Below are 72089 nucleotides of genomic sequence, written 5' to 3'. Positions count from 1 at the left end.
GGCGACCTCTCCTCTATATTGAGGACCAACTATGTCCGGATTCCCAAGCTCTCCGAGCCGGACGCCCGTTCGTGGGAGGACAACATCCAATCCTTGAACTTAGAGTCAGGCAGCGGACCAGGATTATCGGGTAACACCACGGAACCGGAACTTCCAAAATTGGAAACTCCTCGGCCCCTGGATCCCAGACCGGGTAAGGATTCAGATTCAATTCCACCCACCCACCCAAACATAAGCGATCTTTCTCACATCAGGCAAGAGCCCCAAGAAACAGTACATCACTATTGGGCTAGATTCCTCCTTGCGATGAACAAGGTTAAGGACTGACGCGAGGAAGACGCAATCTCATTTTTCTGCAATAATTGCATGGACAAGGGAATCCTTAACGCCATAAATCGCCATGAGATAACATGCTTCGCTGACTTGGCATCCATAGTACAAAAGTACTGCGCGATGGAAAGTGCCTGGAAAACCGAAACAAACTTCTGGGATAATCCGGCCCTGAATACAAACCCAGTCCGAAATAAAAGGGTGCATTATCACAATACACCCGAGTCAACTACCAAAAAGCAAAAACCCTCTACAGGGCATGGAACCATACTGGAGGGATGGCTCAACGGACCCTGCAAAATTCATAGCACAGCGGATATAATACCAACGCACAGCCTTAGAGCATGTTGGATACTCCGGCAGGTGGCCAAAAGTGGTGAGGATCTTCTTATCCCAAATACCACAGAGCACCATCTCGTGGATAACAATACAGTGTTAACAGTGTTCGAGACCTTTGCGTCAAATAATAGGCGCAAGCGAACGCTCCGCAGCATGGCTGAAATCTGCCACGTAGCAGCAATAAATCCATGGAGCGACACGGCTATTACCTTCAATGCCAGTGATGAACCTAAATTCCGAACAGCCCGAGCACCAGCCGCACTGGTCCTCAGTCCAATCGTGGACGGCTTTCGGCTCACCAAAGTACTCATGGACGGCGGCAGCGGACTAAACCTCATCTATGAGGAAACTCTTCAGAAGATGGAAATAGACTGGAACCGCATCGAGCAAAGTAGCACAACCTTTAGAGGAATTATCCTTAGTCGGGAAGCTCGCTGTGCTGGGAAAATCACACTAGATGTGGTATTCAGCATGCCGGACAATTACAGGTCTGAAGAAATTACATACCAAGTGGCCCTGTTCAGCAGTGGCTATCACGCTCTTTTAGGACGGGAGGCGTTTACAATCTTCCAAGCCATACCCCATTACGGGTACATGAAGCTTAAAATACACGGGCCCAACGGAATCATCACTCTCGCCAGTGATCCGGACACAGCACTCTGCGCCGAAAACAAAACAGCCGCATTGGCCCTCGAGGCACTATCCGAAGCCCTTTCGGCCGAGGAATTAACCACGCTACGCTCCACAGTAGACAGGGACGACGTGATACTGGACAAGAGATCCAAGTCCACCTCTTTTAAACTGGCGGATGAAATAGTCAAATTCCAAGTCCACCCGATGAACCCTACAAAAACAGCCTCCATCGGGGCACAGTTAAACGCCGCTATGGACGCCGCACTACGAGAGTTCCTGCGCGAGAATTGGGACATATTCGCCTGGCATCCCTCAGACATGCCAGGAATCCCACGCAGGCTGGCCGAGCATAGCCTCAATATCCTAAAGGGATTCAAGTTGGTCAAGCAAGCTCTTCGGCGTTTCTCCGATCCTAAGAGATAGGCCATGGGAGAAGAACTAGCCAAGTTATTGGAGGCCGGATTCATCAGAGAAATAAAACATCCGGACTGGCTAGCAAACCTGGTGATGGTACCAAAGAAGGATAAATCCTAGCGCCTTTGTGTGGATTTCAAAGATCTCAATAAAGCCTGCCCAAAGGATCCCTTCCCCCTCCCACGCATCGATCAAATCATTGATGCTACCGCAGGACACGAGTCATTGTGTTTCCTCGACGCATACTCCGGTTACCACCAAATCAAGATGGCGGAGTCCGACCAAGCCGCAACGGCATTCATCACACCATACGGTCCCTTCTGTTTTAACACAATGCCTTTTGGGCTCAAAACGCCGGCGCAACATATCAGCGCATGATTCAGACATGTCTGGAGAAACAAATCGGCAAAACAGTAGAGGCATACGTAGACGATGTGGTCGTCAAAACCAAACACGTCGACTCTTTGATAGACGACTTGAGGCTCACATTCGACAACCTCTGAATATATGACATCAAGCTCAATCCGGAAAAATGCGTTTTCGGCATACCAGCGGGAAGCTCCAGGGATTCATTGTCTCCAGTAGAGGTATTGATGCTAATCCGGACAAAATCCGAGCTTTGTCACAGTTGGCTACCCCAAGAGACCTCAAACAAATCCAGAAGTTAACTGGATGTGTGGCGGCTCTAAGCCACTTTATCTCCCGCTTAGGAGAAAAGGCTTTACCCCTTTATCGCCTCCTTCGGCGCACCGAACACTTCGAGTGGACGGACGCGGCCACAGCCGGATTGGAAGAAATAAAGGCCATTTTGGCAACCAACCCAATCCTGGCCGCGCCAAACATCGGCGAACCAATGTGGTTGTAAATTGCGGTAACTCATCAAGTTGTAAGCGCGGTGCTCGTTGTCGAACGGGAAGCGGACGGACACAAATTCCCTCTTCAAAAGCTGGTATAATATGTATCCACTGTCCTCACTCCATGCAAATCATGGTACCCGCATTACCAAATGATAGCATATGCGGTATTCATGGCATCGCGGAAACTGCGACACTACTTTCAAGAGTGTTCGATTACAGTAGCCTCAGAAGTGCCACTTAATGATATTATAAACAACCGCGACGCTACGGGTTGGATTGCGAAATGGGTCATTGAGCTCCTCCCGTTCGACATAACATACAAACCTCGATGAGCCATTAAATCGCAAGTATTGGCCGACTACGTCGCCGAATGGACGGAGGCCAAACTCCCTAAAGAGTACGGCGCATACTCCAATTGGATCATGCACTTCGACGGTTCTAAAATGCTGGCCGGTCTAGGGGCTGGCGTCGTCCTGACGTCCCCAACCGGAGATACCGTTCAGTACGTACTACAAATATTGTATACAGACTCCAACAATGCAGCCGAATACGAAGCTATGTTGCATGCTCTTCGGATGGCAGTCTCCATGGGCATTCAACGCCTGGAGGTGCATGGGGATTCAAACCTCGCAATATCCCAAATAAATGGAGACTTTGACGCCAAGGATCCGAAAATGGCGTCCTATCAAAACGCCGTCCTAAAAATGTCAGCTCGGTTCAAGGGGCTCGAATTTCACCATGTGGCTCGGGAAAACAATCAGGCGGCGGATATCCTCGCCCGCATCGGCGCAAAACGTGATGCGGTCCCCCCCAACATATGTTTGGAAAGGCTGTTCAAGCCATCCATAGTATGGGAAGGGGACACCGGTAACAACAGTCCGGACCCGGCCAAAATACCCGATACCGAATTTTCTGACACAATCGGAGGCTCCGCCACCGAAATAACACCTTCAGCCCACGAAATAATGGCCATTATTGCCCCGTGGAAAGAATCATTCCTGGCCTACCTAACTAGACAAGAACTTCCGGAGGACCAAAATGAGGCACGCTGCATAGTGCGGCGATCCAAGGCCTACAGGGTCCATGAGGGAGAATTGTACAAAAAAAAGCACTACTGGAGTCCTTCAAAGGTGCATCTCCGAAGAGGAAGGGCAGAATCTTTTGGCAGAAATTCACGCCGGACTCGGCGGTCATCACGCCGCAGCCCGGGCTCTTGTAAGCAAGGCCTTCTGTACAGGATTCTATTAGCCAATGACCTAGGCAGATGCACAGGACTTGGTCCAACGTTGCGCCGGTTGCCAGCTCTTTGCAAATCAAAGCCACATGCCACCCACCGCCCTCCAAACAATCCCCATTACATGGCCCTTTGCGGTCTGGGGGCTTGACATGGTTGGACCCCTTAAAGGGGGAAACCACAAGAAAAATACTTATTGGTCATGGTGGATAAATTCACCAAATGGATAGAGGCCACACCGGTTAAAACAGCCGAATCCGGACCGGTGATAGACTTCACATCCGGGGTCGTACACCGTTATGGTGTCCACCACAACATCATCACTGATAATGGTACGAACTTCATGGCTGACGAGGTAAAACTCTAGTGTAGCAAAATGGGCATCAAGCTCGATTATGGCTCAGTCTATCACCCACAAACTAACGGTCAAGTCGAGCGAGCAAACAGTCTTATAATGAGCAGCATTAAACCCAGATTAGTGCGTCCTTAACGGAGTCTAACACACACTGGGTAGAGGAGCTTGACTCCGTACTCTGGGGGCTGCGGACCACGCCAAATCGTAGTACCAGATATACACCCTTCTTTATGGTGTACGGCGCAGAGGCAGTCTTGCCCTGCGACATAATTCATGACTCACCTAGAGTGCGCATGTACGAAGAAAGAGAAGCCGAGCTCGATCGGCAGGACAATTTGGACACCTTAGAGGAGGAGCGCGACGTAGCCAAAGCCCGTTCCGCATTTTATCAGCAACAGGCTCGCAGATACCAAAGCAGAGAAGTACGGGCCAAAACTTATAACATTGGCGAACTAGTTCTACGCCTGCCGGATAAGAAAAAGAACAAGCTCGAGCCCTAATGGGAAGGTCCCTTCATTATTGACCAAGTTCTGACCAGTGGAGCGTATCGACTACGGGATGTATCGAGTAGTCGACTCGAGCCGAACCCATGGAACGCGGCCAGGCTCCGACGATTCTATGCCTAGCACATGACTCTATGTTAGTCCCCTCCCTTTGTCCATTTTTCGCATATACATTATCTGTCTTGTTTTCCTTTCTTTCTTTCTTTTCTTATTCCTCTAGGCCTTCAAGGCTCACCTTGTGCCTCGCTTGCACATTACAGATGCGCTAGCCGCACTCTTCATACCTGGGGGCTTCTTTCACAGAAGCTTAAATTATTTATCCGGGCTTCATGCCCAACACATGTGTTATACTTCCTCATGTACCTTTTTTCACCATTATATGCATCGATATGACTTAAGTTTTGGCCAAGCTGGGTTGCCTGGCTCTTGTATTTATGCCCTACATTCCCGTTAATTCGGCTAGGGCATAAGGGGAGCACCTCTGCGATTCTTACTGCCGGGTCAGCCGGATGTGTACCTCAGACTGGGTGAAGCCGAAAGCTAGCGTTCTTAAGGGATATTCGGTCGGTGAACAAAAGATGATTTTTATTTTCATATTTGCCCCCAGATGTTTTTCCTGCGTTCCCTATCACAGTCCGGACATGCACTTTAGGGCATGCTTAGCCAGGGAAAGGAACCCTTAACGGAACTATCCTCCCTGGAAGATGTTTCTTGCTACCCATGCAATATAACATAACTAGTTGGGCACTTGTCTAATAAAGCACCAATGACCCCTACGCCTGGTCTCCACGCATACCCTGGTTCTTATATAACCAAGCGAGTATTCGGATACACTCCGGACTATTGGGCCCGGAGGCTGAAGCGAAAAGGTCCGCAACGACAAATGATCTACAATCCGGCTAGAAGGCATTATACATGTCACTTTAATTACATAGTCATGCAGACTGACTAAATTCTTCTTCTATACCATTCAACAAGCGGTCTAGCTTACAATCCTGTTGGGAATACTTTGCGGCTAATTCTACTTGCCCGTAAACTAAGCTAACGGGGATCTCTTTTCCGTCGGGCCCCACAGGTCCGACCTCGGCCATGTGATTTGGGTCTGCTTTGGTATACCGCGTCTTCCCCATGGACCAGGCTTCTCTGGCACCCTGTCGGCAGGCTGATATCTTCCATAATCGGAAGCGCCATCGTGCTCCTTTGAGCTTCTCCGCAAGCTCTACAACGCCCTCTGGCAGGGAGACGGACGGCCACAAGGCCTGGGTAACACCTTGCATCACCTGTCGAACTTCTTCGTGCAGATGTGACAGCTCGGACAGAAGATCACCCACAGACCCAGGCATTTCCTCCGCGGGACGACCCATCAGCATACCTACAGACATAACGATGTTAGTCGGCTTCTTCGCTGAATACCTGTAAAAGGATTCGTTCAAGCACTGAAAATGCCGTGTCAAAGCCTCTTATTCTCCTTCTCGAAGTCTGCAAGCTGGCCCCGTACGTCTTTTAGTTCCACGTTCAGCTTTATATTGGCGTGTTGGGGATTGTTTTTCTCCCGCCTAACCTCAGTCAGCATGCGTTTGCCAGCCTCTAGCTGCCGCATAACATGCTGGTCCGCCGGATTTTCTCTGGATTCATCTGCAAAATCTATTGTTAGATCTGTAGCCACGTCACACACTATATGGTAACCATCATTCTTTAAAGTAAATGTTACCAGCAGGAGGCTTTTTCTGTTCCTGCAATGCGGCAACATCGGCCCGTAGTTGGGTCTTGCATTTCTCCAGCTCCTGGGACAGCCTGGTATTCTTCTCTGTAAGGACCTGCACAATAAAGATGATCCTTAAATCAGTTCTGCTAACTGCTTCAAGTCTCAGGGGCTACTGATACATATAACTCATCAGATTTACTCACCCGTACATCCTTTACATACTGATCCGTGGCTCTGGCCAGACCATCTTGAGCAGCACGGAGGTACGCCTCTCCAGAGTTGAAGGCGTCAAACGCCTCTCGTGAGAAACAAGCATCACGGAGTACGGCCCGGCGGCGCCTATGATTCATGGCGCTCTCCACTTCTGAGTTTTTAGCGGATAATCTATCCGCATCCTCTGTCGGGGGATTATCCGGCACCTGCCGAATATCGGCTTCTGCCTCCATGTCCGGTCCTGGCGCCCGACAGGTGGAAGCATGATTGGCAACATCGCCGGACACATTCCGGCGAGCGTTTTTTCTATTAAAGAAACGCGGGCGTCGTTACATTTTGAGAAAGACGACAACCACGGAGCAGGGTTTTTCTTATACCTTTGTGTCGGCGTCTCCGTCCTGACCGCCTTCCTTTTTGGCCTACCCGGCCTCGGTGCCTCCCATTGGCGCGTTGCTGCGGGTTCGGCAGGGCGTCCCGAATGCCTTCCCTGTAAAAATTCCATGTGTATATGGTGGGTGAAGTGCCTAAAAGGGGATCCTAGTTTTGGAGTTGGGATTTTTTGGTTTTTCTTACTTGCGATGCAGGGAGCAGTCTAGGGTAGTCGGTCGTAATGGCCACCATGGCATCGTCGCAGCTTAACTGATAGAATTGCCGGTCTATCAGCTCCATGAATATAACCGAATCATCTTCGAGTCCGGAGTCAAGGGCCCGGTTGGGGTCCTCTGGTTGTGGAGAAGGGCTGCTGACCTCCTTTATGGCTTTTCACAGTTCCTGCCATAAAGTGGCAAGGTGAATACTTATGACAAAGAATGCGGGAAAAATGGGAGCAGGAAGATATCACCTACCCAGCTTGGAGGATTGTACATGGAGAATCCATCCCGTGGCTTGATGCGGGCGAACTCCTCTTCCTCACCCTTGAACAATTCGGACAGAATCTTTGCTAACGTGGCAGCATTGTCCGGACCCTTACGCCCGCAGCGGGTGGCGTCATCCGCCCCGTTATAACACCACAAGGGGTGCCCACGGTATTGAAGTGGTTGCACTCCCCGCATTATGCAAATCGACATAACTTCGATTATTGTCAATCCTGATCGAGCCAGTGCTTTGATCCGGTTCATCAGATAGAGGACTTCTCTGTTGTCTTTCGCCTAGGGGCTCCGTGGGCGCCAACTTCGGCGTTTCTTCAGCGGAGCACTGTCGAACTCAGGAAGACCCCGCCGAACAGGGTCCGGAAGGGGAACATCCTCCATATAAAACCATTCTGAAGGCCAGTCTTTGGATGACTTCTTCGGGGTACCGGACGGGTATCCGGTATCGGCGATGCGCCATATTTCGGCTCCGCCCACTTGATAAAGTGATCTCCCCTGTATGCGAGGGACGAGGTAGAATAGCCTTTTCCACAGCTCGAAGTGAGCCTCATAGCCTAGGAACAACTCGCAGAGAGCAACATAGCCGGCTATGTGTAGAATGGAGGCAGGTGAGATTGTGTAATTGGAGGCCATAGAACTCCAGGAGCCCGCGGAGGAACGGATGAATTGGAAATCCGTGTCCCATAGTAGATAAGGAACAAGGCAGACCCGTTCCCCCATGGAGGGACAGGGAAAGCTCTCCGCTTGCTCCCCGACATTATAGGTGGCAAACCTGGCTCGAACGGGCACCATATACGCTGGAGGGAGAAATCCCTTAGTCTGCAGGTCGACCAATCAACTGTGTGGAACTGAACACCTCTCCCAATCATTGGGCTTAGGGCTACGGGGGCAGGAGGAGGAGCTGTGGAGGTCGGCCATGCTGGAATGGATCTTTCCGAAACACGCTCTGATGGACTCATGCTGGAGGAGGATGGTATGGATCGGATCTAAGAATCCCCATCCCTTTAATAAACAATTTGTTTATCTGGCTAGGGGGGCGAATGTAAAAATGCCCCGGCGCCTCGTATTCATTCGACGCGTGGGAGATAGCCCTTATTGGGCACAGAAGCCAAGAGGTTCAATATTTATGGAGCCGAACATTACTTACGAACACTTGAAGATTGGAGAAGAACCCGCCTTGCAACGCCGAATACAACACTGCGCGCCGGACTCATCGTCATTGAAGCCTGGTTCAAGGGCTACTGAGGGAGTCCTGGATTAGGGGGTCTCCGGACAGCCGGATTACATCCTTTGGCCGGACTGCTGGACAATGAAGATACAAGACTTCGTCTCATGTCCAGATGGGACTCTCCTTGGCGTGGAAGGCAAGCTAGGCAATACGGATATGTATATCTCCTCCTTGTAACTGACCATATGTAACCCTAGCCCCCTCCGGTGTCTATATAAACCAGAGGGTTTTAGTCCGTAGGACAACATACAATCATACCATAGGCTAGCTTCTAGGGTTTAGCCTCTCTGATCTCATGGTAGATCTACTCTTGTACTACCCATATCATCAATATTAATCAAGCATGACGTAGGGTTTTACCTCCATCAAGAGGGCCCGAACCTGGGTAAAACATCATGTCCCCTGCCTCCTGTTACCGTCCGCCTTAGACGCATAGTTCGGGACCCCCTACCCGAGATCCACCGGTTTTGACACCGACAGTCTTGAATACCTCATCAATGAAGATGGTCCATACAGACCTGCTAGCTCACCCACGCCGTGGGTCGCAGGCAAGCAAGTCTGGGGACCCCCGTTCCCAGAACTTCGACGACTTTAGTTAAAAAATACAGATAATGGCTCCTTTAATGTTTGTTTGCACCCAACATGAAACTCATAGTAGACACCCGAGATTAACCAGATAGTAGATAGATAGTACTAACTGCTGCTCCAATATGTAGCCCAGAACCATTTTAAAATCAAGTTTCAGCACAAGTTTGGACCTGAGTCAGAGTCTAGTAGGTGAACATGATGATAAAGTAGCATGTCATCATATTAAGCGATGCATAACGTAAGCAGACACGGAAGAGTGCGACCTCTCTTCCGGACCCGTGTATTCCTCAAGGTCATTTGCTCAGTTGATGATGGTAATGCAGTTGTCGTGGCTGCCGGCGGCGGGGAAGAAGATCTGAGGCGGCAGAAGACAGTCTGGAGAGCAGATCCCTGCTGTGGTGAACCCTTCCATCGTTGGAGCAGCTGAGCTGGGGTGGAACACAGCACCGCAGGAGCAGGACAAACCACACAAAGTTTTCTTTGACACATATCTGTAACAGAAGTAATTGTTTAAGGGCTTGTTTGAATTTGATGATTCTAACAATGCATGGGATAGGACATTGACAGGAATAGGATAGGAATGCACGTGCAAAACAGAGAATTTTAAAACACAGGATTTCTGCTAATCTGGGTGTTTGGTTTACAAGAATTGGAAGATCACACGATACAAAGAAGCATGGTGAGATTAAGTGAAACCACATGAAGTGTACAATCTCTTTGGCGAAGCCATGTCGATCTCAGCATGATTGGGCTGGCCGGTGAGGATGCTCCTGCTGACTTGGCTGTCGGAGGAGGGGAAGAAGATCTTAGGCGTTTGGAGATGGGGCCTGAGGTACTGCTCCGCTATCATGGAGGGTTTCGTCGTTGGAGCAGCTCAGGTGAGGTGTACGACGCCGAAGCTGAAGCGGGACAAGAGAGACAATGTTAACCTAAGTGGAATTCTAATAGCATCTCCAATAGATGATGTAAAATACATAACCACAAAGTGCTAGATGTAGACATTAGGCGCTCATCTCTGAACTTAACTGTCAAAACTGAATTTAACTGTCGAAACTGAACTTAACTGTCGAAACTGAATTTTGCTGTCGAAACTAAATTTTACTATGGAAACTGAACGCACTAGAGGTGAGGCTACAAGTCAGTCGACTGACTTTTTCATCTCTGGTCAGTCGATTTTGCAGCCGTTGGATACGAAATCAAGGGCCTGCAGTTCATCTTCAACCTCCACCCCCCTGAGCCGCCAGCCACCAGCAGCCAAACAGCCGCCCCCGCCCGCTACCCCGCCCACCTTGAAAACACTCTCCACCGCTGGTCCGCCGCCGCCCCGGCCATCCTTGTAGGCCCCCCGTGCCGAGCTTTTTCTCCGGTGATCCCCACATCATCGCCCCACCATCGCCGGCGACCACCGCCCCAACCCTGAACCCTAAGATAGATAGTGGGGTACCTCAACGGCGAGCCCCCCTCCCCGCTGCGGCTGGTTCTTCCTTAACTCCGGCGAGCCCCCCACCCCCTGAAAATTGGCTAACCCAAAAGTCGATTCAGTCGACTGAAGTGTAGCTAAATCGGAGTAGCATCGCAAGCAATAGCAAGAGCGAGAGCAGCAGCACGAGCGAGAGCAAGAGCAAGAGTAGACCAGGCAGGGGACCGAGAGCAAGAGCAGAGCAGCAGCGCGAGCGGGAGCTAAAGCACCAGTAGCTCCTACTGATGCGGACGTCGCCACCGAGGGAGCGACGCCGTGGAGGAAGTTGCCGGCGACGCCGCCGGGGATGGAGTCACGCCGTGTCGGCTCGGGACCGAGCACCGATAGCACCGTGAGATCGAATCAAGAAGAAAATGCGGCGATTAGTGTACAACCTCTTTGGTGGTGCCGATTAGGCCGCAGCTTCACCCGAGGAAACGGTGATGATGATGCTCTTCCGGTGGTGCAGGTGAAGACGGCGGTGTGGGAATGGAGGTGGTGCGAAAGATGAGGGGGTTGTCGGGGCAGCTCCTTGGAGGTGGAGGAAGGGGTGGCTGAACCGGCGGGATGACCAGATCGACGAAGGATCCTCATCCGGTACGATGGATGAGGGACGTCGAGGTGTTGCAGTGGACGACGTCGTCGGGAAGAGGCTCCGGCTGGGTGGTGGACGGGGGAGGGTGTGGGGCTTCGTGGGTTTTGCCGGCCTCGTTGTACGAATGGGTGGGCGGATGGGATGTGAGTGGGGAACCATGGCTTAGGGACGCGCTTGTCTGGAATGTGGGGTAAGTTACGAAAGTACCCCCACCGATTTGAGGCGGTTCTTTCGGTTTAGGGGTATCACGGGCATTCCGCGTGTCGGGATTTCACAGGAGGTGGGAGTTTTCGTGCGCGTTGTAATTTTGGAATAACAAGGCGCGGGTTGAGATGGAGGGAGTTGTCGGAGCACAACGAGACAAAGATATACACTATAAAAAAAGACAGATCCATGACATTTTGGGCCGAACGAATTTTTTCTGTCATACTTATGACACTTCTATGACAATAATTGTGACAAAACACGGTATCATCATAGATGTGGTGGCGTCCTACTTCTATGACAAAAAATCATGACAGAAAATGGGCTTTTCGTAATGGGTGGGACGGAGACGCAGCTGCATGACATTCTTTGGACCGTCCATGGCAGAAAAAACCGTGGTAGAAGCGAGGGCGAGGAAAATATCAGGGTGTTCCCGGTTACGGTGGGTGGTCGAGGCCGAGCGATGCACGTTTCTCTCGTACACGCACGCGCGTGGGTGCGAGGCGTTGGGCTCTAACTGGAACCGAGCGAGGCGTTGGGCTCTAACTGAACCTGAGCGATTGCACTGCAGGCTACGCGTTACTGAACCCAAACGATCGATCGATGGGTGTTAACTGAACCAGATCGAGAAATTCCTTCGCTACTGCTGCTAACTGAAGCCGATTGATGCTGCCTCTGGATGAACAGTGAGCGTTGCTGGGGGTTTGGATGAACAGTTCCCGGTGGGGGTGGATGAAGAGGACCCTGTGGTGTTGCCTCTGGATGAACAGTGAGCGTTGCTGGGGGGTTTGGATGAATAGTTCCCGGTGGGGGTGGATGAACTGGACCCCGTGATGTTGCCTCTGGATGAACAGGACCCCGTGGAGGGCTGGATGAACAGTAGCCCGTGGAGGGCTGGTTGAATAGGAGCCCGTGGAGAGGGCTGGTTGAACAGTAGCCGGTGGAGTAGCGTGCGGTGGAGGCTGGATGAACAGGAGCCCGTGGATGAACAGTCGCAGGTGGAGGCTGGAGGAGGTCGACGGTGGATGAACAGTAGCCCGTGGAGGCTGGAGGGGGTCAACGGTGGAGATGAACATTATCCCGTGGAGTCCTGTTTTGCAGTACGCCACACCCCTCCCGATGAATAGGACCCCTGTTTCGACCGTAGCGCTCCAACACAAGTCCGTTTCCTCCGTTTTGTGGTGCGCCACACCCCTCCCGATCAACAGGACCCCCGTTTTGACCATAGGAGGTCGGTTTCCTCCTTTTTGCGGTACACCAGACCCCTCCCGATGAATAGGATCCCGTTTCAAACATGGTCGATCGAACACAAGGCCGTTTCCTCTGTTCTGCGGTACGCCGGTCCTCCTTTCCATCGGCTGTTCCATCCAAGCCCTCCCGATGAACACGACGACGCATTTCGTTCCGACCCAGCCGGTTGGCTCCCCATGAACACGACGATGGCGTTGTTTCTCCACTCCGACCCAGCCATGTACACGAGCCCTGGCCGTACGTATGCGTGAGTAGGCGTTCGAGACCCTGCCCGTATGTACGTACATGGTCGTATTTTCTTTCTTGCACACTGGCCGCTGTGCATACGTGTACATGCTACGTACACGCCTCTACATCGACCAGTATGTACGTACACATTCATGACCAGAATGACAACGCTACGTACGCTTCGACCAGGTGGGTCCCGACTGTCAGGCACTTCCGTGCATGGGAAGATGTATCTGGTGGGTCCCAGCAGTCTGGGGGCGAATCTTTTTTTTTGCCCGGACGCACTTCCTTGCATGCGGAGATGTAGCTGGTGGGTCTCAGCAGTCAGGGGGAAACGTTTTTTTCGTGAAATACGGTGGCCCGTCCTGTGGGTCCCCGCTGTCAGGTGGAGGAATAATTATTTTGCGCGTAATAAGGAGGCACTTCCTTGCTGCGGCCATGGACCCAGCTGCCAGCCTCTCCACATTGACCACGCCGCGCCGAGAGCACCAGGGCGGTGGACAACAGCGAGGCCTAGGAAGGGCACGATGCGAAGCCGGGGAAGACGCGACAGTGGATGGCCACGCGTAGAGTAGTATGAGGGTTCACTGGTTCGCTGCGGTGTGAGGCTGCCGTCGCCGCAGAATAACAGAGGGTGTCGGTGAGTAGAGGGACGACCTGGCCAGCGGTGGGAGTAGTAGGGGGCGGTGAGGACTCCGCCGCATCATAGACGGCCACGGGAGGCAGCAGCACGAGGCACGACCGGCGCTGGTTTGAGCGGCTCGAGCAAGAAGACCAGAGGTTGAAGAAGCACTACGGCTGTTGGATGGACATCGTATAGTCACTAGAGCTAGAATCGTGCATATTGGCTAAGTTGACAAAGCCCTCCGTCCCCGTCAACTTAGTAGGCCCACAAGTCAGCCTGCAATTATACTCGGTCCCAGCTAGCAGGGGGGTATTCATTTTTTGTGCATAATAAGGAGGAACTTCCTTGCATGCGAAGATATAGCTGGTGGGTCCAAGCTGTCAGCGGCGGTAACGTTTTTTTCGTGAAATACAGAGGCCCTTTCAGTGGTTCCCAGATGTCAGGTGGAGGAATCATTATTTTGCGTGTAATAAGGAGGCATTTCCTTACGTGCGGCCATGAACTCTGCTGTCAGCCTCTCCACGTACAGTCCACTTCAGATGCATGTCGATCGTTGACCACGTTGACCAGGCCGCGCCGAGAGCACCAGGGCGGTGGACGACGGCGGGGCAGGGAAGACTCAGCAGTTGTTTCCCATGTGGAGGGGAGTACGACTGTATGAGGGTTTACTGGTTCGTCTGCCATCGCCGGAGAATAACAGCAGGTGTTGGTGAGTAGAGGGATGGCTAGGCCAGCGATGGGAGTACGGTGGGGCGGTGAGGCCTGCACGGCAGCATAGCCGGCCGCGGGGAGGAGGGAGCAGGTAGTCCCGGCCGCTCTTGTTTGAGCGGTTGGAGCAGGAAGAGCAGAGATTGAAGAAGCACGACGGCCGTTGGATGGACATCCAACAGTCACTTCTAGTGCGTCAACCTTTTTTTTAGGAAAGCCTCAAATCTGTGGAAAACATCATACAACCTATCTGCCATTATTTCTAATAATTTACAGCCCATTTGCTAATTCTTAAGGTTTTTTTGGAGCCCATATTATTTTTGTTAGCATTACAGCCCATATTGTGGCCACGGTTAAAAAATTACACGAAATTTTGCATATTTCGGTGCGGTCCGAACTGTTTTTAATCCCGAAATTTCTAGTCACATTCAACTGATTTTAAAAATAAATGTATATCAATATAAAATCCAAGAAATTGTCCACGCATAAAAATAAATGCAATTTAAAATCTCGAAATGAAAAAAAGAAAATTGAAACTAATTTCCGGTTTTATGTGTTTTGAAAATATACAGCCCATTTCTCATTACTGATAGGCCATTTTCTCGGCCAGCCGAATGAAGCTCTCCTTGTCTTGAAAGATGTACAGCCCAACAGGCCTGGCAAAGCGACTTACTTGGCAAATCAGAAAAAACCTAGGCTATGGCCGTGGACCCAGCTGTCAGCCTCTCCACGTACTGTACTCTTTCAATGGAAGTCAGTCGTTGACCACATTGACCATGCCGCGCCAAGAGCACCAAGGCGGTGGAAGACGGCGAGGCCTAGGAAGGGGACGACGCGGAGCCGGGGAAGATGCGGCAGTGGATGCCCACGCAGAGAGGAGTTCAAGGGTTTACTAGTTCGGCTGCGGTGTGAGGCTGCCATCACCGCAGAATAACAGGGGGTGTGGGTGAGTGGAGGGATGGCCTAGCCAGCGGTGGGAGTAGTATGGAGGCGGTGAGGCCTCCGTGGCAGCACAGCCGGCCACGGGAGGTAGGAGCAGGCGGCACGACCAGCGTTGCTTTGGGCGACTGCAGCAAGAAGACCAGAGGTTCAAGAAGCACTAAGGCCGTTGGATGGACATCATACGATCACTGGAGCTAGAATCGTTCATATTGACTAAGTTGACAAAGCCCTCCATCCTGTCAACTTAGTAGGCCCACAAGTCAGCCTCCCACTATGATGGGTACCAGCTGGCAGGGGGTATTCATTTTTTTGTGTGCAATAAGGAGGCACTTCCTTGCGTGCAAAGATATAGTTGGTGGGTCCGACCTGTCAGCGGAGGGAACATTTTTTCGCGAAATACAGAGGCCCTTCCGGCGGGTCCCAGATGTTAGGTGGAGGAATCATTATTTTGCATGTAATAAGGAGGCATTTCCTTGTGTGTGGCTGTGGACCCAGCTGTCAGCCTCTCCACATAGAGTCCACTTCCGATGGATGTCGCCCGTTGACCACGTTGACCACGCCACGCCGAGAGCACCAGGGTGGTGGACGTTGGCGAGGCCTACGGAGGGAACGAGACGGAGCCGGGGAAGACACAACAGTGGCTGCCCACGTGGTGGAGAGTACGAGGGTTGACTGGTTCGGCTGTCGTCGACGGAAAATAACAGGAGGTGTGGGTGAGTAGAGGGATAGACAGGCCAGGGATGCGAGTATATGATGGGGCCGTGAGGCCTGCCCGGCAGCACAGCCGGCCACGGGAGTCGGGAGCAGGCGGTTCCGACGGCGCTGGTTTGGGCGGCTGGGGCAGGAAGATTAGAGACTGAAGAAGCACGATTTACAGTTAAATTGACATCTAATGGTCTGACACTGATAGAGTCGATTGTTGACTAAGTTTCTGTTTTCATAAACCTTGCGTACGCATGAACTTAGTAGGCCCACAAGTCAGCCTCCAAATCTATGACAGACAACATAGAGCCCATTTGCCATTTTTTAATAATTTGCAGCCCATTTGCTAATTCTTAAGTAATTTATTACATCCAATTTTCTACCCAGGACCACGGTCAAAAAGTTCAACCTTATTTTGCATATTTCGGTGGAGTCTGAACTTTTGTAATCCCGAAATGATAAACATTTTTAAGAACTTATTGATTTGCCAAAAAACGTTTTGTTTTTGTAAGCATATAAGACGTGGGACAATTGAGTTGGTTTAAGGGAAAACCAGTGGTAAAAAATCAGTGTTGGGAGGGAAAACAACAACAAAAATAAGGATGTAAATATGAAAAGGGAATTTTATGTATTTTCAATATAATGATACGTGTATATGAACTAGTAAAACTATAGGTAGAGATTAGGAAACGGATGTAGGACAAGCGTTTCAAGAGGAAAATAGAACTTGGCTATGTGTTTGATTCAGTAAAAAAAGTGCCTGCGGATGATGTAAGACAAAATATAACTAACGCTGGCGGGCCAGAGGCTAGTAGATACCTGCTGGATCTTTGTGCCCCGTTGTCGTCATGGGCTAGGCCTGTTAAAAACAAAACAAAGCCTGGGAAGTCTGCAACCTAGTTGAAACTTGCTCGACCTGGAAAAACAATATACGTGCTCAATAAACGAGAGAATTCTGCAAGTACAGACTGATAACTGGGATGCAGCAGGGATATTGTTTTTTCATCGTGATAATAAGAGCATGCACTTATTTCGAAAAATTTGGAGAAATGGGAATTCGAACGGCAGGTGCTTATGCTACCCATCAAATAAAAATCAGGTGCCTGAAAATTCGTTTCTAAACAAATGATTCATCTTTATATCCACGTCGACCCTCGGCATGATGGTTAGAGGCAAATGCCAAGTTCATACCAAAAGATCGTTAACAACAATACCAACTTGCGGACGACAAGGTAGTACAAGTACCAATACCAAACTAACTTATAATATTTTTACTACTGGACCTAGTGTTCGTCTGGTAGAAAATCTTGCAGAGGACCAGCTCCCGCTCCTTCTCTTGCTCCAAGTCCCCGAGGTGGTACTGGTGCATCACCCAGTTGGTCCTCTACTGGTCGAAGTTCTTGTTGTTATGCAGCACGAGAACCTTTTTGCTGCCCGTTTGCCGGCCATTGACCATCACCGGCAAGGTATTGTCGGTGTTGTGCCACATCGCGTGGATGCCGCACTCCGACTGTATCTTGCGACGTGTCCACGTGCCCCTTTTGAATGCCCTGGAATTGCACTGGAAGAAATTCTTGCTTAGGCCACTCAGTGTGATACCTGTAGTATTGTCGAATACAGGTTTTAGTGTATGTAGTTGGCATTTTCATAACATCTTTGGCATGTTGGAGTCACCTGTTTCACTTTTTATTTACTGTCAAATTGTAATTGCTTCACCAGGTCCGCGTCTAAAAAAATAGAGCTATAAACAAAGGAATATGTTTGTGCAAGTAGACGGCCGATCGGTGTCTTACCTCGAAGTTTCTCAGGATGGGTGTAGCATATGCCGTGCTCGCTGTCGATGGTTGGTATGTGACGCCCCCGATTCAATCATACACTAATCATACACGCAAACGTGCACGATCAAGATCAGGGACTCACGGAAAGATATCACAACAGAACTCTACAAATAAAATAAGTCATACAAGCATCATATTACAAGCCAGGGGCCTCGAGGGCTCGAATACAAGAGCTCGATCATAGACGAGTCAGCGAAAGCAACAATATCTGAGTACAGACATAAGTTAAACAAGTTTGCCTTAAGAAGGCTAGCACAAACTGGGATACAGATCGAAAGAGGCGCAGGCCTCCTGCCTGGGATCCTCCTAAACTACTCCTGGTCGCCGTCAGCGGGCTGCACGTAGTAGTAGGCACCTCCCGAGTAGTAGTAATCGTCGTCGAAGGTGGCGTCTAGCTCCTGGGCTCCAACATCTGGTTGCGACAACCAGGTAGAAGGGATAGGGGAAAAAGAGGGACAAAGCAACCGTGAGTACTCATCCAAAGTACTCGCAAGCAAGGATCTAAACTACATATGTATGTATTGGTATCAACTGGAATAAGGCTGTTATATGTGGACTGGACTGCAGAAAGCCGGAATAAGAGGGGGATAGCTAGTCCTTTCGAAGACTACGCTTCTAGCAGCCTCCGTCTTGCAGCATGTAGAAGAGAGTAGACTGAAGTCCTCCAAGTAGCATCGTATAGCATAATCCTAACCGATGATCCTCCCCTCGTCGCCCTGTGAGAGAGCGACCACCGGTTGTATCTGGCACTTGGAAGGGTGTGTTTTATTAAGTATCCGGTTCTAGTTGTCATAAGGTCAAGGTACAACTCCAAGTCGTCCTGTTACCGAAGATCACGGCTATTCGAATAGATTAACTTCCCTGCAGGGGTGCACCACATTCCCCAACACGCTCGATCCCATTTGGCCGGACACACTTTCCTGGGGCATGCCCGGCCTCGGAAGATCAACACGTCGCAGTCCCACCTAGGCACAACAGAGAGGTCAGCACGCCGGTCTAAACCTATGCGCACAGGGGTCTGGGCCCATCGCCCTTAGCACACCTGCACGTTGCGTACACGGCCGAAAGCAGACCTAGCCTAGTGGCGTTCCGGTCCAATCCGGCGCGCGCCACTCAGTCGCTGACGTCACGAAGGCTTCGGCTGATACCACAACACCGGGATACCCATAACTACTCCCGCGTAGATGGTTAGTGCGTATAGACCAAATGGCTAGACTCAGATCAAATACCCAGATCTCGTTAAGCGTGTTAAGTATCCGCGAACGCCGACCAGGGTCAGGCCCACCTCTCTCCTAGGTTGTCTCAACCTGCCCTGTCGCTCCACCACAAGGTAATAGTCGGGGGCCTTCGGGAACCCAGGCCCACCACTACCTGGGTGGAACCACCTGCCCCTTCAGCCCCCATCTCTGAACAGTATCACAGGTAAGGTAACTGTGTAAAGTATATTGTATATGCCCGTGATCACCTCCCGAAGTGATCACGGCCCAGTAGTATAGCATGGCAGACGGACAAGAGTGTAAGGCCATAGATGGAACACTAGCATCCTATACTAAGTAGTAGGATAGCAGGTAATGGTATCAACAGTAGTAGCAAGGATAGGCTATGCATCAGGCTAGGAATAACGGAAAGCAGTAACATACTACACTACTCTAATACAAGCAGTATAGAGAAGAGTAGGCGATATCTGGTGATCAAAAGGGGGGGCTTGCCTGGTTGCTCTGGCAAGAGAGAGGGGTCGTCAACACCGTAGTCGTACTAGGTAGCAGCAGCGTCGGTCTCGGTGTCTAGCGAGAGAAGAGGGGGAAGAAACAATAAATATAATGCAAACAAATGCATGAAGATGCATGACATGACAAAGCGTGATGCTAGATGTCCCCTAACGCGGTACGAGGTGGTACCGGTGAAGGGGGGAAACATCCGGGAAAGTATCCCCGGTGTTTCGTGTTTTCGGACAGACGAATCGGAGGGGGGAAAGTTGCGTGTTTGCTATGCTAGGGATGCGTGGCGGACGAACGGGCTGCGTATCCGGATTTGTCTTGTCGTTCTGAGCAACTTTCATGTAGAAAGTATTTGCATCCGAGTTACGGATTAAAAGATATGATTTTCTAAAGATTTTATTAATTTCTAGAATTTAATTAATTAATTAATCCAAAAATGAATTAATGACATCAGCATGATGTCATGCTGACATCAGCAGTCAACAGAGTTGACTTGGTCAACCTGACCAGTGGGTCCCACTAGTCAGTGACACATTTTAATTAAACAGTTTAATTAATCTAATCAAAATTAATTAGTGGGTGGGCCCCACTGTCATACTAATTAATTAGCTAATTAATAGTAGTTAATTAGGTTAACTAATCATTAGGTTAATTAATCTTATTTGGTTAATTTAATCAGATTTAATTAAGTTAATTAATTAGTTAATTGATTAATTAATTAATTAATTTCATTATTTATTCATCTATTTATTTTTTTTAATTCCCTTAAAAAAATGTTCTGGGGCTGGGGCCCCCATGTCATTGGCCCTAGGGGCCACACAGGGTGGGTTAACGGGCGCGCGGGCACTAGCCCGAATGGGCGCTGGTGTGCGGGCGTTGTGGCTGGCGCCGGGGTGGTTGCCGGCGAGGCGCGGAACGGGGCGGGGGCCGCGGTGATGCACGGGCGGCCGCTGGAGGCCGAAGCGATGCCGAAGCAACAACGAGAGCGGTGACGGGGCTCGCCGGGAGGGTCTCGGGGCGCGGCCGTCGCGGGCGAGCAGGTCGACAGCGGTGCGAGGTGGCGGTGCGGGAGCCGATGTGCAGCCAGTGGGGACGCGTGAGGCGGAGGAGGCCATGCGAGGAAGGCGCGGCCCCGGGCGTAGGCGGAGCGGGGGTGCGCGCGGCCGGACGGAGCGCCGTGCGCGGCCAGGGCGCGCCCCGGCCGCGGTGAGCGCGTGAGACAGAGGAGGGGAGGAGTCGGGGCTCACTGCGGGACGTAGGGATCGTGATAGCGTGCTCGGTGGAGGTCGGGGGAGGACGACGGGGACGAGCGGCGGAGAGGAGCAGTCCGGTGAGGGGGGGGTCTAGCGAAGGGGAGGTCGAGGCGGAGGCGCTCCTGGTGGCTGCGACGAGGCGTGGTGGAGACCCGCGCGGAGGGGGGTTCGGGGAGGACGGCCGGCAACAAAGGCGGGGTGATGGCCGATGGGGCCAGCGCGGCAAGAGGCGCCGTCGAGTGCCCGATCCAATCTGGATCGGGGGAGCAGAGGGAGGAGCGGGGTGTGGGGAGGGGAAGTGGGGCGAGTGAGGTGGGTCGTGGGTTAGGGTTTCCCCCTGGTGGGGATATGGGGAGTGGGGGGTGGCCGGTTGGGCCGGCCTGGTGGTTCGTGGCCCAGTTGGGCCGGTGGCCTGCTGGGCCGGAGCCCCCGGGGGGGGGGGGTGAGTGCTTTCTCTTTTGTTTATTTTTGTTTTATTTTATATTTCTGTTTTACTGTTTTTATTTTAATTTCCTTTTGAATTTGGTTTTATAAACTACACCACTGGTTCCTAATTTAGTTTTAATAAGTATGCCACTGCCCCATAAGTTTTTGGCAATAAAACAAATAGTTTAATATTTTTATCAAATTGAAAAGGGTAGTTTGTTAAATGTTTTGCTGCTGTTTTAAATATTTTAGTGCACTTACACCTTTTATAAAATTGTGGTTTCTCCACAATAATTGCCTATGCATTATTTGGCAACACCCCAACATTTTAGTTTTAATATTTGAAAATATTTTATTGTTTGCTTGATTTTTAAATTGAATTCAAATCGGTTTCGAACTATTGCGAGATTAGCCACAGTAATCGAGGTGATGTGGCATCATTAGCGGAGGGTTACTGCAGCGTAACTATCCGGGCGTCACATGGTATGAACAACTCGATGAGAGGGTGAGATCTCACGCTGTCAGCACTCACTTTGGCCTCAAGGTGCTCGATAAGCTCCTGACCCGTGGGATTGAACTTGACTCCAGCCGGTAGCACCGGCCAATCCTTCTTTGACTTGCATGAGTTAATTCCAGTTATATGGTACTCAATGTATGATCAGTCAACTATTTTAAGTGAATGATGAAAGATTTCGACAGATAAGTGGTACTCCAAATCTGAAGTCCAGAACACCCGAACACGCTGCCAGGATTCTTGTGTCACCTCACGTGCATCGTGTTGTCACATCAATTCAATGTGTGGACATGATGAATAATTTGACCGATGTATACTAGTACTGCTACTATACTACTTACTAGTTGTATTTAGTGTCACATTTTAACCATAGGTTTAACTAACAAGTACGCACTTGAAGCCTAAGTGATATACATATATATATATATACTGCACAACATCTCCATCATCATTATCAATACATCCTGCGCAGGTGAGTTAAGATGCACTTGATCCCAGAAAGGTATCTATCCTTCAAACCAGAGGAGTGCTTCAAACTAACAACAGTACATAATATCCAACAAAAGGGGGTCGTGCTACAACAGCAGAATAGATGGCTCAGTCTACATATCAGTACGAATCAAGTTGTGCATATTTGCTATTTGCATGAACCACATCGCCGCATGTCGGGTTTGCAAAAGCCATCCATCGCATGGAAGCTTGATGCCTTTCACACACTGAAGATTATCTGGCAACAAGTTGTGTCGATGAATCTTTGGATATGGTGATTCATGAAACCCATGGTATGATGTGTAAACACATTCCCCCCTGGCAAATGGAAGTTGCGTAGCACGGTAATCATCGCCGGTGATATGATCGATGATTGGTTGGATGATCGGATAATTGACCCCAAGGAACATGGAGTGGTCGCCGAGGCTGTAAACCCGCCTCCAGTTGAATACGCCTAGCCCAATGGAGCTGGGATCTTTCTCGAACATGAAGCAGCCATAGCCATCAATGTCACGAACGCCCCAGGCATTGTACTGCATGTGGTTTGATGAAATGGTTCGGTCATTTTGGTACGTCCAAATGAGCATCAAATGACCACCATCAGCTGAACGAGCGATAAACCACCAACCATCGGCTGGTATGATTCCAGGTCCTGGAATCATGAAGGCATGCACATTTGAGTTTGCTGCAACAATTCAAATTGGAAACCAAAAGGACAAAAATAATCAATCATGTTCAGAGTATGTGTGGAATTAAGATTATTATAACAGTGACGCATATCATAGACAGAGAATTGCAATGTCGTGGTCATAATCATACCCCAAGTTAAAAAAAATAAGCTAATGGCATTCATATTCTAGCAATATATCATGGTTCAAACATCATGTAACAATAAGAGGAGAACAGATATGGCACGGCCTACTCATATTCTACTATAGCACTTACTACAGTTATCATATCAACTCTATTTTATAACACGCGTTGTTATAAAAATCCTGGAAATGAGAGTAACTTATAGCAATCATGAGGTTATACTCATAATATCTATTCTAACAATCATTAGATACCAATTGTTCTCATATCAACTCTAAAAATAACATGTGTGGTTATAAAAATCTAGGAAATGAGAGGAACATATAGCAATGATGTGGTTATAGACATACTATATATTCTAAATTTGTAACAATGAACAGGCAGTCGTATTCTTAAGGTAAAGATGACATGAGATAGAACAATTACACGAAGATAGATTCCACCAGTATAGGCAGCCAATCTGTGCGTCGACCGCGTAAACGATGCCATCATGCACTATAGCATCAGATAGAAGTGTTGGGTAAAGAGGATCGACAATGAGCCATAACCATGTATGGCTACCGGATTCCAGATAGACTAATCCCATGTTGAACACGGCAATGAGCCTGTAAGCCATGTAGTCTTCTGATGGTGTGCGCACTTTGTAGATTACAACCTTCAGCAAACAGAGGTCAAGCCAAAAGCTCGACGCGTCTCGTGCGTAGTAGGCAGGATTGTCGGTGGGCCGCGAGGCTTGATGTCGGCGGTATCCAAAGATGTAAGGGTGATCTCTCGCTGGGTGTAGATATCCACGAGACGCCACAGACTACCGGATTTGTGGATGAGGACGATCCAGTTGGCCTTCATGCCCGCCCAGTAGTGGCCGCGAATGAAGGATAGGTGGACGGGTACTAGTAGCATGTCCAGGGGCACCACGGCAACCTCTGTAGGATTGTCAAGTCGGTGTCTGGGCACCTGCGAGGATCAGGCATCAGCAAGCAGGGTGTCTTGAAAAGAGCCGGCTGGTTGTAGACGAGTAGACGGTACAAAGACATCGAGCATGCGGCCAGACGGATGGTGCTGAGTAGGTCCATTCGATTACAGATATGCTCCAAGAGAACATCGGGGAGGGAATTCCAATCGCGGCTCTACGTGTCAGTCGGTTCTGCTATTGGGGTTTTGCGGTGCCTGCGAGCCAGTGGGGAAGTGGATTCGGGCGGGCGAGCGAAGAAGCTTCTCCTCGTGTGGCCGAGCAGTGAGCAGGGGGATATGGTACCCACGAGCTACCAAGGAAGATAGCGTGGGCGGGTGAGCAGAGAGCATGGGGGAATGGTGTGCGGCCGATGATGGGGAAGAGAGGAGGAAGAAGAGTGGAAGACGGGGAAGAAAGTGCATTAAATCTCAATTCTACTACTACTACCAGGATATACCGTCCTTCGGAGTGTAAATTGTTACACCGATGACATATGTGTCTATGACAAGAGGGCCCATATGTCAGTTAATGGAGGAAAGAAGCATGCTCTACCGGCAAACATGATGGCAGTACTGGGTAAGGCTGATTTAGGAACACCAACACGCTGGTTCAGCTTATTAATTAAGTGTCCCATCTGCTGCAGCGTGTATTGTCACTTCACTGCGAAGACTAGTTGAATAGTTCTCTCTGACCGAGATGGGGAATAATGGATCGCGAAGACTTCCTTTCTGCATTATCCCTATGCCTCCAGGCTCACTTCACTTATTTTGCTCTGTACGTAGTCACTTATTGAAATCTCTAGAAAGACAAATACTCCATATTTGGGAACAGAAGGAGGATTTTACTCCGTATTTGGGAACAGAGGGAGGATTTTACTCCATATTTTGGAACATAGGGAGTATCACCATATGGAGGGAACAGAGGAAGCTTGAAATATGAACATGTCAATGGGAGGGAGTAAGCCCCATGCATGCGTTCATGCATGCAACATGCAACACTCACACGTACACACGGACGCACGCAACACTCACGCACCCATGCAGCACACAGCACACGACACACCACACATGCTCACGCTCAAGTGCTCAACCTACTCCCTATGTCCATGAAAGACTGTACATTTAGAGATTTACACATTGACCAGGGCATAATTAACGCCCAAAAGTAACAGATTTATGTATGCATGCGACCATTGAGAGAAGAAGATTAAATGAAGGTCGTTGCATGCTGTAATTAAGGATAGACATGTAGCCTATACCTAGAGCACAAGTTGGTGCATTAGTCAATCAATATCAATTTAGATTGAAGGCTAAATGCATTGGAAGTGTAGATGTACTACACTCTTTGTTTTTTTAGAAGATTTATTTGCTCTGCCAACTGACAGGTGGGACCCAGAAACCAGGTGACAATTTAACCAATCAACAAAGTGCCACGTTGACTATGTGACCGGTCAGTAGGGTGCAATACGGTGCTCTACGATGAGCTAGTGATCATATAATCACCGCAAAACTATATATAGTGACCGTAAAGAGCCTATTGTTACATATGTTGACCACCAATGTATTTTTCTCATTTCAAATTAAGCCATACTAACCGGAAAGGACGCAGTATGGACTAGTACTAGTACTGCTTTGATGTGTCCCGTCAACTCGCCGAACAAGGAGAATCTTGCTTACTACACCTCTTCTTCGCCCACGCGCATGGTGGTTCGCAGGACGAGGAGAGGGTTTTGACTACAACACCCTCTCCCTCTCCCTCTCCCTCGCCCTCGCCCTCGCGGTGGACGTGCAACAGTTCAATCGGTGTCAGATTGCCAGAAGCATAATGTGTACTGCAGTATCATCATTGTTGGACCTTCCGAAGAGGCGACGAGCCAAGTGCAAGGTTCACACGAGTATGAACTGTTAAACCTCCCGAATAGGCAAAGAGCCAAGCGCAAGGTTTTATAGGAGTTGTCGTCCTAGTAGGAGCGTACTACAACTATAGCAAACAAAGCTACTGTATGATGCCGCCACGTCACGTATATCCAAAGTTGTGCTACCTTTTTTTCTTCTCAAAGAGCATGTTGGAGCCCGTGCAACAACCACACAAGTTGCACGTACACATAACACATTTACTAGTAATAAATTCTAAAGGACAAATGCCAGTATGCCACACAAGTTCATATCCAATTCATGTGATAAATTTGTGCACGACTAGTCTACATATATTCACAGCGCTACCGTTCAGAATTTACCGTACTCCACTTACACGTTATAGATGGGCTACATGCCCTCCTCCAGGTTCCAGTCCTAGGTGTTCTTCATGGATGGCACGATCCATAGCGGTGGGCAACGGGAATCATTGTCATAGCTTTCTAGTCCAGTTCCACACGATGGAGACTCATCCAAGTTGAAGTGGCATAAATCAGGGATAGCGTGTCCAAGCATGTCGTTCATCTGGCGGTGCGCACTGAAGACACAACCATGCTTCATGAATGGCAGGCTTTCCATGCCGTGCACGGAAGGTGGCATCCGCTTCACAATGGGGTAGCTGTCCCCAATGAAAAGCGAGTACTCTCCAAGAGAGTTCCTTGGCACCCACGTGGCATCACGGGGGTCGAATTCGACGTCGTTCATCTGGTACATGCGGCATCTCAGATCTGGACACATGGTGACGTACATAGTCAAGGTCCATGCATAATAATGTTGTGCTCAAATATGGCGGTCAGGAATACTGTGTAGCAAGTAGTACAACTCCGGTATAGAGGAAGTAAAATAACCGGCTTATTATATATAGCCACTCTTGGCTACATGGATGAGATAGTAAGACATGGAAAAACAAAAATGGTGGCAGCTAGTGGGTAAAAATTACTCCAAGGTAAAAAGTACTCCTACTAGTATGTAAGTAGAGTACTGGTACAACAATGAAAGAGAAGGTGAGAGGGTTAAAAAATGGAATACCTGGGTAGATGGTGACGGTCCGATCGTGGTAGATTGCGTGACCATGTTGCACATCAATGGTACCATGGGTAATGACTGCTAAGATAGTTGATCCCAATATGCCAAAGTCGGCTACAAGGTTCCAAGTTCGACCGAATTGCGGATGCAAATGCGCATCCAGGATCGGCGATCTTATTTTGATCGCGGGATGACTGGTCCCTACAAAATAATGGAGTACCGTTAGGGATGCAAATGATGGTTTGTGCATTCCGTTTGTAATCTCCCGTACCATAGGATGGCAACCAGATGAAACAAGTCCCCTGGATTGTCACCGTGAAGATGCGGCCTAGATGGCGCATGACGTCTTCGAACGTGTAGGGGTACAAATCTGCCGCCGCCAACATGCGCCAGCCTTTGCCGTTACTGACTCTTGCATTGATGTAAATCCTTATGTTGAACACCGCGATGAGATAGTAATCGTCATAGCTGCGTCGCTTTGTCGCCGGGTCCACAATTGCTATCTTCTTCAATCTCATGTAGGCATCATCATACATATTCAAGCCTAGCCAGTCCAGAAGGCCGATCCCAATGGTGGAGAAGGGTTCTACCCGAACGGCCGCACTGCTATTGATGTTGTGCAAAATGATGGTGGTATCCGGCCGGAGGTATGTAAGCCAAGTCAAACGGGCCAACCTTTTCACAGGAATGGACCACTGTTCGGCCGTGCCACGTGTCGACGTATCATAGGCGCATTCGGTCCAATGAGTGGATGACATCTGTCCCAATGGTGAGCCAACACGTGTTTCCTCGAGCCAATGATGATTTTACACATGGAAAATCCCCATTGGTCGGGGCTGTTAGCGGGTTACCGGATCCAAAACCGGACCCGACAGCTTAACGGCGTTTCGTTACGGGGATGCCACGTGTCGGTCACCCTTGATGAAAGCACTTCTGTGATGCGCGATTTATCGTCATGGAAGTAGACACTTCCATGATGATAATTTTGGTAATGTCATGTAACACTTCTACGACAGCACAGGTATGACTATCTTGATTCTGTCATAAAATTGTCATGGATGTACATGCATGACAGAAAATGTGACCTACTGTGACAAACATGTATCATCACAGAAGTGTATTTTTTTGTAGTGATATCTTAAATATTTCGGGCTAACAAGGCGCGGGTTGAAATTTCCGGACAAGCCTAACGTGTACTGTACCAAATCAATTCGCACTACAAATGTCATTCAAAACTTTGAATTCATGTTATGTTCAATTAAAATATTTTGCTAGGTGTATAATGCATGCAACCTAGTACTCAAGTGAACGTTTTAGTGCATTCCAAACGTATATACTACCACTTCAATTTGAACTAAATTTTAATTCGTTTCTCTATTTGAATAAGATCTACAGTAATGATTGTTGTGAAGTCAAAGCATTTGAATTCGTTTCTCTATTTTAATAAGATCTACTATCGTCATTATTGTCAAGTTAAACCATCGTTTGTGTATTCTGTTCACAGCACACCACATGATTAGTCTTGAGTTACGTATGAACTATGTGTACTATATCAACTCGAACTCGATTTTTTGAATCCACTTTATGTTGATTTCAAATCATAGTACATTTCAAGCTCTAGCTAGATCTTCACAAACTGAACCATGTCTCATATGTATAATGTGTTTATCACATTATGTATGGTGCCCCGCCCCCTATGCCTACAAGTATTTAGATGTGAGTTGCAAACACCACACATTACCACAAATTCAAATAAAATGTGAGAATGTTCGATATATAGTATTGTTTAGATTGTTCGATATTTATTTGTAAGCTGCAAATGCCACACATTATCACAAATAAAACGTGAGATTGTTCGATGTATAGTATGGTTTAGATTGTTCAACATTTAGCTGTGAGTTGCAAACACCATGCATTATCACATTATGCTATAACATGTGCAAAACCACAACACGCGTATCACCGCTATATTCATGCATGCATATGTTTAAAACACTATGATCTCCTATTCAAATATATGAATCCACTTTCATATCAAATTATGATCTTTGTTAGTCTCTTACACCCACACAATCATCTAACCTTTGTAGCTACCACTAAATTTCTCTCGTGCATGCACACACCCTCCTCGCCCTCCCCCTCCCTCAACATTCTATCCAAAGCGCACATTCATTTTTTTTTCTTTAGGTCGTTCTCCCACAATCTCCACAACTCCTTTCCGACACACACCCATCGATAAGCCTCTCCAGCGATGTCTGCCTACAACATACACACGCACCTTCAATCTCCTCCTTTATGTGTCCTTGCCTCGTGTCTCTCATATGGTCCCACACACGCGTAAACTCTCGCCCCTATTTTCATCGATCTCACAACCGCACACTCCTCCCCCTATCTAGCTAGTAACTGGGCCTCTCGCACCACCTCCTAGCTCCATTCTCTCTGTCTATCCGCCTCGCCGGGCCTTATTTGCCTCTAACAAATGGGGGTACACCGACCGATCTACCGGTATAAATATAGCGAGCTAGGTCCTTATAACTCATTTTTCCCCACTCGTCGATTGATCTACCTCATTAGTTATGTCTCTCCATTCCTCTGACAAACAATAATTGATCTACCGATCTAGTTAGGCTTGCTTACCAAAAACATGGTTCCAATTCATCATCCATGGATGTGTCCCGACAGATCTATCACGCACAGGCACACGTAGAAACACATCCCCACTCTTATTGATAATATTGCAGTTCCACCCTCAGTTTGTCTAGTAGGTCTCTCCCACCATCTTCGAGAAGCAACTCCATCACCCATCCAGCACTCTACCCCTCTCCCTCCCTCTCTCTCCTCTTTCTCTGTCCCATCCTATTTCCCATCCTTCAATTATGTATGTATGTTGACCGATCTCCCTCAAGACATAGCTGGGTCTCACCTTCTCAACACATATACGAGTTGTTCTGCCTCTATAGTTAGGCCTCTGCCTACCCCTACCCCTCCCCCACCCCTCCCCCACACACACCGATACATCGAGCGCTCTAGTCATGTCTCCGTGCCACACACAAACTTGACCTGTGCCCTCTGACGTTTCGATAGCTAGGTCAGTCGCCCTATATCTTTGACTTGCACACACACACAATTTTGGTGGCTCTCTTCATCGATCTCGCACCCACCCACTTGATCCTCTCTTCGACTCTATCAACATCTATGACCCCTCCCTGTCTTCTCGTGGATCGCCTGACCCTCTATATATGATATGGATAGGCCTCCATTTCACACACATTGCATGCAAAATTTTGTTTGAGATGTCATTGACATGTATTCCCACAAATACATTCACGAAATCAACCTCCCCCAAAATAAAACACTCACGAACACACACGCCATTTGTCTAGGTCTGTATCCCTCCCACACACCCACGTAGGTGGGGGACATGCACGAAGAGAAGAGGTGCACGCACGGCGTATGTACTCCCGTCTCTTTCCCACCCACACCCGCGTGGGTACATGGTGGAGCTTATTTCTGTACGAAAAGGCAGCCCACGTGGTAATTTCACACGTGTACTGGCTGTCCACTAGATGGAGGGAGGATCGTCTACCACAGGAGAACAAACAAATTGCGACTTGACCCGTTATGTTAAAAAAGAGGCAAACCATGTGGGGCCTACCTTAGAGGCAAGGCTCTATACACTGGAGTACTTTTGATGTTTCCCGTCAACTCACAGAACAGGGAGAAGCTTGCTTAGTATGCCGTCTCCCCGGCCCACGGGCGTGGTGGCTCGCAGGATGAGGTGAAGCTTGCTTACTACGCGTTACGCCCCCTCCCTGGCCCATGCGCGCGGTGGCTTGCAGGACGAGGAGAAAATTTTACTGGTAATCCCTCCATTTACTCCTCGTCCCTACCTTGGTTAGAGATATTAACATATTGTTTGGAATATATGTCCTTTAGTAGATTTCAATATGAACTACTAGTACATACTCCAAACACTGATGTATAGAAACATAATTTTTTTTGAATATTTACTATGAGGCAAAGCCCCACATCCCTTTATTAAAATGAAATAACTGCACAAAAGTACAAAAGGAATATATAAACGTATTTTAGAGTGTAGATTCACTCATTTTGCTCTGTATGTAGTCCATATTGAAACGGATGTAATGGTACGCACTCTCCCTCGCCCCTCGACCCTCACCATGTGGTGGACGTGCAGCAATTCATTCGGTCTCATATAGCCAGAACGATATATACATCAGTGCCATTATTGCTCAACTTCCCTAAGAGGCGAAGAGCCAATCGCAAATTTAATAGTTTGGAGATGCCAAGCGCAGGGTTTATAGGAGAACGAGTAGTAGGTGCCGCGTCATTTACAGATAAAGTTTTTTCTTCAGTGGTACGTACGCAATATAAATAGGTTCATATGGAGAGAAAAGGAAACCGCTCCACTATATACATAGGCAGGACGAGCCTACACGGTTGCTTGCTGGGGTTGCTCTCTTCAGTTTTCACACTCTCTCGCACAAAAATGTGGCCACGTCTCTAACATCCTAGCAGATCATGTCGCCGGGGGAAGGGGTGGATGCTTAGTGTAGTCGCCGTTGCCGACGACGAAAACCCACTGTAGACACGTCCCGATTAGGGGTCCCCGCCATTCTCTCTCACAAAGCCAGTGAAGTTGCCTTCGTCCATTGCTCACTGCCGCGACGTGGGTAGTTGCCTCCTCCCACCGCCCTCCTCTAGGTTGAGCTACGTCCCGACATCCCTTAGGTACAACTCCCTTTACAGCCGGCTTGCACCACTGCTCCAGCTGCCCACATCACTCCATGTGGATATTTCTCTACTTCTTTGCCCCGCACATACCTCTACTGGCTTCTACGTACTGTATTTGTGATGAGTTTATGTCTCATCAACTAGTCCCAGTAATCTTATTCTAACCACGCTTCTTCAATTTCTTTGCCATAGGGATGCTCATCTCGATTTTGCTGAAACTGCACAAAATGATCTGATGGTCAAAGGGTTGCAAACTTCATTTCTTAGGAAGCGCCAATGTTGCCAAGAAATTAAAGCCTGGTTAGGTCTTACGGTTCAAGGGCTAGGGACTGCATGGATCATTTTTTCTTTAGCTGTCTCTGTTTCAATGGCTAGGGACTACATGAGTAGTATTAGTACTGTACGCCTTACGCCCGCTCCCTCGCCCACGCACGCGGTGGCTCGGAGGATGAGGAGAAATTTTTTTACTACTCCCTCCGTTTACTCCTCGTCCCTACTACCTTGGTTAGAGCGATTATCATATTGTTTCGAATATATATATATGTCCTTTAGTAGATTTCAATATGAACTACTAGTACATACTCGAAACACTGATGTATATAGACGTATTTTAGAGTGTAGATTCACTCATTTTGCTCCGTATGTAGCATAAAGTTGAGACACTTATTTTTGAACGGAGGGAGTACATATTTTCTATGATCTGTCAATCATTGAGATGCAATAGCATGTATGTTAGTCTCCTTTGTATTTGATGAAATGTTGCAACGGGCAACCTTGGACGCAAGATACATGTAATAGAAGCTGGAAGCTTCATAGCATTGTACTATCACGCTAATAAATTACAGTAAGTACTATACAAGTACTTCCACCGTTCCTAAATATAAGTCTTTGTAGAGATTTCACCATGAACCACTTACGGATGTATAGAGATGCATTTGAAGTGTAGATTCATTCATTTTGTTCCGTATGTAGTCCACCTAGTGGAATCTCTACAAAGACTTATATTTAGGAACAGAGGAGTACTATGTAAAGAGTTAGGTGTCGCACGGTGTCCAGAAAATATGGTGATAGTGTGAGGTGGGCCATGTAATCACTGAGCGTGTGTGTTTTCACTACTCTTGCATTCCTCTGCCGTAAGAATGGAGAAAATTGCAATCTAGTAGTACCTCCTTTCGCCGAAAGCGTGGGAAATCCAGCAGTCCTACCACCTCAGTAATAATGACCAATGAGCCGTCAAATCACATATACCCAGCAGTAAGTTGCATGGACAAAGCAACCATCACTCTTGAATCCGCTTCTCCCTTCAATGCAGGTGCCAGTGAGAGGTCGTGTCCGCTCTGCCTGGGCATGAATGCGGCACCGATTCTTTGGAGAGGTGCTGACCTTTTTGGGCGGGAAGCGCGTGCGGGCGATGGAGGGGCTTGGGTGGGCCAGGCTGGTCAGGAGCGGGCGTGGCAGCTGTCTGCTTGTCCCTACCGGACGCCCGGAAACGAGAGGATGCACCGACTCTCGCGGCTAAAATCGTACACTACACACCATCTCTCTGTAGGAGTAGGTCGATTTGTCACTCTCTCTAACACACACATGCTGTTAAACACACACACGCACACGCACACACAGGTTCATAGAATAGGAAAATCGTGCGAGTGCGAAGCCACAGGAAGTGAGATACGAATAGAGTACGTACAAGAAGAGAAGAGGTGATGAATATTCCATCAAACCTGGACTGAGGAGTAGTACTCCCTCTGTATAGGTGTTAAGTCATCCTACGGAAATCAGATATTCCCAACATGTTTAGGCGTCGTCCATTAACTTCGCATCTCAATCCCCTCCTGGCCTTGTTGCTAGGGAGCGTTGTTACTTAGGGAGCGTTTGGATCCTTAGCAAGAATAGCTTATAGCATAGCCGGGCAAGGTTAGGCATTTGGAACTGTTAAAATATGTTAGCTTTTGTGGGCTAGCTAGCTTGGGTGGGCTAGAAAAACCTTGCTAGCTCAGGAGAGCCAGATCGGCTCGCTTCCAACGGCGAACTTCGCGTAGTAATAACATAGACTAGTAACATATGCATGTTGTACCAGTCCAAGTTACTCACCACTATGACCAGCCTAAGCAATGTAACGAAACGCTCCTTACTCTACCTTCTTATCTCCCCCAGAAACCCAATGCATGGAGCACAACTATGCGTTGATCAGTCAAGAAATCAAAGTCGGCTTGCATGCGAGTTAATACGTGGCCCTGCATGATAGCTAAAATGGCATCTCTTAGTTGTTTGGATTAATTGTTGTGTTTAGAGACAGAAATCAGGGCTTTGATTGGAGGAATGACCGGTCAAGTTTCTCCTTCTCCTCCAATCTGCTTGCACCTTAGTCCCGCTGCACCTTCTAATGTGACTTATTACACCTAGACAGAGGTAGTCGTACAAGATACAGTGGCATACTGACTTAGCTCGATTACAAGTGCCCAAAATTGTGTGCATGTTATAATAAGGATTCACTTAAAATAGTATGTGAGCGAATAGAGGGATCAATTGGACAGTGTTCCCGAGCAGTAGTGAGATGTGTGAGGTAAGATACACCGCTGATGCTTTTCATTTTTCTTATTAATTTATTGTTTCGCCCTCTGACTGGTGGGACCCAACGTACTACGTGGAGAGAGGTAAGGTGACTAAGGCTGCATTATTTTTGCACCACCATGGATAGTCTTACCACCAAAGCCACATGAAACGATTATGATTTAAATCCCAATGACTCCCACACACAAAAAACACGACATGCTTGTCACACGAATGCAGGAATGTATAAAAGGTTATTTTCCTCTTGTCGAACATAACGGGAGGGTTGTGTAGCTGGTTAGCCTGTTCTCTCATTAAACTTGAGGTCTCGGGTTCGATAACTACACTTGAGCATAATTCGTGCCAGGAGGATTCTTTGACTGGTCAAAATGGATGGATATGGAGCTATACGATCTTGTAGTGACCGTATAATCACCTCATCACATATAAGCTGTAGCCTCGGCGCTTGTTTTCTAGGGTTTGCACTCTTCACACTATCTCGAGTATATATATACATGCTGGAGCCTCAACGCTTGTAGTTGCTCTCTTCACACTCTCTCACACTCTCCAGATCTAAACAAGACTTCGTTGGCTTCTCTCTCCCCCCTCACTGCTGGTCTGCTTGTAGTTGCTCTCTTCACATTCTCTCATCCTCTCCAGATGTAAACAAGACTTCGTTGGCCTCTCTCTCTCCCCTCAATACTGGTCAAAGAGCCGGTAGGATCCGTCCACAGGGAAGGGAAGGAGGCTTAACGCTGTCACCGTCGGCGAGGGAGGGAATCCACTACCGGCACAACTGTTCACTTTCACCCAGCGGCGGCGCGGGAGGGCCTCCAACCCCTTCTTCTTCGCCGCCGTACAAAGTGTGGGTCGAACGGCCTCCGTTCGCCACCGAACCACACCCCAAGAACCTTAAGGTATAATTTACTTATTCCACATGCATTGCGCTAGCTGCATGTGGGCTTTTTCCGCTTCTGCACTCGAATCTAGGTGTTGGATCAAACAGGAAATTTGTGGGGAAAGTTGTATACCATGAATCTAGGACGTGGTTCAAAGAGGAAAGGAATGGGGGAAAGTAGTGGGAAAAGTTGTATAGCATGAATCTAGGATGTGGTTCAAAAAGGAAAGGAAGGTTGAAAGTAGTGGGGAAAGTTGTATCGCATGAATCTAAGACGTGGTTCAAAGAGGACAGGAATGGGGGAAAGTTGTGGGGAAATTTATATAGCATAAATCTAGGGCATGGTTCGCAGAGGAAAGGAAGTGGGGAAAGTACTAGTACAGACTGGCTATCCAGCACCTACTTTGGTCGAAAAGGGAAAACAATGACAAATGCAGTACGCAGATCTATAACGAACTGATCTTTTGTTTTGGGGGACAAGGCTATAGAGTTTGAGCAGGACTAGATTTGCTGCGCTCACATAGGGAAAGGTGTCTAAAGAAAACAAAACTGGGACCCACACAAATATGCTCCTTCGTTGTTTGTTCTTTGTTGCAACAGACTGTGCATCACCCCAGTACATCGGTAGATGCACATGGTGCTGGTGCGTCCACTGTCCCGTGCAACTCTTTAGCTGTTGTTAATCTAAGGCCCTGTTTGGTTAAAAACTCCCTAGTCCCGACCTGCTTGGTTCCAAGGACTAAACATGGACTAGAGGTTATTTAATGACATGCCAAAAAACCATGTTACCCCTAGTAATGAACTAATAGAGACAAGGTGCGATGCATGGCAGGGGCAACTGTTGGAAAAAGTCCCAAAAATACTCTCCCTCGGGGTCTTCTTTCCTTAGTCCCAAATGCCCACTTTTAGTTCCTAAAAGTTCCTCCTGTTTGGTTTAGATGGGACTGACACGGAGTTTTTTTAGTCCCTCCACCAAAATGTCCCTGTAAACAAGCACCCTCTAATAATGCCACTAGAAAATTGATGCAATGCCATAGTTAAAAGCAAATTACATGTTTAACAAATTTTATTGTTAATATAATCTCTCTGTTAATATTAATCAATGCCACCGTTTGAGAAATGCTACTGTCTTGCTTTCTTTCCCATTTAGATAAGGTAGATGCTTCTTTTGTTGGCTTCTGTGTCATCCACCGTTATTGCCCACTAGTTGTTTCCTTTACACCTCTGTGTAAACTGGGTTATCTACTTCACCTTGTTGCCATTGTGACCTTTTGTTGCATTGCACAAAACACTTTTGTTTTAAGAGTGTTTTGTGCAGTTCAACCAAAATGTCACACCGACAATGTTGCTTGATTGCTTGATCTTAGTGGAACTGCACAAGAAGAGATCTTACTTCCTATCCGTGTTGGCAAATTTGGTTCAGATCTTCTTCTTGTGAGTTGTTTGAATTCCGCGTCATGAGAGGTTAGTACTAGCCTTCTTTCACATGATTCTGCAGTGTGCTTTCATGTGTTGTGCTACTTGTACGGTAATGTTGCTTGATTTTAGTGAACTGCACAAATGGAGACAAGACTTCCAATATGTATGTGCACCGCAATATCTCATTGAGGTAAGATAAGGATATTTCACAACTGTTGGCCTGTATTTTGCCACTTTCATTAGAAAATTATTTTCATTGTTTAGTGCTATACTTGTCCAACCTAATTGACATGCCAAATCTTACATTGAAGGTGAAGCTTGTCTGTTATTGAACCATGTGATGAAGGGGAAGAACAAGCGGAAGAAAAACAAAAATCAACTCCTGGTGCTGTAATGAAGCACTGGAACTGTGATGACACAAGTAATGATATAGTTTTGCATCTTAATTTATTGCTATGGCTGGATCGAGCAATTGTTTTGCCACTGATTTGATGCCACTCTTAATGTAATACATAATTATCTCTACTTGTGCAAACAGGGACCTTCTTTGAGGATACCATATATTTTAGTGGAACTGCACAAGAAGATGTTGGAAACATTAATCTAATCGAGGAGTATATAGTAAGCATGGCCACCACAGTAGATAGCAACAGATGGTTCCGGAGAAGTGCTTCATCTGTATGCTCTACACAATAAGCCTCTTGACAAAGGTTGGTACTCGCTCACTGATTTCATCCATATGATTGAGCTTTGTCATCTCTATTGGTGTTGTGCTACTGTTTAGATACTGTCATCAAAAAGTGGTATTGTCCTTGAGAAGTGCTTCATCTGTGATGTTTTAAATATTTCCTTTCCTTTTCTAGCACACAGGGATGCTAGCATTTAGTTATCCTCTTATCTTTGCACAACAGGATCATCCTCCTCTGAAGAAGAATATGGAGTACGCGAAGTGACTAGTTCCGATTATGCCAGGATGAAGAAGCCCTCTCTATCTTCTCATCAGAAGGAACAGTTGAAGGATGGTTACATTACCCCCCACAAGACCAAACTAACTTCAGCTCAGAAGGACTAACAAATCTCCATTTTCTTGCTGTGATGCGCGAGTACAATGTTGTTCTAGGATTCTTTCCGGTGAGTTCCATTTTTCTAAAAGTGTGCTCTACATGGACCATGTAGGTGCCTGTTTAAACTGTCAATTCATAGTACTATTTGCTTTATACTAATCGCTTTTTTTGTATTTGTGCAAACAGGGGTGCTCAGCTTGATTTCAATGGGAATTGCACAAAATATTCATGAATACATTGAATCATTCATTTCCATCTCAAGAAAGGAGGTGCCGATAAGTTCAAGGCGTTGCAACATATAAGGGCGAAATCATACAAGCTAAGCGCGGATTTGGTTAATTTTGGTGGAACTACACAGCTGGTTTATTTAGCACGAGGTGCCATGTCAATGTCCGAACTGATGGCAAACCCTTCCCGTTCCATAATCGTAGGCATTTGATAATTTGGAATGGGAAAACCTTGTCAAATTTTTCTCATTGATTTTAGCAAGAAGACATGTGTATGATATTTTCGAATGGGACGCCCTTTGCTGTCAGCAGCGTCGATCCATTTTTTCTTTATTCTTTAATTGTGAAGTAAATATTGGCTCTGACATGTGAATCGCTGAGATGCATAATCATCGATTGTTTTGAATGTTCTCTATGAATTGCCAGGCCTGTGTGTTTGATTGTAATGTACGGGAACGCTAAAAAGCTGCTCAAACTCTTTGTACTCCTTCTGTTCCTCTGTACTCCAGGCCTGTGTGCATACTTTTTCTATAGGATTGGCATAGTAGAGATACTTTGACTGCAGAAAAAACTTGTATGCAGACTAGAAAGAACCAGAGGGAGTACATGTGAAACTGCTGCAAACGTGGTGATCATCCTGGGAATAATGCTAGTACGTATTGTTTTGCATGTTCATCCAATGCTAGTGATACAAGAATTCGAACTAATCGAAATAAATTCATTCATACACGGTCGGATTTCATATAAACATGCCGGATTTCATTACATTTCATACATTCTTCAACTAAAAAGGGGTGTGCTGGAGGTATAATTAATTAACCGAAGCTACCCACCTATGTTCGGCTGAGCCAAACAGAAGCTTCAGTGACTTAACTTTAAGTGTAGTTACGTAACTGACATGTGGCCCAGATGCCTGTTGGGCCCACGTGTCAGTCAGCCAACTGCACCAGTAGTTAGGTAGAAGCAGCATCCTTCTCCAACATAGCTCTCCGACTCCACGTCGCCGCCAAGAAGCTAACCGGCCGTCAGTGGTCAACCCGCCTAGCTTGTCATAGCGATTAGGAAACTAGGAGCCCAATGATCAGGATCCCCACATGAAAAACACCTTTCTTCTTGTCATTCTTCTTCTTGAAGTTCATGTGTTGCACAGCCTTGTTCTTCCCATCAAACTTTGCTTTACCATCAAACTTTCCCTTGTTCTTGAACTTGTGGGTATGGAAGTTTTTCTTTTGTACCAGATTGGCACTAGATCCTCCCTCCATTCCTCGAGCACGCGTGTCCTTTGCTCTCGCCTTTTCTTCCACATCAAGAGTGCCAATGAGATCCATGAAGGAGGAAGCTTAGTGATGATACCTCCGACAACAAACTTGTCCGGTAGCATACAACCGAAGTGCTCAAGTTCTCTAGCAAATGACTATATCTCATGAGCTTGCTCAACCACGAAGCGCTCTTCAATCATCCTGTAATCATAGAATTGCTCCATGATGTACAGCTCAGTGCCAGCAACCGGAGGGTAGCAGCGGTGGCCTTACTTGGACCCGAGCGGCGGTGTCCTACCATGTTCTACTCTTCCTTGTTTTTTGTGTGGGGCGGCCTCGTTGGCAGCAGGGCGGGGCCTCGGCGGAGCCGGCGATATCCTCTGTCTTGTTGCTGGCGGGCGGCGCCTCGGTGGAGCGGGAGAAATCCTCCCCCTTGTTGCCGGCAGGGTGGGGCCTCGGCGGAGCCAGCGGTGCCCTCTGCCTCGTTGTTGGCACCGCGGGGCCTCGGCAAAGCAGGGCCTCATCGACGCCGGCGGAGCGGGGACTCGTCGGAGCCGGCATTGTCCTCTGCCTCGTCCTCAGTCTCGCCAAACAGCGCCTCGCCCGCTTCATCGCCCTCTTTGTATGCGGCTACAGCCTCCGCCACCCGCATGCGGAACTGCCAGCGCTCGAGGCGGCCCTCACGGGAGGAGCGGTACGAGTCAAGCAGCGCCTCCTGCTCCGCCTGCTCTGCGGCGATCTGCTCCTCTACCTGCAGGTGCTCCTCGAGGAGATGGTGGTTGTAGGCGGCGTCGGCCTGCGCTTCCCGGAACTGCTCGTCACGCTTCTGCCTCACCATGTCCATATATTGGGCACAGGCCTCGCCGATGGTCATGGTGCAATGCACCGGCGACGATGGCGCGGAGGAGGGGGTTGGCGCCGGATCATCGACTACCATGTTCTCCATTGGGACGTTGTCGTCCTCCGGCTGCCTGCCGGCCAGCCAGTCGGCAAGAATGGCTGCCATCTCCTTGTGGTCCGTCGTCCTCCTGTCCCAAATAGCGCTGGAGCACGAGGAAGCCATGGTGGGCAGTAGTGGTGTGGATAGGAGAATAGGAACGGATGCGGATGACTGCCGCTATGGGAGGCGCAGCATTTTATATAGCAATGGTGGGCGGCAGAGGGACGGACATGTGGCACCGGAGTATCCGCCTCGGCAACCGCGTATCATTAATGTGGGCATCAGAAGGACGGACGGCACTTGTGTCATTTGAAGGCGGAGCAATCGCATGCACCGGGAAGCGGGGCGGGCGGCACTGACCGTTCCGGGTGGAAAGCGCGCGCGGGCGAGGGAGGCGGTCTGGGTGGTCTAGGGCAGTCGGTCTCGTGCTTGGCAGCGGGTCGGTCCAGCAGCCGGACATGCTGGCTCGCCAGCTACCTCGCCGAGCTGAGCGATTACAATCAGACGATGGACATAGCTTCCGACCAGGAGCCGGCGCCACTGTCTAAGCCGGTTCATGCCGTGTTCACCAGAGAGCAGGTGCGGCCGCACTTCAACGCCCTAATAGCGGAAGAGCTACCAGCACAGGCGGACCTTTGCTGCAATCTCCGTCTCCTCAACGAGCACCGGTGAACAAGCGAATGACAATGCCGCCGCGGACATGTGGCCCTATGATCCTGGCTTCCCGAATGAGCAGCGGGCGCTGTATCAGACCATCCGTAGGGCCCGCGAGGCCCTCTCCGTCATCCTTCGAGTTGTTGCGCTTGTCGTGGTGCCACCGTCTCGCGTTGTCAACATGGTCAACGGACATGAGGATGAGGAGATGACTTTACTTAGAGAGGATGACAGTGGGGACCCACCAGGTCCATAGCCGCACGTACGCAAGTGCCTCCTTATTAGTATATAAAACTATATTTTTTTTGCTTCCTCCTGGTTTCCTGACATCACGGTCCCACACCATTGCCAACCAATGTAGTCAATAAATGAGAGAATTGCACAAGAAGCGGGCGACAGCTGGGACCAAGTACCTCGAGCAGTATTTGTGTTTTTGAGTTGCGAGCACTGCAGAGTTTTTCTTGAGCGATGTTTAGCCCAGATATTAATTTTTCTCCTCTGAACAACAACGAAATCATCGCTGCAGCTATTAACTGGGCGGGCTGTGGCCTGTCTAGCCCAGGCCAGATATCCAGCCCAAATATTAATTTTTTTCAAGCTGAAAATGGCTAGCCCTGCTATACCTTTTTTTAGGAATACCCAGGCAAGGTCAAGTTGTTATTCTCCGCCCCGCTGGGCTGCAGATCCTTCCTAGGAGGGATGCATTAGGCTTAACAAGAAAATGGGCTTTAAGAAATAATAAATGGGATGTAATTATAAAAACTAGGCAGTAACTATAAAAAATGCACGAAACACATAATTACTTCATAAAATATTATTTTTGGACATTGAAAATTTTAATTTCATTAATTGTTGCGAGCGCAATGTTTTGTTGGATTTTTACGTAATATAAATTTATATTGAAATTGTATTTAATCTGACTAGAAATTTCGGGATAAAAATATTTCGGATCCCATCAAAATGTGGGAAATTTTATTGAATTCTGTTTTGAATGGTTGGTTGAAAAGGGTTGTACTTTTAACAAACTGTAAATGGGTTGTAGTAAATTCCATTAGAATTCAAAAATTGGCTACACATTCTTACAAATCTCAAATGGGTTATAAGTTCTCTGCCACACACTTGTGGCCTTACTAAGTTGACATGTCCCCTCAAAAACGGAGAGTTGACGTGTATGCAAGGCTTTGTCAACTTATAGTCAACACACGGTACTAGCAGCAGTGGCCGTTGGATGTCCATCCAACGGATGCCATGCTTCTTCTTCAATATCGGATATTCTAGCTTCACCCGCCCAAAAAATGATTCCTCCCCCTGACATCTGGGGTGCACCATTTCGGAAGCTGACCTATGGGCCTACTAAGTTGATGCGTACCAAGGGCGTTGTCAACTTATTCAATATAAACGATTCTAGCTGCAGTGACCGTACGATGTCCATCCAATGGGCGTCGTGCTTCTTCAACCTCTGGTCTTCTTGCTCCAACCGCCCAAAGCAGTGCCGGCCGTGCTGCCTGCTCCTGCCTCCCGTGGCCGGCTGTGCTGTCGTGCTGGCCTCACCGCCCCCTACTACTCCCACCGCTGGCCAGGGCACCCCTCCACTCACCCACACCCCTGTTATTCTGCAGCAACGACATCCTTACACCGCAGCCGAACCAGTGAACCCTCGTACTCCTCTCCACGTGGGCACCCACTGCCGCGTCTTTCCCGGCTCCGTGTTGTCCCCTTCCTAGGCCTGGCCGTCGTCCACTGCCCTGGTGCTCTCGGTGCGGCGTGGTCAATGTGGTCAAGGAACGACTTCCATCAGAAGAGTACTGTACGTGGAGAAGCTGACAGCTGGGTCCACAGCAGCCGCAAGGAAGTGCCTCCTTATTACGCGGAAAATAATTATTCCTCCACTTGACAGCAGGGACCCACCGGACGGGCCACCATACTTGGAGAAAAAAAGGTTCCCACTGACTGTTGGGACCCACCGGACGGGCCAACGTATTTCGCGAAAAAATGTTCCCCCGCCTATCAGCTCGAACCCACCGGGGGTGCCTCCTTATTACGCACAAAAAAAATGAATACTCCCCTGCTAGTTGGGACCCACCTTGGTGGGAGGCTGACTTGTGGGCCTACTAAGTTGATGGGGATGGAGTGCTTTGTCAAATTAGTCAATATGAACGATTCTAGCTCCAGTGACCGTATGATGTCCATCCAACGGCCGTAGTGCTTCTTCAACCTCTGGTCTTCTTGCTCCTGCCGCCCAAAGCAGCGCCTGTCGTATCGCATGCTCCTGCCTCCCATGCCCGGCTGTGCTGCCATAGAGGCCTCATCGCCCCTACTATTCCCATCGCTGGCCAGGCCCTGTGGCGACGACAGCCTCACACCACAGCCGAACCAGTGAACCCTCACACTCCTCTCCCCGCGGGCTTCCACTGCCGCGTCATCCCCTTCCTAGGCCTCGCTGTCGTCCACCGCCCTGGTGCTCTCGACACGGCGTGGTCAAGGAACGATTTCCATCGGAAGTGTACTATACATGGAGAGGCTAACAGCTGGGTCCACGGCGGCCACAAGGGAGTGCCTAATTATTACACATAAAATAATTATTACACATACATTTTTGCATGATGGCAAACAACGGACGTTGAAGCCTATGACAGATGATCATATCAAGTTTGATGTGGTGTTGGTGGTGCGCAAGGAGAAAGTGCACAAGGCCAAGCCAAAACATAGGATAGTTGATCTTCTGAACGAGGAGCATGATGGGAGGAGTGTTAGTACTGATATTGTTTCATCCGTGCCTGTCGATGACAAGCTAGTTGTACCTGTTGGTGACAAGTCGGTTGATGTCAAGCCTCTTAGTGGTGAGATGAAAAAGATTGCAGCTAGTCCTACACTTCCAATTTGTGTCGGCCAAGTTGTTCGGACAGATGATAGTTGTGTTGCTCGTGTCTCGGTGCTTATGGAGGAGCGGGTAGTAGACCGCATGTTTGTTGACCCAGTTGGGGGAGATTTGTTCGAGCAGCTATGCATATGCACACAGGCAAAGCCAGATGTGTTCGTCAATTGTGTGGCCCGGGCATTGCTCCTATTTTGCAAGGTTGCACAAAGAAGTTCCACATTCAGCAACAACGAGCTCCATCGACAGTGGAGAAGAAGAAGCTGCTGGCGCCTAAGTCCAAGCTTATGTGGCGACGGAAGGTGGTGCCACCCACAGTGACAAGTACAGGTAGTCAAGAGGGAAGAGGTGGTGTGGCGGGTCAGCGAGATTTGCAGATGGCGGCGAAGCGTGCCATTGTTGCTGATTTGATGCCACTCATTAGAGAAGACCCTCTAGCATTGAGGACAATGCCTTTTCAAGGGGGGAGGATGATGAGGGCATCCCAATACCTCATGTTGTTCCCATGAAGGAGGAGGTGAAGCCCTACTTCAGGACTCCTCCAAGTTAGAGGTGTGCCAAACAGGGTGACCAAACCATGTACTTGGTCGGTTCTAGTTTTATCTATTTTCATTTCCAAGTGTTGTTATGGGTCACTTAGGATTTTTATTTTGTGTGTTTCGGTGTGGGCCTATCCAACCGACTAGTTTTCTAGATGCCTATATAAGGAGGCCAGTGGCTAGGTTTAGAGGGGGTGAAATTTTTAGATTGAGTTTTGAACATTGTGTCCACGTGGTGAATTATCCCTCCGGGGACGGCGCTGCTTTTTATGAAATAAAGTGATGATTGCATGAAGGTTCATGTGTGATCAAGGATTATCGTGCCAAGGTTTGAGGCGTGTTGTAGATCTTCACGTTGCTTGCTCGATTCATTTCCTCATCTTCAGGTTGCGTGGATTGATCACGTGATTAGAAGGTTTGCTATCTAATTGTCTTGCGGTGAAAGATCAGGCAAAAACTATAGGATCATCACGTTGATCCTTATCACAATCGGTCCCATCGAGTTTGCTTGACCAACTCTCTATTTTTCTTATTACCAAAATCGGTCCCACTGAGTTTGTGTAATCGGTCAAACCGAGTTGAGATTTTACCCTAACCCTAGCACATCGGTCCCACCGGGTTGATTATATCGGTCCCACCGAAATTCCTAACGTTCACATTTTGAACCATATCGGTCTGATCGAGTTTCTTGATTCGGTCCCACTGAGTTTGGTGAAATGTGTGTAATGGCTAGATTTTGTCTGGAGGCTATAAATACCCCTCCACCCACTCTTCATTCATGGAGAGAGCCGTCAGAAGATGCCTACACTACCAGCATACATTTTCTGAGAGAGAAGCACCTACTCATGTGTTGAGACCAAGATATTCCATTCTAACCACAAGAATCTTGATCTCTATCCTTCCCCAAGTTGCTTTCCACTCAAATCATCTTTCTACCAAATCCAAATCTGTGAGAGAGAGTTGAGTGTTTGGGAGACTATCATTTGAAGCACAAGAGCAAGGAGTTCATCATCAACACACCATTTATTACCTTTTGGAGAGTGGTGTCTCCTAGATTGGTTAGGTGTTACTTGGGAGCCTCCGACAAGATTGTGGAGTTGAACCAAGGAGTTTGTACGAGCAAGGAGATTGCCTACTTCGTGAAGATCTACCCAAGTGAGGCAAGTCCTTCATGGGCGATGGCCATGGTGGGAAAGACAAGGTTGCTTCTTCGTGGACCCTTCGTGGCTGGAGCCCTCCGTGGACTCGCGCAACCGTTACCCTTCGTGGGCTGAAGTCTCCATCAATGTGGATGTACGATAGCACCACCTATCGGAACCACACAAAAATCTCTTTGTCTCCAATTGCGTTTGCATACTCCAATCCCATCCCTTTACATTCTTGCAACTTGCATGCTTTACTTTCCGCTGCTCTTATACTCTTGCCTTGCTTGCTTGAAATGTATTGTGAATGTTTAAACTTGTGCTAAAAATCCACCTTAACTTAAAGAAATTAAAAACTGCTACTTTTCTTTGTTGAGGGTCTAATCACCCCCCTCTAGACACCTCTTCTCGATCTTACAGTACTCCACGAGTTACTCTAGAAAACAAAAAAGATGTTCAAAAAAATCTTAGTAGCATTTTACTAAAGACCTATCGTGCATGGTGTCCACCATGGACATCGTCGGTAACAGGGCAGAGGGTACCTAGCTGCGGAATTATCCTTGGTGTATGATGTTGTAGTCCAAAGAGTGCTAGCGTGTTTGTGACGCCCCCGATTCAATCGTACACTAATCATACACGCAAACGTGTACGTCCAAGATCAGGGACTCATAGGAAGATATCACAACACAACTCTAAAAATAAAATAAGTCATACAAGCATCATATTACAAGCCAGGGGCCTCGAGGGCTCGAATACAAGAGCTCGATCATAGAAAGGTCAGCGGAAGCAACAATATCTGAGTACAGACATAAGTTGAACAAGTTGCCATAAGATGGCTAGCACAAACTGGGATATAGATCAAAAGAGGCGCAGGCCTCCTGCCTGGGATCCTCCTAAACTACTCCTGGTCGTCGTCGGCGGTCTGCACGTAGTAGTAGGCCACTACTGTAGGATGGTCCAAACACGACACTATGATCAGAGACCCTTCGACGAAACTGTGTGCGATGCCATAATCCCAAACGGTGATGTAAAAGAACCATCAAAAAAGGTGCAAAACGTTTGCGATGGAGGATGCATCAAACATGGTTCAGATTTTAGTTGCGTGTGCGATGCAGGGTATACGATTCAGCTCAATGAACTGTTTGCGATGAGGCGGACCAAAAGAAACGGGCAGCTTGATGAAGGCGTGTGCGATATAGAGCATACGATTCACTCGGATGAACAATTTATGATTAGGCAACAGAAAATAAAATGGTCAGCCAGATCAAGGTGTGTGTGATATGCGGCAAACAGGTCCGTAATAAAAAATGTGTGCGAAGGCCAATAATAACACAGATGATTGCTGCTAATAAGCCGTGTGATTTGCTCTGTCTACAGTAGAATAACATGTATATATATAACGAAAATAAACATCCAATTACATAAGTGACTATACAGATCATTCGCACACACCTCAATAAACAATTGTGTGCATTCTAAAGTAGGAGAAATGATCGTCTAGTTATCTACTTCTTGTGACGCTGCCGACACTGTTATGTGGCTCGATCCCTTGTGTGGGTCAGGAAGAAGACAGTTCCTCATGTTAATGATCCGCCTGTACATCTCATAGCTTGTGTACGCGTCCATGGCCGTGTTATTGACATGTTGTTCATCTAGTCTCTTATGCCGCACACTGTACCAGGCGTTCCTGTCCTTATTGCTCTCATTCTTCATCTTCATTTAGTAGGGGTCGATGATGGCCGAGGCGAGGTCAACCAGGGAGTTCAGTTTGTTTTTTTCACTGCCCCAGACCTTGTAGTGGCTTTGGCTTTTGACAAGATTCCGCCATTTCAAGTTCAAAACCTTGAGTGCGTTTAGATCGTTGGTGGTGTCCACTGTAGCGAAACTGTAGTCGGAGCTATTGATAAACCTGGAGAAATGCTCGCAAGGCCTTGTGGCAAGGTGGTAGTGGTAGACGAGGACGTCATGTCGCACGCACAACTGGGCAACGACAACCTCCTGATCGTGCCCAGCACAACCGATGGTGTACTCTAGGTCGAAGTTGACCACTCGGTACTTGTCCTCGGCAAGGAACTGCTCCATAGTTTGGATGGAGCTCTCCACCGATACTGGATCGTTCGTGTACACCACCGAGAGGGCCTTCCTGCTCATGCGGGTGTCCACTACGTGATGCGTGGTGAACTGCCCGCCGTTGTCTTCGTCGACCGCTGGGAGCGCCATTGGAGCCACGGGGAGTGCCATTGGAACCGCTGGATGTCCTCTCTGTATGTGTCCTGTGGGTGTGCTTATTGTGTCGTGTGAGACGATAGATGAAGGTAAATGGCCGCAGGAATAAAAGGGGGCCGGGCGGCGTGGATTCTCGGTGCGTCCGCATGATAGTTTTTGTGGTGGGTAACTGCATCATCGTGCCGCGCCCGGAACAACCGCTTGCACACGAACGTGTGTGATCGTGCGACGGCCCCAAACACTGGCAGCGCGTGTGTAGGGACGAGGGCAGAGCACCCGGAGGGATGCGAGAGTAGAGCGCGCGCTGCGGGATGCGAGCAGAGCGCGCCACGGCCGCTTGAACCGCAAGCAACCACACACATAGAGCAGTTGAACAGGCAGGAAATGGTCGCCTACAAGCCGGTCGACAGTTGCGTCGCTGCGTAGAGAGCGGCCGTGTGCTACCACCGTCGTCTAGTCTATAGTCTCCTTTATATTCTGTGCCATACTTTGCCCTCAAATTTAACGAACAAAATGTTAATGCATGTTTTAAAAATTATATAATTGCAAACTATGTTCAAATACAAATCCAACTATATAATCTTTGGTGACATGCATTCATATTTTATTAGTTAAATCATACTTATAAACCAGGACGGGGTATAGTAGGTAATTAAATCGCAAACGTATTTTTTAACTGTATGTGTACGTGGCCTTTTGTCCTCCTCTCACACGCCTTGCCACCCCACTGCCGCAGACGGCTTACAGCGCAACCTTGCGCAGCGTGCGGGGGCGTTCTTTTGGCTAAAAGGTGGCACCAATGAATCGTCGGTGAGTCCATTCCTGTGCAACCTCGCAGGTTCCCGTGCAAGCTTCCTGCCCGACTCGGTGAAATCACCAAAAATCCCAATGCTTACTGGCCTGCTATAAAAACCCTCATGACTGGCGAGTCATGCGTCGCATTTTCCCCTCCCTCCCTGTAGCTTATCTCGTCTGCCTCACCCACAATCACCAATGGCACCGGTCTATCGTCGTCGCTCAGCCACTCCTCCGTCATCAGAGGACAGCTCTAGCTGGGAGGCTACAACGCGGCGGCGGCGCAGTCCCCAGCGTAGTGTAGTGTCCCCGGCGTAGTGTAGTGCGCGTGGTGCCCTGTTGGGTGTGCGCGGAACACCCACCACACGCTCCACCGCCGGTGCCCGTCGGTAGCTGTTGCCGGCCGCCGTTGCCGCCACACCACCGTTCAAAGCTAGGGCCATCACGCGCTCCGCCGCCGTTGCCCCAAGGTGGGAAGTGGCCGTCGTGGCCTCCACCCCACTGTCGGCCACTGTGGCCATCACCCGCTCCGCCACTGCTGCCCGAAGGCAGGAGGGGGTGGTCATGGCCGCCACCCCGTCGTCGGCCGCCGTGGCCGCCAGCCCACCGTCGACCGCTGAGGTCATCACCCGCTCCGCCACTGCCGCCCAAAGGCGGGAGGCGGAGGTGGATGCCCACACGTGCGTCAGCGACCTTGCGTGCTACACCGAGTTCCTACGGGAGGAGGGGGAGCGCCTCGTCGAGCACGCAAAGAGCCTTACTGTCGCCGTGGCCGTAGCACACGCCGCTTTAGAGGCGAGGAATCAGGAGATCTACGAGGAGAACCGCCGCTTTGAGAGGGGTCGTTTGGAGCAGCAGAGGGCGTTCGAGATGAGCGTCGCTGAAGCTGCAATAGCGGCAGGCACCGTATTGCGGTTGCCTAGCTCGTCGGTAGGCTCCTCCTCCTCTGCCTCTTACTGAGCGCGCTCAGTAGAGGAGAGGCAGCTGGAAGTAATACAAAGCCCCTCCGAAGTAGTAGTAGTATTTAGGGGCTATTTTGTTCAGTTCATCTAACTATAGATGTGGGGGAACTGTACAACGTACTTAAAATTAGCTAGTATATATAGTTGAACTAGCTATTTCAATACGTGGTTGGCAACAATTGGGGAAAATTTTGGTTGTTTTAGCTGTCGAGTTGAACTGTTTGTATAAATTAAGAACGACTTCTTAATCTATGAATGAAATCTATGCTTAATTACAGAATTTTAGTTGCAAAAATTAGATACTGCTAGCGATTTTTAGCTTCATATTTTCACAAATTGCAGCGTTACAAGGATTGACAAATCTTACCAAATTGTTTGTACGTGGTTGCACACGGGTCATCCAAAACAACCGTTTGCATTGAAGGGATGCACAAATCCTGCACTGCTCTCACTTTGCATATGGGTGTTCTATCTAAAACGTTTGCGATCAAGAGCAGCAGAAATCCTGCTCGACACATTTTCATTTGGCTTCCTGGGGAAGCTGTCGGTTTGCATATGGGTGTTCTAACTAATGTTTGCGATGATTGTTTTATTATATTTAAAAAGAGAATTAAATTGCGGCTTGGGCGCCATTAATGGAGAGGATGCGAGCAAGGCGGGCGGCCATGGAAGTCAAAGGGCTCGCTTCCCAGTGAGCCTCCACAGCATATAGCTCGCATGCTTCCCGGTGAGCCTGAGCAATCAAGGACAGCTTTCACGCCTCTCGGTTAGCCTTCGCACTGGACGGCGCTCGCACGCCTCTCGTTCAGTCAAGGTCAAGCAGCTTTCCGCACGGCACCTCCTATAGCCATTAAAACCAAGACACGTGGTGTCACGTGAATGGTTAACAGAACACACACGGTTTGAATTATACAAACGTTTGAGATATTAAAGTGTCAGCTATTTTTTCAAAACGCCTTTGTTGGCTGTCATTATTCGAGTGTGCCTTCTCTCAAAATGGACATGAAAAATACCTCAGCATGTCAGGTGCCATTCCATGATAGCATGCCAAGTTTCATGAATTTTAGACGAGTTTTGGATTTACTAGAATTTAAAAACCAGGCATCTCAATGTTTTGTCGGCAATCAATGGTGCACTGGTGTTTGAAATTCATTCCCATTTCTTGCATGGGACCTAAGCATGCACCCAAGGACACATATTTGATTTTTCAACCAATTTATATGCACTGGAGCATGTGCATGTATTTCAAATTTGAATTATGCACATAAATGCATTAAAAACATATTTAATGCATAAAAATGTCCAAACGAACCCCGAAAAATCACAAAAATTGAAACAACACTCCTGTTGTTCTATGTTGACACGAGAAAATTTTGGAAGCAATAAGAGGCAGTGGATATCGCTTCGTCCCCAAAGGTGGGACGTTCCCTACCGAAACCATGATGCTTGTTGTGAGAAGCTCTGGTTTGTGAGAAGCATATACCCAAACCTGCCCCAAACAGGACAAAATTTTTACCACGGCATGTTGATACCGCTCCATGAAAGCATGCCAAGTTTCATGAATTTCAGACGAGTTTTTGGATTCACTAGAATTTAAAAACGAGGCATCTCAATGTTTCACCGGCAATCAACGATGCCCTGGTTTTTGAAATTCATTCCCATTTCTTCCATGGGACCTAAGCACGCACCCAAGGACACATATTTGATTTTTCAACCAATTTATATGCACTGGAGCATGTGCATGTAGTCCAAATTTGAATTATGCACATAAATGCGTTGAAAACCGGTTAATACATAAAAAAGTCCAATCAAACCCCGAGAAATCACAAAAATTCACATAACACTCCTATTGTTCTATGTTGACACGAGAAAAAATTGAAAGAAATAAGAGGCAATGGATATCGTTTCGTCCCCAAAGGTGGCATGTTCCCTACCGAAAACCATCATGCTTGTTGTGAGAAGCTCTGGTTTGTGAGAAGCATATAACCAAACCTGCCCCAAATGGGACAATTTTTTTACCATAGCATGTTGATGCCACTCCATGATAACATGCCATGTTTCATGAATTTCAAACGAGTTTTGCATTTACTAGAATTTAAAAACCAGGCATCTCAATGTTTTTTCGACAATCAACAGTGCCCTGGTGTTTGAAACTCATTCCCATTTCTTGCATGGGACCTAAGCATGCACCCAAGGACACATATTTGATTTTTCAACCAATTTATATGCACTGGAGCATGTGCATGTAGTTCACATTTTAATTATGCACATAAATGCATTGAAAACTCAGTTAATGCATAAAAATGTCCAAACAAACCCCGAAAAATCACAAAAAATTGACACAACACTCCTGTTGTTCTGTTTTGACATGACGAATTTTTTGGAAGCAATAAGAGGTAGTGAATATCATTTCGTCCCCAAAAGTGGGACATTCCCTACCGAAACCATGATGCTTGTTGTGAGAAGCTTTGGTTTGTGAGAAGCATATACCCAAACCTGCCCCAAACAGGACAAAATTTTTACCACGGCATGTTGCCGCTCCATGAAAGCATGCCAAGTTTCATGAATTTTAGACGAGTTTTCGATTTACTAGAATTTAAAAACCAGGCATCTCAATGTTTTACCGGCAATCAACGGTGCCCTAGTGTTTGAAATTCATTCCCATTTCTTGCATGGGACCTAAGCATGCACCCACGGACATAGATTTGATTTTTCAACCAATTTATATGGACTACAGCATGTGCATTAGTTCAAATTTGAATTATGCACATAAATGCATTGAAAACTCAGTTAATGCATAAAAATGTCCAAACGAACCCTGAAAAATCACAAAAATTCACACAACACTCCTATTGTTTTATGTTGACACGAGAAAAAATTTGAAAGCAATAAGAGGCAATGGATATCGTTTCGTCCCCAAAGGTGGGACGTTCGCTACCGAAAACCATCATGCTTGTTGTGAGAAGCTTCGGTTTGTGATAAGCATATACCCAAACCTGCCCCAAATGGGACAATTTTTTTACCACGACATGTTGATGCTGCTCCATGATGGCATGCCAAGTTTCATGAATTTCAGACAGGTTTTGGATTTACTAGAATTTAAAAACTAGGCATCTCAATGTTTTGCCGGCAATCAACAGTGCCCTCATGTTTGAAATCCATTCCTATTTCTTGCATGGGACCTAAGCATGCACCCAAGGACACATATTTGATTTTTCGTCCAATTTATGTGCACTGGAGCATGTGCATGTAGTTCAAATTTGAATTATGCACATAAATGCATTGACAACTCAGTTAATGCATATAAATGTCCAAATGAACCCCGAAAAATCACAAAAAATCACACAACACTCGTGTTGTTTGATGTTGACACGAGAAAAAAATTTGAAAGCAATAAGAGGCAATGGATGTCATTTCGTCCGCAAAGGTGGGACGTTCCCTATAGAAAACCATCATGCTTGTTGTGAGAAGCTCCGGTTTGTGAGAAGCATATACCCAAACCTGCCCCAAATGGGACAAAATTTTTACCACGGCATGTTGATGCCGCTCCATGATAGCATGCCAAGTTTCAGACGGGTTTTGGATTTACTAGAATTTAAAACCATGCATCTCAATGTTTTATCGGCAATGAACGGTGCCCTGGTGTTTGAAATTCATTCCCATTTCTTGCATGGGACCTAAGCATGCACCCAAGGACACATATTTGATTTTTGAACCAAATTATATGCACTGGAGCATGTGCATGTAGTTCAAATTTGAATTATGCACCTGAACTGGCTAGAAAACCAATTTAATGTATAAAATGTTCAAACGAACCCTGAATAATTCCAATTCTTTTAGGACACCCATATAGTTGCATGTTCATTCCAGGTATAAGGTCTAGCAATTCAAACATCGTCCATTGCCACTGTGACCCCATTATGTAATCCAAATCAAGATGAAAAATCAAGTAGATCGCACACAGTTTATTATCAGCAACCGTGTGAGATGCATCAGAAAATATCCTGGAGCACCGTCGGTGTATAGTACGTCTAAGGCTTACGCGAGAAGGTGAGTCGGCTACAGTTCACAGTCGGCGTCTCAAGCACACTAGCTCGCTCCCCAAATATCATTTCACTATTCAATCATCGCCGGTGAAAGATGGGCACATGGACCCGCGTCATGAGGGCAACTTCGGTAGCCCACTCCGGCGAGAGCGCGGCCGCAGCCGCCATCCGCGTGCTAACAAGGTGCATGAGCATGGCCGCAATCTACGACCGGGCGGCAAAGGCAGCCCAAATGGCCGTTGTTGCTTCCCAGGTGGCGGTAGCAACATCTGCCTCGGGGATAGCCACTGGCGAGAGTGGCACAATATCTATCTGTTCCGCTGCGGCGGCCTTAGCCCTGATGGAGGCCGCCCACGACCATGTCGAGGCCGCCCATGCCCAGCTCCTAGCGGTCACCGCACAAATCGAACGAAGCTTCTCCGACAACGGTTGACAACCCACGGCCGAAGAGCTGGCAATCGTCGAGAGCATTTGCACAGCCGTCCGTTCCTCTGCCGCATACCTTGTGACGACGGAGCCCATCCAAGCCCAGACCACGTCCGCCCATGCCCAGCTCGTGGCGGCCTTTTTCAAAGAGATGGCGGATGTGGATGGCGAGATGCTTGCCGAGTATGGTGTGATGGATGCCATGGAGCCCCTTCCCCAGGAGACCGTCGGGCGTGAGCTGGACATGGAGGCGGCGGCGGAGATCGACGAGCACCAGCCGTAGTAGTACTCTTTGTTTTGTGTAATTAAGAGCGCTGGTCTTTAATTTGTTAGAGTAATGTTTAGGTTAGCTAACTCTGTTTAATTGCTGAACTTGCTCGATTAAGAAGTGTAGGTGTGTTGTAGTCTCCTTTGTGTACCCAAATTATGCAATGACGTGCATGACCACTGTAACCATGGAAATTTGAACCAAAACTTTTGACGTTCAAACTCATCACACATAGGTGAAGCTATTTGAATCGTTTGTGATGTCCACATATCATACACAGTTCTAAATAAGGGACCATGTTTGATGACACTTTGCACGCCAGTTTTTTGGCTGAAGTGATCCAAATTTTTGCCTTCTGCGGAAATATCTACCTCCCCGGCCTCCCCCTTACCAAAAGCCACATTTACCCTCTTTTCGCCTTCCTTTCCAAGTTGAAACCTTCAGTCCTTGCTTGCAGCGCCGCCTCCTCGTCAGTGACCCTCCTTCACGCCGCTCGGCCTTGTCTATCCAGGAAGGTAATCCACACCCAACCCCCATCCTCCTCCTCCTTACACATCCCACAGGCCCCGACCACCGATGCGAGCGTGACCCCTCCGCCAAATAAGCCCCGCCCTAGGCAATGGTGCACACAGTATAGCTAGGATCTCAAGGAGCATTTGGCAGCGGAGAAGCAAATCACGGCCGCACGCGCGGATGAGGTCCCGATGGCTACCATTCGTGCCGACCCCCAGATCTTGGAGGAGCACCTTTCCATTTGCTAGCTACGCCGGTTAAGCATGCTCGGTTTACCCGTTGCATGTGCTGCTCCTTCCTTTCCTTCACAAATTCTATTGAATTTTGCTATCTAATTTTACCATGCAATCTGTTGCTCTAGTGTATATGTTCTATATGTCATGGAGTGTGGTGCTCACTTATTAACTGTTTTGTTCATTAGTTGTCGTCTTCAGTTAACTGTTTGGTTCAATTCTGCAAATGTGATGTTCAATTCTTCAGGCTACAATTTTGTATTGTCTTCCATGTGAGAAATAAATCGAATTTATCTTTACAAAACACATAAGAAACGAATACAATTGCTATATTTCCAAGTTGTCAAGCATGCTTTGTTTGGTTATACATTGTGCAATGTGGTGCTCAGTTAACGTTTGGTTCATTTGTGTAGTGGTGTTTAGTTAACTGTTTGGTTCAATTCTGCAATGCGATGTTCAATAGTTGTGGGTGCATTTTGTTATTGTATACCATGTGAGGAATAAATTGAATTTGGCTGTAGTAAATACATGAGAAACAAATACAATTGCTACAATTGGCTGTAGTTAACTATTTGTTTAACTGTCTGATCTTCTATTAGGAGTATGTTATATTGTGCAATGTGGTGCTCAGTTAATGTTAGGTTCATTTGTTGTGGTGTTTAGTTGACTGCTTAGTTCAATTCTGCAATGCGATGTCCAATTGTCGTGGGTAGAATTTTTTATTGTTGTGCATGTGAGGAATAAATCGAATTTGGCTGCACTTAATACATGAGAAACATATACAAGTGATATATTCCTAGTTCTTAATCAAGCTTGGTTTGGGTAAATGGGTTTTCCGTGTGGCTTCAATTAATCTGATGAATCTGCAATGTGCTTATTTTTCATCAATATATTTTACTGATAGCATGTGAACCCTTACTTAACATGATGACTAACAACCTTATATGTGTTGCAGGGAAACAATGGGAAGCACTAAGGTTTACAATCGAGGTTAGCACGTGCATGGTACGTTCTCTAATAGCACATTATTATGCAATTGCAGGAACCATTCTAATATTTTAGTTTTTAACAATTTGGTCTTGCACATGTAGGTCCTGCTGTCAGAGGTTTTGACCCACTATTTGACCCTTTTTGCATATGGGGAAATGAGTTGTCCATGAATATCAATCAAATCAAGAAACTCAGAAAGATTGTTAGGATAAAGAAATTAGCGACAAAAAACAACAAGATCTTTGTCTACACAATGAAGAAGACATCAATTCACTACAAGATGGTACTAATGATTATACCTTGCCTTTTTTTATTTCTTTGCCCCATTTCCAATATAGAGAAGATATTTATGCACATCCTTGTTTTTAGGCCTTTCCAAAACAGTTCACTGATGATTACCTCTCAAACCACCTCTATGGTTAGGAAGCGAGGAAGGTATTCATACAACACCCACGCTTCAATATTGAAGTGTTCCTGAAGAGGATGAAGGACGGACGGACAATCATCCACAAGAATTGGCCTAAAGTTGCATAGACCTTCAACATGAATAAAGGCTCAATATTCACCTTCCGCTTCAGCAGTTTTCCAGATGAGATGCATCTGTCTATATACCGTCTATGTTGCTAATTTCGAAAGGTTCTACATGTTGCATGTGGAACTTGCTGTTGGTGCAGTTGTGTAATGGGGTAGCAGAGTGCTGAAGCTATATCATGTTGTACTCTGATGTATTTCAATTATGAAATTCTGCTTCCTTAATATGGAAATGAAATATATTGTGTGCTTAATATGAAATGTTAATTAGATTAATAAATGGATTATGAATAATCGGATAATTAGCCTGCTAATGGCGAATTAGCCTGCTAATTGGGTTTTGCTATTCCAAATGGTTGTTGAAAAAATACCGTGGGCGATGACCTCAGGCAACGCACACAGTTTCTAGGAATAAACCGTGTTGGATCAATGAACAATCACACATGACTTTCTCTTGAAAACAGTTTGTGTTAGGCCACCTTGCGCAAACATTTACCACATAAAAACTGTGTGTGATGGACAGCCTTTGCCACACAGTTTCTTCTACGAACCATGTGTGATACATTCAATAACGCAAACGATTTAACAGGAAAAATTGTGTGTGATGTACCTGTGAACGGAAACATTTTCCTTGGAGAGATTGTGTGGGATGTACATACGAACGGAAACGTTTTGCAGGAACTGACTGTGTGGGATGTACTTGCGACCGGAAACAATTTCACCGTATAATTGTATTTTTTTTAGTTCTACTATACGTATTTCCGTATTAGAGCGCTTGTCGGTCACACACGTTCTCATTTGGCCGAGCATGCGTGCCAGGAGGGCATATCCCAGACGGTTTCTGGGTCATGTGGAAAGGACCCCCCTATCGCCCACACTCACTTGGCGACGGTTCCAAATGTCGGCACATAAAGGGGTTAAAATTGTTTGTTTAGGACCGACGCGCACCAGTGTGCACCTCCAGTGTAGTAGGAGTCGTCGTCGGTGGCGTCTGGCTCCTGGGCTCCAACATCTGGTCGCAACAACCAGGTATAGAAAGGGGAAGGGGAGCAAAGCAACCGTGAGTACTCATCCAAAGTACTCGCAAGCAAGGAACTACATTACATATGCATTGGTATCAATGAAAGGGGTAGTATATGTGGACTGAACTACAGAATGCCAGAATAAGAGGGCTATAGCTAGTCCTATTGTAGACTACGCTTCTGGCAGCCTTCATCTTGAAGTAGTAGAAGAGAGTAGATGGTAAGTTCACCAAGTATCATCGTATATCATAATCCTACCCGTTGATCCTCCCCTCGTCGCCCTGTGAGAGAGCGATCACTGGGTTGAATCTGCCACTTGAAAGGGTGTATTTTATTAAGTATCCGGTTCTAGTTGTCATAAGGTCGAAGTACAACTCTGGCTCGTCATTTTACCAAGGGGCATGACTATTCAAATAGATCAACTTCCCTGCAGAGGTGCACCACATTACCCAACACGCTTGATCCCTCTGGCTGGACACACTTTCCTGGGTCATGCCCGGCCTCGGAAGATCAACACGTCGCAGCCCTACCTAGGCACAATAGACAGGTCAGCATGCCGGTCTAAATCCTATGCGCGCATGGGTCTGGGCCCATCGCCCATTGCACACCTGCACATTGCGTATGCGGCCGGAAGCAGACCTAGCATCCCTAATACAAGAGTAGGCGTTCCAATCCAATCTGGCGCGCGTTGCTCAGTTACTGACGTCAAGAAGGCTTCGGCTGATACCACAACGTCGAGTGCCCATAACTATTCCCGCGTAGTTGGTTAGTGCGTATAGCCAGTGGCCAGACTCGGATCAAATACCAAGATCTCGTTAAGCGTGTTAATTGATGTAACCACGGACGCTGACTAGGGTCAGGCCCACCTCTCACCTAGGTGGTCTCAACCTGCCCTGTTGCTCTGCCATAAAGGTCCACTCAGAGGGTCGTTAGGACAAACATCCTTTCGGTCCCAATCCGTGAATCACTCACGGGTACTCTACGAGCCGACCCGACTTTAGTCACCACATGTATCATATCTTATGTATATAAGTATATACGCGTGATCACCTCCCGAGTGATCACAGCCCGATAGTATAGCATGGCAGACGGACAAGAATGTAGGACCACTAATGATAAACTAGCATCCTATACTAAGCAATTAGGATTGCAGGTAAAGGTAACAACAGTAGTAGCAAAGACAGGCTATGCTTGAGAATAGGATTAACCGACAATAGTAGCATGCTACACTACTCTAATAAAAGTAGTACAGAGAAGAATAGGCGATATTGAGTTGATCAAGGGGGGGAGGTTGCCTAGTTGCTTTGGCAAGAAGGAGGGGTCGTCAACATAGTAGTCGTACTGGGTAGCAGAGGCGTCGGTCTCGATGTTGAGCAAGAGAAGAGGGGGGAGAAACAATAAATACAATACAAACAGATGCATATCGATGCATGACATGACAAGTAACGGTGCCAGGTGTGCCCTAACGCGGTAGTAGGTGATACCGGTGAAGGGGGAAACATCCAGGATAATATCCCTGGTATTTCACAACTTCGGACAAATGAACCGGAGGGGGAAATGTGCGTGTTTGCGAAGCTAGGGATGTGTGGCGAACGAACGGGCTACGTATCTGGATGCATCTCGTCGTTCTGAGCAACTTTCATGTACAAAGTATTTTCATCCGAGTTATGGATTATTTAATATTAATTTTAAAAGGTTTAATAAATTTTTTTAAATTATTATTTTTAAATTAATTAGAAAATAGCATTATTGCATCAGCATGACGTCAGCAGTCAATAGAGGTGTTGACTGGGTCAAGCTGACGTGTGGGTCCCGCATGTCATAGACTAAGACTAACTAATCAGGTTTAATTAGTTTAGTTAATTGATTAGCTTAATTAAACACAACTAATTAAGGTAATTAATTTTGTTAATTAATTAGTATTTTTATTTATTTATTATTTTTAATTCTTTTTTATATCCTTTTTTAAAACGTTGCATGGGCTGGGCTCCACATGTCATTGGCCTCAGGGGGCGGGGCCCAACTATCATAGGCCCCTAGGCCAAACCGGGTACAGGCGCTATTGGTAACGGGCAAGTGGGAGCCCGACAGGGGCGAGCCCGGGCGTTGGCTCGAGCGAGGCCAACGGCGCCGGCTTGGAAGCGGGCTGGGCGGCGCGGCAGCCGCAGAGTAGTGCAGCGGCGAGCGACGGAGCCGTGGCAGGAGGTGGGGCGACAAGGGGGAAATGGCGCGACAGGGTGGAGGCGACGTGGTTCAGGCAACGGCGCTGGGTAAGCCGCGACAGCAGCAGGGTAGGAGGCACGCACCAGGGCGCCGGTCCAGGGGCGGCGACGGGAGGAGAGGGCGGGGCCGATTGGCGCATGTGGGGGCGGCGGTGGTTGGCGAGCGACGCACAGGGGCGGCGGCGCAGGGCATACAATGGCGGGGCAGTGGGGAGCGGTGGCGCGGTGAGCCAGACTTCGGCGGCCACACGCGCAGGACACGGGCGCGCAGGGGATGGAGGGAGGGCTCGACCTGGCGCGCAGGCAATCGGCCAGGGACGCGGGCGCCAGTAGAGGGGCGATGGCGTGGCCAACGCGGTGGTGCACGCGACCGGCACCAAGCAGAGACAGGGCAGGGGGAGGGCGAAGCCTCATCGGTGTTTGTGGGGACAGGGTAGTGGGGGTCGGGGAGCAGGTCGGGGACGATGACGTCGGAGACGGGGAGGCAGTCCGGCGAGGTGGCTCCAGCGTCGAGCGGCGGGGCGGCATCGGGCGTCAACGGCGCTGTCGCGGTTGGCGCGGCGAGGGGCACCGTCGAGGTAGAGGGGACGGGGGTGCAAGGATGAGGGCGGGGGCCGGCGAGGTGGCTCCGGGCGACAGCCACGGGGTCAGCACCGATCCAATATGGATCGGTGGGGAGGGAGAGATGAGGGAGTGGGGGGAGTGGGTGTGGGTTGTGGGGCGACCGGTAGCTAGGGTTACGGGTGAGGCGGGGTTATGGAGGGGCGGCTAGGCCAGCCTGGCTGGGCCAAGGCCCCGTTGTGCCGAGGGGGGGGGAGGGTTCCCTTTTCCCTTTATTTATTTTGTCTTTTGTTTTATTTAAGTTTCTGGTATTTTAGTTTTTTTTAAATACCAAGTTAGCACCTAAATTAGTATCATCAAATATATCACTGCCACATTAATTTACTACCCAAACTAAATTAGTTTCATAATCATTTAATATTTAGAAGTATTTAAATAATAGTTTTGGCTACTGTTTTATTCAGCTTATAGTATTTAAACATTTTTTAAAAGGTGTGGTTTCTCCACCATAATTTCCTATGAAATATTTGGTTCACTCCGAACATTTTAGTTTTAATATTTGAGAAGTTTTATTGTTTGCTTGATTTTTGAATTTGAATTTGAATCAGTTTCGAACTAACGCGAGATTAGCAACAGTAATCGAAGTGACGTGGCATCATTAGCAGAGGGTTGATGTATCTTAATTTTCCGGTTGTCACAATTCTCCTCCACTACAAGAAATCTCGTCCCGAGATTTAGAAGCGATAGTAAGGGGAAGGGATTTGGTTACAAAATTCTAACTGGTTTTCTCGGTGTTGGTTGCTCTTCTCAAAGAGGTCGATCCATTACATTGACGTCTTCATTTGTCTACTTTAGGTCATCCCGATGAAGTCATGATTCTTCCTTTAGGATCTCCATCGTACTTATGGAAAGCTAAGGGGGAAAACTCGGGAAGGACAAAGCTCAACATATGTTAGGTATCTGGAGGCTATCTCAGTATACGTGGCATAGAGGCATCTCTCGAGTTGAAATTCAAGAAAGTTATCGAGAGCAAGGTAAGGATGGGCTACAAGAAGCTCCAAGCGGGTAGGCAACCGTCCGTTGCCTATATCAGAGGGTGAAAGGGGTTCGGAGAAATGGGAATAAGTATTGTGCCTGATACTAGAATAGATCACTAGGAAGGTGGCTCGTGAGCTTTCATACGAAGCCAAGCGTGAGGAATAACTTTAGAAACAGGGGTGTATAGGAGAGTCCGGTTTCGATCCTGTGGAACTGTGGGTTATGGGCCCACCATGTGGGTTAACAGCAGGAAGGCGCTAATCAATTTGCACGGTCAAGATAGCAAGGCAGGTCAGAGTATTGCATGTCAGTTATGCCAGCAACAACGTCAGTACCAAGGGCGAGGGACGAAGAAAACCATTTTCTACTCGTTGAACAAGGCAGACCAATAGGCAAAGTTCTCATCCATCAGTGGCTACCGGAATATCATCAACAATAGTAACACGGTCTTGCTGGCAGAACTTTGTAACCCACAAGTGTAGGGGATCGCAACAGTTTTCGAGGGTAGAGTATTCAACCGAAATTTATTTATTCGACACAAGGGGAGCCAAAGAATATTCTCAAGTATTAGCAGCTGAGTTGTCAATTGAACCACACCTGGAAACTTAATATCTTTAGCAATAAATTTGTAGCAAAGTAATATGATAGTAGTGATGACGGTAGCAAAAGTAACGGTAGCAAAAGTAATATTTTTGGTGTTTTATAGTAAATAAGCAAAGAACAATATATGAAAATCTCATAGGCATTGGATCGGTGATAGAGAATTATGCCAGATGTGATCGATCATGTAACAGTCATAACCTAGGGTGACACAGAACTAGCTCCAATTCATCAATGTAATGTAGGCATATATTCCGAATATAGTCATACGTGCTTATGGAAAAGAACTTGCATGACATCTTTTGTCCTACCCTCCCGTGGCAGCAGGATCCTATTGGAAACTAAGGGATATTAAGGCCTCCTTTTCATCACCGGGAGTGGTTCTGATTATTGTCACTTCGGGGTTGCTGGATCATAACACATAGTAGGTGACTATAGACTTGCAAGATAGGATCAAGAACTCTCATATATTGATGAAAACATAATAGGTTCAGATCTGAAATCATGGCACTCGGGCCCTAGTGACAAGCATTAAGCATAGCTAAGTCATAGCAACATCAATCTCAGAACATAGTGGATACTAGGGATCAATCCCTAACAAAACTAACTCAATTACATGATAAATCTCATCCAACCCATCACCGTTCGGCAAGCCTACGATGGAATTACTCACGCACGGTGGTGAGCATCATGAAATTGGTGATGGAGGAAGGTTGATGATGATGATGGCGACGGATTCCCCTCCCCGGAGCCCCGAACGAACTCCAGATCAGCCCTCCCAAGAGAGTTTAAGGCTTGGCGGCGGCTCCGTATCATAAAATGCGATGAATCCTTCTCCCTGGTTTTTTTATCCTCAAAAGTGAATATATGGAGTCAAGGTTGAGGTCGGTGGAGTGTCAGGGGGCCCACGAGGCAGGGGGCGCGCCCCCACCCTCGTGGACAGGTGGAGCCCCCCCTGATGTGGATCTTCCTTCCAGTATTTTTTATATATTCCAAAATAATTCTCCGTTGATTTTCAGGTCATTCCGAGAACTTTTATTTCTACACAAAAATAACACCATGGCAATTCAGCTGAAAACAGTGTCATTCTGGGTCAGTCCCATTCAAATCATGCAAGTTAGACTCCAAAACAAGGGCAAAAGTGTTTGGAAAAGTAGATACGACAGAGACGTATCAACTCCCCCAAGCTTAAACCTTTTCTTGTCTTCAAGCAATTCAGTTGATAAACTGAAAGTGATAAAGAAAAACTTCTACAAACTCTGTTTGCTCTTGTTGTTGTAAATATGTAAAGCCAGCATTCCAGTTTTCAGCAAAGATTATGAACTAACCATATTCACAATAACATTCAGGACTCATGTTTACTCATATCAATGGCATAATCAACTACTGAGCAATAATAATAAATCTCGGATGCCAACACTTTCTCAAAACAATGATGATATGATATAACAAGATGGTATCTCGCTAGCGCTTTCTGAGACTGCAAAACATAAATGTAGAGCACCTTTAAAGATCAAGGACTAACTAGACATTGTAATTCATGGTAAAAGAGATCCAGTCAAGTCATACTCAATGTAAACTAACAGTAATGGATGCAAATGTCAGCGGTGCTCTCCAACTGGTGCTTTTTAATAAGAGGATGATGACTCAACATAAAAGTAAATGGATAGGCCCTTCGCAGAGGGAAGCAGGGATTTGTAGAGGTGCTAGAGCTCGATTTTGAAATAGATATGAATAATATTTTGAGCGGTATACTTTTATTGTCAACATAACAACCAAGAGATGGCGATATCTTCCATGCTACACACATTATAGGCGGTTCCCAAACAGAATGGTAAAGTTTATACTCCCCCTCCACCAACAAGCATTAATCCATGGCTTGCTCGAAACAACGAGTGCCTCCAACGAACAACAGTCCTGGGGGAGTTTTGTTTATAATTATTTTGATTTGATTTGCATAAAGCATGGGACTAGGCATCCTGGTGACCAGCCATTTTCTCGTGAGTGAGGAGCGGAGTCCACTCCTCTTGAGAATAACCCGCCTAACATGGAAGATACGAACAACCCTAGTTGAAACATGAGCTATTCGAGCATACAAAACAGAATGTTTATTTGAAGGTTTAGAGTTTGGCACATACAAATTTACTTGGAACGGCAGGTAGATACCGTATATAGGTCGGTATGGTGGACTCATATGGAATAACTTTGGGGTTTATGGAATTGGATGCACAAGCAGTATTCCCGCTTAGTACAGGTGAAGGATAGCAGAAGACTGAGAAGCGACCAGCTACAAAGCGACAACAGTCATGAACATGCATTAAAATTAATCAACACCGAATGCAAGCATGAGTAGGATATAATGCACCATGAACATAAATATCGTAGAGGCTATGTTGATTTTTTTTCAACTACATGCGTGAACATGTGCCAAGTCAAGCCACTCAAATTGTTCAAAACAGGATACCACCCTATCATACCACATCACAACCATTTTAATAACATGTTGGCACACAAGGTAAACCATTATAAGCTCCTGGCTAATTAAGCATGGCATAAGCAACTATAATCTCTAATTGTCATTGCAAACATGGTTATTCATAATAGGCTGAATCAGGAACAATGAACTAATCATATTTACCAAAACAAAAGAGGTCGAGTTCATACCAGAGTTTCTCATCTCAATAAGTTCATCATATAATCATCATTATTGCCTTTCACTTGCACGACCAAATAGTGTGGGTAATAATAATAGTGCACGTGCATACGACTAATCTAGAATCTGCAAGCATTCAATTGAATAGAGAAGACAAGGTAATATGTGCTCTTTGTTAGATCAACAATAATGCGTATAAGAGCCACTCAACATTTTCATTATGGTCTTCTCCTCTCGACCCCCAAAGAAAAGAATATAAACTATTTACACGGGAAAGCTCTCAACAAACAAAAGAAGAACAAGAAATATTTTTGGGTTTTCTTTTTAATTACTAGTACTACAGCATGAAAAGTAAACTAATTAAAAGCTACAACTATTTTTTTGTTTTTCTTAAGGTTTATTAAACACACAAGAAGAAAACATAAAAAGGAAAATAAACTAGCATGGATGATACAATGAAAAAGTATGAGCACCGACAACTAGCATGAGTGTGAACATAAATTTAATGTCGGTGAGAAATACGTACTCCCCCAAGCTTAGGCTTTTGGCCTAAGATGGTCTATGGCCACGGCTGGCCTAGCGGATATCCATAGTAATAGTTGGGGTCGTACTGTGATGCAGAGGAAATTGCCTGATGAGCTGCAGCTTGGAGGCTAGCCGTCTCCGTCCTCCTCTTATACTCGTCCGCCTCCTCCCTGGTTATAACATATCTCCCTTTTCCCTGAGAGTCAAAGAAAACAGGAGCAGGGAGAGCGACGTGATAGGTGTGTCGTCTCTCAAAGATTATTCGGTACTGGAGGAACTGATTGTTCCTCTCAACAAACTGATGACGAACCATAGCCTCATAATCTAAATAAACAGGAGGCAACTCAATATCATACCCACGTATGGGTATATCAAGAAATTTAGCTAGACGGGTTGCATAAATTCCACCAAAGAAATCTCCATGAGTACAATTATTATGCAACCTACGTGCAACAATAGCCCCCAAGTTGTATTGTTTATCTCCTAATACAACACTCCTGAGAATACTGAGCTCAAGGACACACATGTGACATTCTTCATCCTTACCATTTATGCACCTACCTATGAAGAGAGCAAAATAATGTATAGCAGGAAAATGAATGCTCCCTATGGTAGCTTGTGTTATATCTCTAGATTCCCCCACAGTTATACTAGCAAGAAAATCTCTAAACTCAGATTTGCGAGGCTCACTAGTGTTTCCCCATTGTGGAAGTTTGCAAGAAGTATTAAAATCCTCTAAGTCCATTGTATAATAATTTTCATAAAGATCAAATAGGACAGTTTGAGAATTGAGTGATGATGAAAATTCAAACCTTCTCACAAAGGAATCAGTGAGATAGTGGTATTGGCGGCACTTATCTGCCTCGAAGCTCTCAAGATCAGCATTACGCACATACGCGTTAAATTCTTCCTTGATTCCTGCTCGATCCATAAAGTCCTCCGACGGCCACTCACAAGACCGCACCTGAGCTTCCCTCGGTGGTTCATCATCTGCATTACGTATTGTGAGCCTGGGTCCTTGCTTCCTTGAAGGACCACCTTGGTACATTTTCCTAAACATATTTCTTTCTCTGAAAAATTTCTAAAATTTTTAGTAACTTCAAAATGAAAGTAAACCAAACTCAACAAAATTGATAACAACTACTCCCACAAGTGCCTAGAGGATATATCATGCATTAAAACTACTATTGACCATACAAATTTGACATGCAAGCTCAAGAACAGGGTCGCCTAAGCAACAAAAATATGCAATGAATAAAGCACTAGAGCAAAAACTAATTGGACCATTGGAGGAGTCACACACCAAAGATCAATCCCCCAAAGCAGTTTTGTGAGAGGTGCTTTGAGTAAGGAGATCGAAAATGGCAGCAAGATGCGCTTGGACTCGGGTTTGAGCTGGCTAGTGGTATTTTTGGGAGGGAGAAGGAGTGTGTGGTAGCTGGCATGAGTGGAGGGGAGCCACCATGGGCCCACGAGGTAGGGGCGCGCCCAGGGGGGTAGGGCGCGCCCTCCACCCTCGTAGACAGGTGCTTGCTCCCCCTGCTCGTTTTCAGTGCCAGATATTCTCAAATATTCCAGAAAAAATCATATTTAAATTTTAGGGCATTTGGAGAACTTTTATTTTTGGGGTATTTTTTATTGCATGGATAATTTAGAAAACAGATAGAAATTACTATTTTGCTTTATTTAATATAAATAACAGAAAGTAAAAAGAGGTTACAAAGAGTTGTGTTTTCTAAATTCATCCATCTCATGCTCATCAAACGGAATCCACTAACAAGGTTGATCAGGTCTTGTTAATAAAATCATTCTGAATAACATGGAACCGGAGAATTTTCGAATAACACTAGGTTACCTCAACGGGAATATGCATGTCCCCAACAATAAGACTATCATATTTCTTCTTGACAGTAGGAAGAGGAAATTCAAAACCTCCAAAAGTAATCGATGGAATTTTTCCAATAGAGTTTATACTATGAACTTGAGGTTGTTTCCTCGGAAAGTGTATCGTATGCTCATTGCCATTGACATGAAAAGTGACATTGCCTTTGCTGCAATCAATAACAGCCCCTGCAGTATTCAAAAAGGGTCTTCCCAGAATAATAGACATACTATCATCCTTGGGAATATCAAGAATAACAAAGTCCGTTAAAATTGTAACGTTTGCAACCACAACAGGCACAAGCTCACAAATATTGACATGTATAGGAGTTGATTTGCCAGCCATTTGCAAAGATATTTCAGTAGGTGTCAACTTATTTGTGGCGACCCGACCCGAATGGATCAAGCGCTCTGTGCTCAGGTGTCATCCCTGGATCAGTAATGCTGACACCACACAGTACATCGAAGGATTTATAGAAGAGTGGAAATCACACACTTATTACATCGTTGTCTCAAAGAGAACTTATTACAATAAAAATGGCTTAAGGCCATCTAATAGTGATAACAGCGGAAGACTCGGCAGATAAATGGGTCCATCAACTCCAACGGCATCACTGAGTATAGAACCACGACCTAAAAGCACCTTACTCGTCGTCTGAAAAGTCTGCAACATGAAAGTTGCAGCCCGAAAACGGGTCAGCACATGGAATATGCTGGCAATGTAACACATAGAGAGTAATGGAATGAAACAGCTATACTATATGCATATATGGCTGGTGGAAATCTCTATGGTTACAGTTTTGCATAAAGACAGTTTTTCCCTACTGCAAAGGAATAAATTTATTTAACTATCATGGTGGTTGTTAAACATCGAGAATGGTTGACAGCATTCCGATCCCAATTAAGTAATTTAAAACCCAACAACATTAATTAGAAGTAACATGATGAGATTCACATGATATTCAAGTACTAGATACTCAAGTTGTCCAAAACCGGGGACACGGCTAATCATGATTAGTTTGTACACTCCGCAGAGGTTTGCACACTTTTCCCCACAAGACTCGATCGCCTCCGTTTGGTTTCTCGCACTACAGGGTGTTTGAGAAGACGGATGACCGAGACACAGTCTTTCAGAAGCGCTAGCACCTTACATGTGGGTAGACCGGTACACCTACTTTCCCCTACATCTGCTAGTCTACTCGTAAGAGTTCGCACGACTTAGTCAACTATGCCAGAGCCCATAATGGCTTGTGGCTGCACACGGAAGTTTCTAGCATGAAAGATCTTATGATCCCTTTGAGCCTGTGTGGCGGTCCAAAATAAAAACAGGCAAGTCCTGATAGACATCAGGTGCCTCAATCCACCCAGATGTGTGTTTAAGTTGCCACCTTAGGTAAACCCTTAAATTATCAATCTCACATCTGTCATGGATATCACTCACCCAATCCACGTCTACTAGCATAGCATGGCATAATAAGCAAACGTAGAAGTAACTCCCAAAGGTTTCATAATAAACAGGTAATAGGTACTACCTCATCTACTTCCCATCCCTCAAATTTAATTAGATCCTAATCATGCAATGTGAGAGGATTGATCTAATGCAATAAAACATGGGTTGTAGAAAAGGTATGATCAAAGTGTTACTTGCCTTGCTGATGATGCGCGAGACCTAGGGTTTCAAAGTAACAAGCGGCGCAATCCGGGTGATCTATCACAGACAAACAACAAGCACACAATAAGTACTCATCTAATGCACGGGTAAAACTCGAACAAGAGAACGAACCAGAAAGTTCAATTTAAGAACTCCGGTTGCAAAGAAAGAAAGAACCGAACAGACGACGGAAAAAGAAACGGCGGAAAAAGAGCAACTCGGTTCTAGAAAGTTGAAACTAGGTCAAATTTTACTGTAGCAAAAGCTTGTTCAAGTTGATTAGACGGAACAGCGGTTTAGAAACGAAACTCCAGACGCTTGAATCACCTGATTCCGATAAACGAGCGGGAAGAAAGACTAGAACGAAGATCGGATCTGAGATCACGATCGCGGAATAAATCCGACGAAAAGAAAACGAAGAACGGTTAAACGAACGGGCGTCGTTAACCGGGAAAAATCGGTGATCACGTTCATTGAGACGAACGGTCCGAAAGAAGAACGAAAACCGATCTAGGGTTTTCGGAAAAGAAACCGAAAAAGAAACGGAAAACCAATCTAGGGTTTCGGAAGAAAACCGAAACAAAAATCGGAAGAAAAAGAAAAGAAACGGAACGGTTCTTTTAGGAAAAAAACCGGACCGGGGAAGAAAAAGAGGCGCGGCGCGGGGCTACCTCCGGCGACGGCGGGGTGCAAGGGCGGCGGCGGCAACTAGGTGGCGGCGGCGGCTATAGGCGGCGGCGGCTTGGGGAGGAGAGGGGGGGGGCTTGGTATTTATATAGGAGGGGGGGCTAGAGACTTGGGGAAGGGGCAAGGGGCAAGGGCGGCGGCGGCTTGGAGTCCAAGCCGGACTTGGCTTGTGGCTAGCGGCTGGCCCTGGCGCGCAGGGCGGCTGGCGGCTGGGCCGGCCGGCTGGGCCCTTGGCCTAGGCGGGGCGCTGCTCCTTTTTTTTTAAATGGTTACGCGCGCAGAAAAACAAAAGAAAGAAAAACTAAACGAGCTCCAAAAAACCTAAAGTAAATTTTCCCCGACTCTTAAAAATGAGCCAAACAAAATGAACTTTACTCCGGGCCTAAAATGCAATTTTTTGAAAACGCGCATTTTCCCTATCCAAATAAAATGCAAGCAAAAACTCCGGCAAAACCAAAACTTGACTTATTCATTAAATCTTCATTTTTCCTAAATTTGGGAAATTCATATTATTCCCTCTCTCATATTTTGATATTGGAAAAATAATTGAAGATGAAATAAATAAATCAAATGATCCTCTTTTCAAATTTGAGAAAACTCTCAAATATGAAAATAACGAAATCTCCAACTCTCTCCGAAGGTCCTTGAGTTGCGTGAAATTTCTGGGATCAACCAAAATGCAAGAAAATATGATATGCATGATGATCTAGTGTATAACATTCCAAATTGCAAATTTGGGATGTTACAAACCTACCCCCCTTAAGATGAATCTCGCCCTCGAGATTTGGGTTGGCTAGAAAATAGGTGAGGGTGGTCCTTGAGCAAATCTTCTTCTGTTTCCCAGGTGGCTTCGTCCTCTGAGTGGTGGTTCCACTGAACTTTGCAAAACTTGATAACCTTGCTGCGGGTGACTCTGCTGGCATAATCGAGAATCTTGACTGGCTTCTCCTCATATGTTAAGTCATCCTTCAACTGGATCGCTTCGACTGGCACGGTATCTCTTAGTGGTACCTCCGCCATCTCGGCATGACATTTCTTCAGCTGAGAAACATGGAATACATCATGAACTCCTGACAGTCCCTCTAGTAATTCCAACTTATAAGCGACTTCTCCCATACGTTGCAAGATCTTATACGGTCCAACGAAACAGGGTGCTAATTTTCCCTTAACTCCAAAGCGCTTAACTCCTCGAAGTGGGGATACTCGAAGATAAACTCTGTCTCCGGTTTCGTAAACTGTCTCCTTGCGTTTAGAATCTGCGTAGCTCTTCTGCCTGGACTGGGCTACCTTGAGCCTATCGCGAATCAACTTAACCTTCCGTTCAGACTCTTTAATCAAATCTGGTCCAAAGAATTGACGGTCTCCAACTTCGTCCCATGACAACGGTGTCCTGCACCTCCTTCCATATAAAGCTTCGAACGGTGCCATCTTCAAACTGGTTTGGTAACTGTTGTTATAAGAAAACTCCACATACGGCAAGTTATCGTCCCAGCTAGATCCATAATCTAGTGCACAAGCTCTCAGCATATCTTCCAAAATCTGATTGACTCTCTCGGTCTGTCCATCTGTCTGCGGATGAAAAGCTGTGCTGAACTCTAGTCTAGTTCCTAAAGTTTCATGCAACTGATTCCAAAACTTTGAGGTAAATTGGGTTCCTCTATCTGATACGATACTCCTTGGAACTCCATGTAAACAAATGATCCTAGTCATGTATATCTTTGCCAACTTAGCACTGGTGTAAGTGGTCTTAACTGGAATGAAATGTGCCACCTTTGTCAAATGATCGACTACTACCCATATCGAGTCATAGCCTGCTTTCGGCCTGGGTAGTCCTGTGATAAAATCCATGCCTATCTTATCCCACTTCCATTCGGGTATCGGCAATGGTTGTAACAATCCTGCTGGCTTCTGATGCTCTGCCTTTACTCTCTGACATACGTCACAAACTGCTACATATGCTGCAATATCCTTCTTCATTCCGGTCCACCAGAATGTTTCCTTCAAATCCAAATACATCTTGGTATTCCCGGGGTGAATCGAATACGGTGAATCATGTGCCTCGTGCAAAATCAACTTCCTGATCTCCGGGTCATTTGGCACATAAACATGGTCCTCAAACCATAGGGTATCGTGCTCATCCTCACGAAATCCCTTTGCTTTTCCTTTGCTCATTCTCTCTTTTATAGAAGCAATCTCCTTGTCAGACTTCTGAGCTTCTCTGATTTTATCCATCAATGTTGACTGAATCTCCAATGCTGCTACATAGCCTCTCGGAACTATTTCCAAACATAGCTCACGAAGGTTTTCTGCTAACTCCTTTGGTACTTCTCCCGTCATTACCATATTGACATGGCTCTTACGGCTCAATGCGTCAGCTACCACATTAGCTTTTCCGGGATGGTAATGCAATTTCATGTCATAATCCTTGATGATCTCCAACCATCTCCTTTGTCTGAGGTTCAATTCCTTCTGCGTGAAAATGTACTTCAAACTCTTGTGATCCGTGTACACCTCACAATGATTTCCAATGAGGAAATGTCTCCACGTTTTCAATGCATGCACTACGGCTGCTAACTCCAAATCATGCGTGGCATAATTCAATTCATGAGGCTTCAGTTGTTGTGAAGCATACGAAACAACTCTCCCTTCCTGCATAAGCACTGCTCCAAGTCCTCGACGTGAAGCGTCGCAATACACCTCATAATCCTTGGTCTGATCTGGCAAAATCAATACTGGTGAGGTAACCAAGCGTTTCTTCAACTCCTGGAAACTAGCCTCACACTCCTCAGTCCATTTGAACTTAGTATCCTTCTTCAACAATTTAGTCATATGCTTTGCAATCTTTGAAAAGTTCTCAATGAATCTCCAGTAGTATCCTGCGAGTCCAAGAAAACTTCGGATCTCTCCAACTGTCGTTGGTGCTTCCCATTCGATTACGGTCTCAACCTTTGTGGGGTCAACTGCTATACCCTCTCCGGATATAACGTGCCCGAGGAATCCAACTTCCTTTAAC

The 72089-nt window shown here is 47.0% G+C and overlaps 1 pseudogene; it reads right to left on the bottom strand.

The window, feature by feature from the left end:
- Window positions 1-17237: 17237 nt before the first annotated feature.
- LOC147979330 (NAC domain-containing protein 75-like) lies at window positions 17238-60008 on the bottom strand (annotated as a pseudogene).
- Window positions 60009-72089: the final 12081 nt, after the last annotated feature.

The sequence above is a fragment of the Triticum urartu genome, chromosome 3A (genome assembly GCF_056163025.1).
Source record: "Triticum urartu cultivar PI428250 chromosome 3A, HENAU_Tu73, whole genome shotgun sequence".
NCBI classification, from domain to species: domain Eukaryota; kingdom Viridiplantae; phylum Streptophyta; class Magnoliopsida; order Poales; family Poaceae; genus Triticum; species Triticum urartu.
This window is presented reverse-complemented; position numbering and strand designations above follow the sequence as displayed.